General features: G+C 39.1%; 3 protein-coding genes and 2 non-coding genes across 5 annotated transcripts; 4 read left to right on the top strand and 1 right to left on the bottom strand.

The window, feature by feature from the left end:
* The first annotated feature begins 9339 nt into the window (after positions 1 to 9339).
* LOC141589097 (small nucleolar RNA R71) lies at positions 9340 to 9446 on the top strand. The gene has a single exon (XR_012520050.1). It is a non-coding gene; the product is annotated as a small nucleolar RNA R71 (small nucleolar RNA).
* A 12768-nt stretch (positions 9447 to 22214) lies between these two features.
* Positions 22215 to 23345, top strand: LOC141588396 (uncharacterized). The gene has a single exon (XM_074409840.1). The coding sequence runs from the start codon at positions 22215 to 22217 to the stop codon at positions 23343 to 23345; it is 1131 nt and encodes a 376-aa protein (XP_074265941.1).
* A 1170-nt stretch (positions 23346 to 24515) lies between these two features.
* Positions 24516 to 25097, top strand: LOC141588397 (uncharacterized). The gene has a single exon (XM_074409841.1). The coding sequence runs from the start codon at positions 24516 to 24518 to the stop codon at positions 25095 to 25097; it is 582 nt and encodes a 193-aa protein (XP_074265942.1).
* A 2691-nt stretch (positions 25098 to 27788) lies between these two features.
* Positions 27789 to 30910, top strand: LOC141588398 (uncharacterized). Its single transcript, XM_074409842.1, has 5 exons — positions 27789 to 28587; positions 28708 to 28981; positions 29682 to 29934; positions 30022 to 30165; positions 30242 to 30910. The coding sequence occupies exons 1-5, from the start codon at positions 27789 to 27791 to the stop codon at positions 30908 to 30910; spliced, it is 2139 nt and encodes a 712-aa protein (XP_074265943.1).
* Positions 30911 to 64122: 33212 nt separating this feature from the next.
* On the bottom strand, positions 64123 to 64229 carry LOC141589063 (small nucleolar RNA R71). The gene has a single exon (XR_012520017.1). It is a non-coding gene; the product is annotated as a small nucleolar RNA R71 (small nucleolar RNA).
* Between the last annotated feature and the right edge of the window lie 7860 nt (positions 64230 to 72089).

A 72089-nucleotide genomic window follows, 5' to 3' on the forward strand; every position in this document is an offset into this window, starting at 1 on the left:
TTTCTATTTTTGTGCCTTGATCAAGATATTCATCATTTTGAGAGAAGTGAGGGAGGGACTTATGATTTCTTTGAAGTGTAGTGCTTTACCTTAGTGTGGGGATAGCAATTTCCTAGGCTATTCATGCCTTTGTAGTGCCCTTACAATGAAGAACACGAGAATTGAAGAATGAAATTGACACAGGTTACGATGTACCCACGGATGGACCTGAATCCGTGTGGTCAAGGAGGAATCCGAGCGTCCAAACGGACAATCCGCTCGTCCTGAAGAATCCGAGCAGCCAATGTCACCAGACGCTCGTCTAGTAGAGCTGCAGAATACAAAAAAAGGGTCTGTAAGAGAATCCGAGCGTCTGAGCTGAGAATCCGCTCGTCTCATTCTGGACGGTCGTCCTTCACAAAAGACGCTCGTCTTTTTCAGTGGCGATGTTTGGGAATTTCTCTGTAAATGAATCCGAGCGTCCCTCCAGAAAGACGCTTGTCCCTAAACAAAGAACCCACTCGTCTCAGAAGCAGGACGCTCGTCCCGTGGCGTCTTTTCTTGGGTTAAGTATTGCAGAATCCGCCCGTCCCGATGACAAAGCCGCTCGCCCTCTGCTGCGTTTTCAGATATAACGGGTCTTTTTAACCCTTTTCCCTCATTCATTATCATTTCTTCTACATTCAAACACTACCCACTACTCAAAAACCCCAAAACCCCTTATCCTCTCCATCAACAAAACCAAATTCCCTCAACCATATTCAACAAAATCAAATCCAAACTTCCTCACAACAAAAATTAATCACTCCATTTACAACAACAAGTGATTCAAACACCAAAATCTTCAACCTTTGAGTCGATCTTTAGGATACAAAACAACATTCATGATCGAGTCCATTTCGTTTCACAAATTAAGCATATGTGGTCGTTGGTCAATGGTCGATACAAAACACAATTTATACTTCACAAACAACTCTACAATTAGTAAAGAGGCAAGTAAAGGTCGGATCCCAAGGGACGGGTATTGAAATGAGAATTCTATTGTAACTAGTAGTGTCTAAGGGGTGTCACAAATTGGGTTGATGTAGAAGGTTACTAAACTAAAATAGCAATGAAAATAAACTAGCAAGATGAATAAAATAAGGGGTGTAAACAATTGATTAAAAGCACTAGGGTGTCATGGGTTCATAGGGGATTCATGGGATATGATCATACAAACATGTTCTCAAATTATAAGCAAGCAATTATTGTTGTGATGGATTGAGTTGGGTTATATCTTACAATCCTAGGAAAGTTTGGGTCCCGGAGCCGAATCGATTAGATTGTACAACACCTACAAGTCGACTTAATCTTTCCTACTCAACACATGCATGGTCTAACAAGACTCGAGTTGGGTTATGTCTTACAAGTCAAGTTGAAAGGATAGAAGATGATAGTAAATGCAAGGATTCATAGGCTTAGCATTTCATCAAATATAACATGTGCATGTATTAAGATCAAAACAAGCAAGCAAATAAGATATGAAAGCATATTAATTTAAGCATGAATCATTCCCCATGTTGGTTTCCCCTAATCACCCATTAAACCCTAGCTAAGAGACTACTCACTCATTATCATATTGATCATGCTAGAAAGGTTGTCAATCATACTAACATAATGAAACATGATGAATAAATGAAAGTAATTAGCAATAATTAAAAAGGGATTAAGAGATTATACCTACTAATGATTCCAATAATAAAGCAAGAATAATAGAAGTACTTTGAATCCTAGATTGAGAGGTTGCCAATCTCCCAATAATAACCCAAATAATCTTCAATTACCCAAAATAAATTACGAACAAGAGAGAGATTAAAGAACTAAAACTTGGATTAAAACTTGATTAATACTTGATTACAATATTGAAGAGAGATTTGATTGATATTAACTACACTAATTATTGATAAGAAGAACATGCTCCTCTAATTAGACTAATGGGGTATTTATAGTGAAAATTAGGGAGGATGCATTAGGGTTAACTAAGGGCTAAACTAGTAATTACACTTTTTAAGTTGAGCAAGGAGACTCCGGTATTCTCCGAGAGAAGGGCTTCTCTTATCGTGGCTTGAAGAATGAAAACGTCTTTGTCTTGAAATCCGTGCGGATGGGAGTCGGGACGGCCGGATCTGGGCTGGAGAATCCGAGCGGATCCTTGGGCAAGACGCTCGGATTGGCGAGGGGGAATCCGAGCGGATTCCTTTGAGGGACGCTCGGATTGGGCTTGGGCGGACGGACGGATTGTGTACAATCCGTTCGGATTGTCTGGCAGCATCTTTTCTTCTTCTTTTATTTCCTTTTCTTCATGAATTCCTTGGGGATTTCCTTGGGGACTCAAGGATCCTTTTCTCAACAATGCTCTTCTACTATGCTATGTACAAAGGCCTTCTAGTCTTGTCTCTCCTTGATGCTTGGTCATTGAATATGATCAATTTAGCCTTGTTTTGCCATGAAAATGCAAGATTCTTACTCCTTTCCTACCAAGGGATCAAAATCTCAAAGAATATGCAAAACAAAGAACTCAAGATAAGAAATGACCCAAATAGGCACTAAAAAGCATGGAAACAATGGTAATTCGGGGGCTAAATATGCGCCAATAATGGTCACATCAAATATCCCCAAACCGAACCTTTGCTCGTCCCGAGTAAAGAGGTGACAAAGACTAGGACCAATACTAACCTAACCTAATAATAATAGCCGATATGAGACAATTAGCGGGTCTCACTCCGCCCCTTCAACTCACAACAAGACAACCATGAGGTAGGATGCCTTCTTGCAAGGCAAGGTGGGTCTTGCCAAAATGGCGACACATCCAAACATTAAGCACACAAAATCAAGTAATGGATGCATCTACAAAAGAATAGCCACTTTCCTCATCTAAGTGGCGGAAATTATCTACAAGGGAAGCAATTCAAGGGTACACAATCCTTCATAGATGCAATTTGTTCAAACTACTAAGCCTAGAAGGATACCAATAAATCACCTCCAAAATGTGTCAAGCTAGGGTACCTTTGTCCTCAATCGTTAAATGCTTTTGTCAAGAGTAGACTCCCTATGGTGTTAGAAACACTGGAGGATCGCGGAATTCCCCCTCTTGCCTAGACAAGAAGAAGGGTCGTCCCCTCTCTACCATGCACAAAAATGGATACTATGGATAAAGGGATCGATAGATATTTGAGTTTCACTTTGGGAGTTTGCTTTGTTTTTGTTTTCCCCCCAATTTCATTGGTATTTGACATTTGAGAACACTTTCTTTGCCATTTCTTTTGATTTTTGGCATTTCAATACTTGACAACTTTTTGAATTTCTTTTTTTTGAACATTTTCAAAGTCACCCCAATTAGTAACGAGGGTGCCTTGTATTTGAAGCTTTAGGAGTTTATTTTGCTCCTCTTTTCTTTTGATGCATTTTTGCAAACTTTCTTTCATTTTTCATTTCATTGAACTCAAATTGATTTCTTTTTGTGCCCATTCCCTTTGATGACAAAAATGTATGGTAGAACATGGATGAATGATAGAAGTATGCATGGTTTCAAGGGTCACCTTGGAATAAACGGTAGCCAAGGAGTTATCACACCACAAGGTACTCTTGACTAGGCCTTAAACCATGGGTCAAAGGATACTAGCATGACACATCCTAGGGTGTTTTACAAGTATTCTAACAAGCAAAGTCTTAAGAATAAAAAGCATCTACTAGGGCCTATATACACTTGTCAAGCTTCCCAAATAGACGGTTTCGCAAAATTTTTCTAACATGCAAACTACATGCCATGATGCAACTAACATATAAACATCCTAATGCAAATGATTCTACCAACTAATATGACATATAAACTAAATGCAATCCTAAGTTCACATTGTTTTTACCGCATCAATCAAAATAAAGCCACATAGTCATTAACATAAAGAGGAAAAAGGAGATTGGAAAGATCATACCATGCGGTCTTCAATATCCTCATGTCTCGGATGTGGCGTAGTCAATCAAAGTGAACAAGGATAAACAAACACAACATATACAAGACAATATATACAAAGGAAATGAACTTGTTTTTGGTTTTTCAATTTTTCAATTTTTATGGTTTTTGAATAAAAGTTAAGTGTTAGAATTCCCATCCCCACACTAATATGGGCATTGTCCTCAATGGCCAAAATGATGGAAATTATGCAAAAATGATGCATGATTTCTATACTAAATGCAATTCTACACTAAGCTATACTACATGATGCATGGTTTTTGTTATGACGGAGAGGATAATTTAGATTACCTCCCGTTGTGTATGCATTAACTTCCCCAAACCAAATAAGACACTATTGCTAATGTCAAAGCATGGGTATAGTTCATGCACACACTATGCTATGCATGAAACTAGATTGTCATTTTGGATTTTCAAAAAATGGGAACAAAAAAGAACACCTCAATGGAACCGAGGTGTGAGTCCTTTGATGTTGCTAGGACTAAACCAACGATGATCAAAATGAAATAAAATACAAAGAGATATACACAAACCATGGGAGTGTAGGAGTCTCCAAGGCTAGTCTTCCATCATGCTATTATCATCACCACTTCCCTCATGAGAAGCGGTCACATTGCCACTTTCCTTGGCACTTTCTTCATCACTTTCTCCATCATCTTGCTCATCATTATCTTCACCATCTCTTTCTTCATCTCCACTTGCTTCTTCCTCAATATTTTCATCAATTTCTTCACCATTTCCAACAACCTCATTGTCTTCCACCACGTCCCTTGATGCACCTTAAATAAGGCTTCTCTATCCGCCCAACTAGGCAAAGGATAAGATGGATCAAGGAGTCCTTGCCTAGCTAGATGTAGGAGGGGAGGATATTGAGCCAAATATGCATTCTTCCGATCTTCATAAGCTTGCTTGTGCATGGCTTGCATAAGAAGAGTGACATAGTCTTTTCCAATTTCAACTCCTTGCGGTTTGAACTCTTCATACACAAAGGGGTAAGGTGGTATAACAATGGAAGAGGAGGGAGTTTCATGATCACCCTTTTGTTGTTGAATGATGTACTCGGCTTCTTCGGATAGGGGAAGTAAATAGTTGGTCCGGTGGACACTAAGACGGCAAATCTTTGCGGGTAAAGTGAATGATCGAGCCTCACTAGTAAGCCACCCATACTTGGTATCAAGGGGATTGTGAGCAACCCACTTAAACTTGTTAATCAAGATGGACATATCAATAAGATGGCCACCATCCTTAGCCTTGTACTTGCTATCCTTATTGAAATTAGGATCAAAGTGCTTGGCTAGGACCGTGACAAGGCCGCCATTAACAATAACGGTTTGACCCTTCTTCCCACTATCTACATGGAGCCATCTATCAACCAATAGCCTCAAAGAGTTGTAAGGCTTGGTGTGAATTCTTCCAATATTCAAAGTTGATTCAAGGAGAATAAAATCGAGTCCCGTGAAATGATTGGTGTCTTTCCTAGCAATTATGGTATTTCCCACAACTTTGTGCCATATTCTTATGCCCGGATGATGGACCAAGAGAGCACGACAAGCATGCAAATCTTCAAATTTCTTCCCGGAGATTGCCTCCCAAAGAGGCTCGGGATCATACTTCCCATATTGCTTATAATATTTATGTTCATCGCTAAGACCCAAAATTTCACCCAATTCCGGAAAGGTAATGCGTCTACTAGTGTTAGCTAGACGAAACTCAATATTTTCCCTATTCTCAACTTTTGTCACTTTTAAAGAACTTAAGAATTCCAAGACAAGGGAGGGGTATGTTACTTCCTTCATTTCAAACAATTTCTTCAAACCCATGGCATTGAAAAAGACTCTTGTTTGTTCAAGAACACCCAACTTTTCTAAAGCATCTTGACATATGAATTTGGTGGATTGGATTTGTTTCATAGCAAACTTGACAAATGTATTTCTATGGGTATCGGAAATGAATGTTACCTCCGGAAAATGCAAGAGTTGATCGATTACCGGAGTAGAAGGTGATGCTTCCATAGGAATTTGTTGTTGTTGTTGCACTACCAAGTTTGGTGTTGATACCACCATTGCCAAAGCTTTCTTTGCTTGTAGAGCTTTTTGCCTTTGAGAGAGAGCCTTTGCTTTTGGTGCCTTTGTTGCCCTTGTTGCTCCCTTTGTTCTTGCCATTTGATGAACTAACCAAGTAAAGAGTCAAAAATCTTCAATTTGTAGAATGCCCAAATCGATTTGAAGGTGAAAGGCTTTGCCTTTATAAAAACAAAAATCGATTCAAAGGTTGAAGAATTTGTTCTTGGTTTTGATTGTTAATGAAGATGGAGTGATTGATTTGTTGTTTGAAAGATGGTTTGATTTGATTTTGGTGGGTTTTGTTGAGGGTTTTTGTTTTTGAGATGGAGAGGATGAGGGTTTTGATGTTATGGGTAGTGTTTATGAATGGATGAATGAATGAGTGAAGGTGGGGTGGGTATTTAAAGAACTCGACAATTTTAGGACGCAGGGACAATCCGTGCGGATTTGGGCGCAATCCGTGCGGATTTGGGCGCAATCCGTGCGGATTCTACAGCTTCAAAATTTTCAAAATCCCGCCTAGAGACGGGCGGATTCTGGGGAATCCGCTCGGATTCTTCTGAGATGAGACGGGCGGATTTCGTGCAAGACGGACGGATTCTTGTCCAGAGATTTTTCCTTGTTTTTCTTCAGCTGCGAGACGGGCGTCTTTTTCAAAAGACGGACGGATTCTGTGAGACGGGCGTCTTTCCAGAAATCCGCTCGGATTCTTTGACAGTCAAGAAAATTTGCAATTTCAGCACAGCCCAAGACGGGCGTCTTCTCAGCAGGACGCTCGGATTTGCTGCAGACGGGCGGATTCTCAGGAATCCGCTCGGATTGGTCCTTGTGTACACGGATTCAGTTCCATCCGTGCACCAACGCATTCCCTTATCATTCTTTCTTTCTTTCTTTCAAATCTTGTGTTCTTCATTGTGGGGGCACTACTAAGGCATGAATAGCCTAGGCAATTGCCATCCCCACACTAAGGTAAAGCACTACACATCAATTAAAATTATTAGTCCCTCCCTCACTTCTCTCTTACATGACAATTATTTTGATCAAAGTAAATAAAATCCAAAAATGACAAAAATGCAATACAAAAATTGAAATGTAAGTTAGGGAGTTAGAAATATTTACAAGTGGTGGTTTAGGGAGAACTCCACCAAACTCTCATTCTTGATGAGATGTCAAGGGGGCATGTTCAAGGTGTTGTTGATGTTGCTCAACACCTTGAAGAAGTAATCAAAAGCTTGTTCATTGTTATGGTAGAGGTCCTCAATAGACCGTGGCCCTTGTTGTTGATCATGATCGATGGCATGCCCAATGTAGGGATTAAAGATCCCTTCAAATTCGTCGTCCCAAAGACCACAAACTTCATTGAGTTGATCATTGAAAATCTCTTGCTTAGATGGAGACAACTCTCCCAATTTCTTCTCTTGGCCAATGAGGCCATCATCTTCTTCCTTGGTTGATTTTGATGAGCTTTGCAAGCTCTCCTTGTCACAATTCACTTGCTCTTTGAATGGAGCATCTTCAACTTTCTTCCTCCATTGGAGTTCCGATTTCTTCTTTTCATCTTTTCGGCTATAATGATCAATCATGAAACATGGCTCATGCAAACGAGGAGCTCTCATGGTTTTGTCAAGATTAAAAGTTATGCTTTCATCTCCCACTTCTAGAGTGAGCTCTCCATGTTTCACATCAATCACCGCACCCGCGGTGTGTAGGAAAGGTCTTCCTAAGATGATTGGAATGTTGGAATCTTCCTCCATATCAACAATGACAAAGTCCACCGGGATGAAAAACTTCCCAATTCGCACGGGGACATCTTCACATATCCCTAATGGTGTCTTCGTCGATCTATCGGCCATTTGAAGAGTGATATTGGTGCATTTAAGCTCTCCCATTCCCAACCTTTTACTTACCGAGTACGGCATGACACTCACACTAGCCCCTAGATCACATAAGGCTTTGTTGATCGTTGTGTCGCCAATGGTACATGGTATTGAGAAGCTTCCCGGATCCTTTAACTTTGGAGGTGAACTCCCTTGAAGTATTGCACTACTCACCTTAGTGAAGGCGATAGTCTCAAGTTTCCGGATCGACTTCTTCTTTGTGAGGATATCTTTCATGTACTTTGCATAGGCCGGAACGTGATTGATTAATTCCGTGAAAGGAATTGAGACTTCTAAGTTCTTCACAATTTCCATGAACTTCCCAAGTTGATCATCAAATTTAGGCTTGGCTTGACGACTTGGAAAAGGAAGTCTAATCACAATGGGCTCCTTCTCTTTGGCTTTATCTTCATTTTTCTTTGAACTTTCTTCCTTTGATGATCCCCCTTCTTTGGGACTTTGCACCACAACTTCATTCTCACTAACTCTCACAACTTCATCCTCAACTTGCTTCTTTGGTGCTTCATATCTTGTACCACTTCTCAAGTGAATGGCACTAACCGTTTCATGTCTAGGGGGATTACTTTGTGGTGGTAATTGCCCCTTTTGTCTTTGTGAGCTTGAAGATGCTAGTTGGGTCAATTGTGTTTCCAACATCTTGGTGTGAGCTAGAATGTTGTTGATGGTGGTGTATTTTGCTTGGCTATCTTTTTGCATTTGGGTGAAAAATTCTTGTTGATTCTTTTGCATTTGGAGGACCGCTTTTTGGACATCAAAACCTTGGTCATTTTGGTGATTGTATGGATTTTGATTTTGGTAACCTTGGTTTTGATTGTAAAAGGGTCTTTGATTTTGATTTCTCATGGGTGGTGGAGTGTATGTTGTTTGAGGGTTTTGAACATTTTGGCTTTTGTATGAGAGATTTGGATGGAACTTGGTGTTTTCATTGTAAAAGTTGGAATAAGGGGTACCACTTTTGTAAGCTTGGAAAGCAATAACTTGTTCGGTTGTTCCCCTACATTCACTTGAGTCATGACCCAAGGTTCCACAATTCTCACATATCCCGCTTGGGATTGATGAGGATGCCGTCATGGCATTGACATGATGCTTTGATGATTTTGAGTTTTCCTCAAGTCTAGCCATAGCTTGTTCAAACTTCAAGTTGATTGTGTCAATGTGAGCACTAAGTTGAGCACCCAATTGAGTAACGGTGTCCACTTTATACTTTCCTCCTCTAGTAGCCTTGCGAGGCCTACTATATTGTGAATTATGGACCGCCATTTCCTCAATCTTGTTCCATGTTTGATTGTCATCAACTTCGGTGAACATTCCATTTGATCCCATATTGAGAATATTCCTAGAATCTTCATATAAACCATTCCAAAATTGTTGCACTAAAAACCATTCGCTAAGTCCATGGTGAGGACATGAGCGACAAATACCTTTGAACCGCTCCCAAGCTTCATACAAAGATTCTTCATCCCTTTGCTTAAAACCCGTAATTTGAGCTCTTAGCATATTAGTCTTTTCCGGTGGGTAGAAATTTTTGTAGAAAGCTAGAGCTAGCTTCTTCCAAGAATCTATTCCAAGGGTGGCCTTATCAAGGCCCTTCAACCATTGCTTTGCGGTGCCGATTAACGAAAAAGGAAATAAGACCCATCTTATTTGGTCTTGAGTCACGCCCGTTTGAGAGATAGCTTCACAATAATCGCAAAAGGTTTCCATATGAGAATGAGGGTCCTCACTAGGCATTCCCCCGAATTGGCTCCTCTCAACTAGTTGAATGAAGGCGGACTTGGCAATAAAGTTTCCGGTAAGATGTTGTGGGGTAGGAGTACCATTTGGTAAATCCTCCTCGGTGGGTATAGAGTGTGACGAGAATTTAGGCATTGTAGGTGGATTTTGTGTGGTATTGTTTAATGGGTTCTCTTCTCCTTCTATTGCGAAAGGATTGACAAACTCACTAGTGGGTTGAACAACTTCACCAACACCTCCCAAATTCCTCCTGACAAGTCTCCTATTATTCGTCAAGGTTCTCTCGATTTCACGGTCAAAAGGTAACAAATCTCTTTGTAACCTTCTAGACATGCAAAATATCAAACAACTCGAAAACAATTAGAACAAACCTTGAGGAGTTTTACTTCCCCAAGGTGAAAAAGACACAACTAAAAACAATAAAATAAATCTTAAATCAATTAAACACCGTCCCCGGCAACGGCGCCATTTTTGATCGAGTCCATTTTGTTTCACAAATTAATCATATGTGGTCGTTGGTCAATGGTCGATACAAAACACAATTTATACTTCACAAACAACTCTACAATTAGTAAAGAGGCAAGTAAAGGTCGGATCCCAAGGGACGGGTATTGAAATGAGAATTCTATTGTAACTAGTAGTGTCTAAGGGGTGTCACAAATTGGGTTGATGTAGAAGGTTACTAAACTAAAATAGCAATGAAAATAAACTAGCAAGATGAATAAAATAAGGGGTGTAAACAATTGATTAAAAGCACTAGGGTGTCATGGGTTCATAGGGGATTCATGGGATATGATCATACAAACATGTTCTCAAATTATAAGCAAGCAATTATTGTTGTGATGGATTGAGTTGGGTTATATCTTACAATCCTAGGAAAGTTTGGGTCCCGGAGCCGAATCGATTAGATTGTACAACACCTACAAGTCGACTTAATCTTTCCTACTCAACACATGCATGGTCTAACAAGACTCGAGTTGGGTTATGTCTTACAAGTCAAGTTGAAAGGATAGAAGATGATAGTAAATGCAAGGATTCATAGGCTTAGCATTTCATCAAATATAACATGTGCATGTATTAAGATCAAAACAAGCAAGCAAATAAGATATGAAAGCATATTAATTTAAGCATGAATCATTCCCCATGTTGGTTTCCCTAATCACCCATTAAACCCTAGCTAAGAGACTACTCACTCATTATCATATTGATCATGCTAGAAAGGTTGTCAATCATACTAACATAATGAAACATGATGAATAAATGAAAGTAATTAGCAATAATTAAAAAGGGATTAAGAGATTATACCTACTAATGATTCCAATAATAAAGCAAGAATAATAGAAGTACTTTGAATCCTAGATTGAGAGGTTGTCAATCTCCCAATAATAACCCAAATAATCTTCAATTACCCAAAATAAAGTAAGAACAAGAGAGAGATTAAAGAACTAAAACTTGGATTAAAACTTGATTAATACTTGATTACAATATTGAAGAGAGATTTGATTGATATTAACTACACTAATTATTGATAAGAAGAACATGCTCCTCTAATTAGACTAATGGGGTATTTATAGTGAAAATTAGGGAGGATGCATTAGGGTTAACTAAGGGCTAAACTAGTAATTACACTTTTAAGTTGAGCAAGGAGACTCCGGTATTCTCCGAAAGAAGGGCTTCTCTTATCGTGGCTTGAAGAATGAAAACGTCTTTGTCTTGAAATCCGTGCGGATGGGAGTCGGGACGGCCGGATCTGGGCTGGAGAATCCGAGCGGATCCTTGGGCAAGACGCTCGGATTGGCGAGGGGGAATCCGAGCGGATTCCTTTGAGGGACGCTCGGATTGGGCTTGGGCGGACGGACGGATTGTGTACAATCCGTTCGGATTGTCTGGCAAAGATCTTTTCTTCTTCTTTTCTTTCCTTTTCTTCATGAATTCCTTGGGGATTTCCTTGGGGACTCAAGGATCCTTTTCTCAACAATGCTCTTCTACTATGCTATGTACAAAGGCCTTCTAGTCTTGTCTCTCCTTGATGCTTGGTCATTGAATATGATCAATTTAGCCTTGTTTTGCCATGAAAATGCAAGATTCTTACTCCTTTCCTACCAAGGGATCAAAATCTCAAAGAATATGCAAAACAAAGAACTCAAGATAAGAAATGACCCAAATAGGCACTAAAAAGCATGGAAACAATGGTAATTCGGGGGCTAAATATGCACCAATTATGGTCACATCAATTCATCCTAAATCGATTTGGGTATCACTAAAAATTGAAGATTTCAATACTTCATTGGTGTAACCAAGCAAAGGAGAATGGCAAGAACTAAAGGAGATAACAAGGCACCCCCAAAGAAGACACTTTCCAAAAGGCAACAAGCTCTTCAAGCAAAACAATTATCGAAGGCATTGGTAGTCCATGATGCAAGGTTGGAGGTTCAACAAGGTCCCCCTATAGAAGCTACAACATCAACAACTCCGGTAATTGAGTAATTATCCAATTATCCGGAGGTAACTTTCACTTCCGACTCTCATAGAGAGAAATTCATTCTCTTTGCTAAGAAAACCATCATGCCTACTAAGTTTATTTGTGAAGATGCATTGTCAAAATTGGGTGTTCTTGAACAAACCAAAACCTTCTTTGAGTCTATGGGATTGGGTAAATTGTTTACAATGAAGGAATTGACATACCCCTCCCTCATCTTGGAATTTTTAAGTTCCTTGAAAGTCACAAAGGTGGAGACTCGAACCAACATCGAGTTTCGTCTTGAAAATATTGATAGACGCATAACTTATGGCGAATTGGGTAAGATATTAGGCCTTAGTGATGACCCGAAATATATCAAGACTCCTATCAAGTATGACCCCGCTCCTCTTTGGATGGCAATTTCCGGGAAGAAATTCGTGCGTTTTCATGATTGTCGTGCTCTCTTAGTCCACCATCCGGGCATTAGAGTATGACATAAGGTCATTGGGAATACTTTGATAGCAAGAAATGGCACTAATCACCTTACCAAACTCGATTGTATTCTTCTTGAGTCGGCCTTGAACATAGGAAGGGAATTTACAAAGCCATATAATGCTCTAAGACTTTTGGTTGAACGATGGCTTAATGTCGATTGTGGCAAAGAAGGCACCGCTTTTATTGTAAATGGAGGACTAGTTACCCATTTGGCTAAGCATTTTAACAGGGATTTCAACAAAAACAACACCTATGCGTCGGTTAAAGGAGGCCATCTTGTTGATATGGACACCATGATTCACAAGTTCAAGTGGGTCAAGCACGACACTCTTGATGACAAATATGGGTGGTTAACCAATGAATCTAGATCTTTCACCTTGCCTTCCAAAATTTGCGGATTGAATGTTCACCGACCGAACTACCTTCTCCCACTCTCCGAAGAGACCGAGTATATCATTCAACAACAAAGAGGCGAAATTGCCGAGCCCTCCTCCTCCATTATCACCCCACCTTACCCATTTGAATACCAAGAGTTCAAACCCAAGGATGTCGAAGTGGGAAATAATTACTTGACACTACTCATGAGGGAAATGCACAAGCAAGCTTACAATGATAGAGTGGATGCTTACAAGGCCCAATACCCGCCCCTCCTACATCTAGCTAGGCAAGGACTTCTTGATCCGTCTTGTCCTTTGCCTAGTTGGGCAGATAAGGAAGTATTCTTTCTTAGCATTCCTAGTGGTAGTTGACCAGGTGGAGAGGACATGGTTGTTGAAGAGGGTGGTGCTCAAGAAGAAGAGGTTCAAGAAGAAGAAGCTCAAGAAGAGGAAGAGGAAAGTGAGGAAAAACAAGCAAGTGAAAGTGAGAGTGGACATGATTCCACATCTATGGAAGTTGATGATACCTCAAGAGAGGAGGATGATGATGATGGTGATACGATGGGTGAAGATTAGCAAACTTTGGAGGCTCCTACATTCTTACACCTCCATTATGGTTTGTCTACTTCCCTTGTTTTTATTTTATCTTGATCATTTATTTTATGGAGTCCTAGCAACATGGAGGACTAACACCTTGGCTTCATTAAGGTGTTCTTTATCTTTTTTCCCAGCTTGTAAAATCCAAAATGATAATTTATAGTTTCATGCATTGTATTCCATGTGCATGAACTACCCCGAATTTCTTGACATTAGAAATATGGCTATTTTGGTTTGGGGAAGTCCATGCATATGCATTGGGAGCTAAGTTAAATTATGCTCTCCACCATAACAAAAACACATGCATCATGTACTATAGCTTAGTATATTTTGCATTTAATTTAGAAATCATGCATATTCATTGCATAATTTCCTATCGTATTGGCCATTGAGGACAATGTCCATACTAGTGTGGGGATGGGAAATTATAACTTGACTTTTATTCAAAATCCAAAAAAATCAAAAATTTCGAAAAAATCCAAAAAAATTAAAAAATTGAAAAAATAAAAAAACATGTTCATTCCTTTTTAGTGTAGACTTGTATATATTGTGTTTGTTCATCCTTGTTCACATTGATCGACTACGCCACATCCGAGACATGAGGATATTGATGACCGCATGGTATGATCTTTCCAATCTCCTTTTTCCTCTTTATGTTAATGACTATGTGGCTTTATTTTGATTGATGCGGTATAAACAATGTGAATTTTGGATTGCATTTAGTTTATATGACATACTAGTTGGTAGAAGCATATGCATTAGGATGTATATATGTTAGTTGCACCATGGCATGTAGTTTGCATGTTAGAAGAATTTTGTGAAACCATCTACTTGGGAAGCTTGACAAGTGTATATAGACGTTAGTAGATGCCTTTTCTTCTTAAGACTTTGCTTGTTAGAATAGTTGTAAAACACCCTAGGATGTGTCATGCTAGTATCCTTTGACCCATGGTTAAGGCTTAGTCAAGAGTACCTTGTGGTGTGATAACTCCTTGGCTACCGTTTATTCCAAGGTGACCCATGAAACCATGCAACCATCATTCATCCATGTTCTACCATACATTTTGTCATCAAAGGGAATGGGCACAAAAATTGTTCAAAATTTGAGTTCAAGAAATGAAAAGAAAAGAAAAGTTTACAATTGCATCAAAATAAAAGAGGAGTAACAAAAATAGACTCCTATGCTTCAAATATAAGCACCCTCACTACATATGGTGTGACTTTGAAAATTTTCAAAAGAAAATGCAAAAAGTTGAAAATTATCAAGTATTGAAATGCCAAAAATCAAAAGAAATGGAAAAAAGAAAGTGTTCTCAAATGTTATATGCCACAAGAAATTGGAGGGAATAACAACAACAAAAGAAAACTCTTACATGAAACTCAAAATCTATCGATCCCTTTATCCATCATATCCACTTTTGTGCATGGTAGAGAGAGGACGACCCTTCTTCTTGTCTAGGCAAGAGGGGGAATTCCGCGATCCTCCAGTGTTTCTAACACCATAGGGAGTCTATTCTTGACAAAAGCATTTAACGATTGAGGACAAAGGTACCCTATCTTAACACAACTTAGAGGTGATTTATTGGTATCCTTCTAGGCTTAGTAATTTGAAGAAACCATATCTATGAAGAGTGATTTATTGCTTCCCCTTTAGATAATTTCCGCCATTTATATGAGGAAAGTGGCAATTCTTTTGTTGATGCATCCATTACTTGATTTTATGTGCTTTAATGCTTGGATGTGTCGCCATTTTGGCAAGACCCACCTTGCCTTGCAAGAAGGCATCGTACCTCATGGTTGTCTTGTTGTGAGTTGAAGGGGCGGAGTGAGACCCGCTAATTGTCTCATGTCGGCTATATTAGTAGGATAGTTTAAATAAGGGTCCTAGTTTTGTCACCTCTTTACTCGGAACGAGCAAAGGTTCGGTTTGGGGATATTTGATGTGATCAATATTTGAGCATATTTAGTCTCCGAATTAGCCTCGTTCCTATGCTTTTTAGTGCATATTTGGGTCATTTACTATCTTTTGTCCTTTTTTTGCATATTCTTTGAGGTTTTGTTTCCTTGGTAGGAGAGGAGTGCAAACCTTACATTTTCATGGCAAAATAGAGCTAAATTGAACGAATCTAATGACCAAGCATCAAAGAGAAGACAATACTAGAAGGCCTTTGTACATATTATAGTAGATGGGCAATGATGAAGAAATCCTTGCATCCCCGACAAGATCCCGGAGGATTTTTGGAAGAAGAAAGAAGAAAAGAAGAAAAAGGAAGGCTGGGACAAGATCCGGGCATCTTAACAGTCGGGACGCCCGTCCAAAACTGCAAGAATCCGACCGTCCAAGCTTGGAAGCCGCTCGTCTAGCCACCTGAGTATCCGCCCGTTCCGACCCTTGGACGCTCGGATTGTGTTACAGGACAACACGCCCTCTTCTTCCCTCCATTGACGCTGCGCATATTTTTGAAAGACTAGCAAAAAGGAGACCCGCATCTTTTCTTGAGTGGAGTGATTCCTTAAGGACTTAATCATCATTTAAGCCCTTAGTAACCCTAATTTGTGCACCTAATCCCCACTATAAATACCTCATTAGTCTAATTAGGTTATCATGTTCTTCTTATCAATCTTTAGTGTAGTTTATATAATTATAATCTTTCCTTAATCTTGTAATCAACTTCTAATTAAATATTAATACAAATCTCATTTCCTTAATTTCTCTTTTGTTCATCTTTTATTTTGGGTAATTGAAGATTATTTGGGTTTATTGGGAGATTGACAACCTTCTATCAATTATCAAGTACTTCTTTTATTATTTACATTATTATTTTGGAATCATCATTAGGTATAACTCTCTTAATCCCTTTTTAATTATTGTTAATCATCTTCATTTATTCATCATGTTTTGCTTTGTTAATATGATTGACAACCTTGTTAACATGTTAACATTGATAATGAGTGAGTAGTTTCCTTAACTAGGGTTAATGGGTAATTAGGGGAAACCAACATGGGGGATGATTCATGCTTAATTTAATATGTTTTCATAATTTATTTGCTTGCTTGTTGTGATCTCATCTTATGCACATGTTATGTTTGATTAAATGCGAGCCTATGAATTCTTGCATTTTTTACCCATCACTTACCTTTTCAATGAGACTTGTAAGACATAAACCAACTCGAGTTTCATTAGATCATGCATATAGTTGAGTAGGGAGGATTAAGTCGACTTGTAGGTGTTGTACAATCTAATCGATTCGGCTCCGGGACCCAAACTTTCCTAGGATTGTAAGATATAAACCAACTCGATCCTATCACAACAATAATTGCTTGCTTATAATTTGAGAATATGTTTGTATGATCAATTCCCATGAATCCCCTTTGACCCCATGACACCCTAGTGCTTTTAATCAATTGTTTACATCTCATTTTAGTCATCTTGCTTGCTTACTTTAATTGTTATTTAGTTTAGTGATCTTCTTATCTCAACCCAAATTGTGACACCCCTAGACACCGCTACTTGTAATCGAAAATCCTACATCAATACCCGTCCCTTGGGATCCGACCTTTACTTACCTCTTTACTAATTGTAGAGTTGTTTGTGAAGTTATAAATATTGTTTTGGTCTAGGTGCTCCTAACGACAAGTAACCGAAATCTAAGCTCAAAGCCGACCGACCAGTGAGCACATAGGTCCCCACGGAAACGGCCGCTACTCTAGCTCCATTGCCCATACGGAGATCCAAATCACCTTTTGCTAGTACTTGTACGTCCCTTAAACCCTGCATATGATTACAAAGGTGAGAGCCACATCCGGTATCAAGTACCCAAGTTGAAGTGCAAGCATAATTAACGTCTATCACTTAGAGAGGGGAAATCATACTAATAGACGTCACACGCCCTTCCTTGAGATCCTCCAAGTATTTGGGACAACTCCTCCTATAATACCCCTTCCCATTACAATGGAAACATTCAGCCTCGGAGAGTTTGACACCTTTTGCCTTGGGATTTCCATTTTTAACGGCCTTCTTCTTTCCCTTGTCATGTTTCTTTGACGATTTCTTGAATTGGGACTTTTCCTTCCCCTTTCCTTTCTTAACTCCAAGGGACATGTTCTTTAACTTCATGGTTAAAACATCCCCTTTGTCACTCCCACTAGCTTCCATATCCCTCTCCGCTTGGGTGAGGAGTGCATGAATTTCATGATAACTCTTATCCATGCCATTCATGTTGTAGTTCACCCTAAAGTGGGCAAACTTGGTGGGAAGTGAGTGGAGGATACGATCCACCACAAGAGTCTTAGGAATCTTACACCATAGACGCTCTAGGATGTCGACATATTCGACCATTTTGAGTACATGGGGACCAACCTTTTGGTCCCTCTCAAGCTTAGCTTCAAATAAGCGTGCCACCACATCGTATTGACGGACTTTAGGTGTTTGTGAAAACATAGTAATCATACAAGTGAATATCTCGTACGCATTTAAAGAAATGCATGATAGCTTGAGCTTTGAGGACATCGACCATATCAACACATTTTTGATATCATTCGGCATCCTCACATGGTCATCATAGGTGGTCTGCACCGCCGATGAAGCCCTTGGACCGGGGTCGATGGGATGAGCATCGGTCAAGTAAGTGAGCAAATTGTCGGACAACGCGGCACTTTTGATGTTGGATTCCCATTCAAGAAAGTTACTACCGTCATCTTTTAAGATGAATTTGTCCATTACGGACCTTAGCCATGAATCTTTGCCTAGTGATGTAGTCGATAGAGTTGAAGAAGTTGCCATTGCGAATTAAAATGCTACAACAAAAAGGAAAAATTAACATCCATTGTTTTAAAAATTACTTGTGAAAACATGTTTAACAAGTTTTAGCATTTATATAATGATCTCCCACTAAATTATATAAATGATTCCAAGACCCAAATATTAAACAAAAATGAGCATCGCTTGGACGAAACATCCCATAATTGTGTAAATTCGGTAAGTCTCGTTGACTAATTCTACCTCCAGAACTCTTGGTCGACAAATTTCCTTAAATCCATCTACTAGCCCCGGAAGACAAGACCGTCTTATATCCCGTTAAGTCCAACCAATTTTGGCGTGTGATAACCATTTATCACCCTACTTACCCAAGGTAAAAAGAGAACACCCCGCTTGGGCGAGCGTGGCTCTAATGAACAAGAGATTCATAGGTGTTACTAATTGGTAAGGCTAATCTCAATTTTAGTTATGTGAGAGATCTTGTCAATTTAGTCATAAATTCCCTATAAGTGAACTAAGTCAGTGAATGTAAATGACGTGAATTGACAACCGCAAAAATAAAATGCATGTGAATGACGATTTTGGCATGCGTGAAAATAAAAACACGCAAACAAGTAACGATATGAATAAATCCTAGTATGGCCACCTAGTTAATAAAAACTAGACTATTACATTTCGGAAACTAACTCCTTGGTCCCTTGCCTCTTCATTCCAAAAGTGGCTTCTCTTGTGGGATTTGGAACACCTTCCAAAAATAGACTCCGTCTCGATGTAATCCGTCTTTTGGAAACGCCGGTAAGAATAACTATTACAATTTAATTACATAGCTATTCCTATTATACATTAATTAATAAAATAAATAAAACTATTAATTAATTACAAACCGACGATACGAGATCGTATTTAATTACAAACAAAACGCTATTTCCATTCATTTCAGGTAATAACGATTAAAATAAACTAGGTCATACTAGGTACAACAAGATAAATAATTTAAATAAATGACAATCATTCATTCAACATAAATAAATATGCTTACAAATGCTGTAAAATGATGCCAGAATCGCCCTATCTATCAATCGTTGGTATCCATCTCGGTATTTGAGGATTTAATCGATTTTTAACTTGTAAAAATCAATAATAAACTCTTAAATCTCAATTAAGTCCAAACTCTTTTGGACCTCAAAATTAGTCCTCACTAATTTTATGATGAATAATTAGTTTGATTTGGTGATATTTTGCTAATTTAATCGGTAAAATCATAATTTTTAAGTAATAAATCCAAAATAATTGAAAAATTACCCAAAAAATTAAAACAACAATTTTGAGTATTCTTGAACACTCCCAAGAACACCAAAATGTCAGAAATATCGCCCCAAAAATCCGGATAAAATATATGAAGAAAAAGATCGATATTTATCGGTTTTTAACCACTAAAACCAATAAATATCAAAACAAGGTGAAATCACATTTTAAATTTCACTTTTAACTTTTAAATAATATTTTTAAATGTACATAAATTTATCATGAGGAGGAACAAACTTTAGAAAATTATGATTAATTTATTTCACTTTTATCGACTTTTATCTAATAAAATCAATAAACATGCAAAACTTCAAACCAATCTTCAAAATTTTTCATACAATCTGTAGAAAACATGCATGAAACACCATAAAAATTTCATGACCCGAATCATCTTTTATCTATTTTTAGTCAATTTTTAACTAAAATACGGCATTTTGACTCAATTTTCTACCAAAAATCATTAAAAATAGCAAAATAACTTCATAAATTACCAAAATTTACCACAAATCTTTTGAGATCAGTAGGTATGCATGTCACAAAAATTTCGTGCTTAAACCTCTTCTAACACAGTTTTTGAGTTTTTATAAATTATCTCATAATTTATTAATATGCTTAAAATCAACATGCAAATTACAAGCCTAAGCTCTGATACCACTTGAAATATCATAGATCCTAATTAGACTCTCTAATTAAAAACAAATTATCTCATAATATGTTCATTTAGTAATCTATGTAACATGCATGCAAATATAAAAGCATAAAATTAAAGATTAAGTAAAAATAATTTCCTTACATTGATATTTTTGGTAATATGGGCACAAACTAAATCACCTTTCTAGTTTGTTCTTAAGCTAAATGAAGATGGATGATTCTCCTAGAAAAACCTTCAACAAGAAAGTCTCTTTCAAATTGCACCCAAGAACTATACCCAAAAATTATCTTACAAGTATTAACTACATACTTGTAAAATTAACCCTTGGTAATATGTAAATAATACTAACAATCTTAGTAATTATTTTATTTTGTTTACTAACTAATCTTAGTAAAAGCTTTTATTATTTTAGAGAGAAGTACCAAATTTTGTTCACATGCAAAATGAAATAGCGAAGTGGTGTGCAAAAATGAACAACAATTTGGAGTATATAGGAGGGGAAAACCGGTGAAGTGAGGGAGTAGTGGAGTGTTGAAATTGTCTTATATTTTTCAATCTTACATCCACATGTAAAATATAATTATAAGATAACTTGTGCAAGTATCACAAGTAAAGTGAAATAATTGTGTTTATAATCATCCACTATACTCCATTTACACGGTCTAATGTCCTATTTACGGGTCCATTTGGTTCTTATATTTGTCGCACAAATACGTGTAAATTTTATTTAAACATCGTTTTATGTTTAAATGCTTCTCGACTAATTTCGTCCAAATCACTCCGTAAATATACGTGTACCGCTACACATATTATTTACGTACTAATATTAATCACATTAATCAATTAGTACAATTTTAGTGAATTAACAATTAATTAACTAAAAACCCGTCTCCAAAAACTTATTATTCAATTATCGCATAATTAAATAATAACTGTCGTGCCTCGAGTTCGCAACTCGAAATCTCTCTAAAAATAATTGACTAACCTTTTAGTCTATAAATCAAGGGACTAAATAAATTGTATCTCATACAATTAATTAGTTGTCAATTGGGGTTCGTTCCTTTAGGTGTGACCGAAAGGGGTCAGTTGATCACCGCCGTCTCACGACAATAACGTCAAACTCTAGTCAGCCAATCGTTATCGATTTACGTTGATCAACTGACGAGGATCAAATAATTAAATATCTGATGATATTTCTTTAATGAGATTTATTATGTAAACGCACTATTGTGGAGGACACTAACTCCAACAAACACCTGCTAAATAGATTTTGAGAAACACTAGACAGGAGGGTATTGTGGGGGTTAGGTTATCTGATAAATTCTCTAAACACACTTTTATAGATGTTCTGGTGGCAAATACTCCTATTGGGATAGTTGGTGAAAGTGGGAAGGATCCTCCTGAAAATCTTATCAATGCATAACATAGGTTTTTGGAATGTTAGGGGTCTAAATGACCTGAATAAACAGAAAGTGGTTAAATGGTTTATGCACAATCATGGGGTTGGTTTGTTTGGTCTTATTGAAACAAAGATCAAACCTAATAATCTTCTTAAAAAAAAATACCTCTCTTTGTGATGGTTGGAGTATTACCACTAACTGTAGCTGGCATAAGGGTAGTAGAATTTGGGTGTTATGGAAACTAAATATCTTTGATATGCAGTTTATTTCTTATAGAGCACAACACATTCATATGCATGTACACTCTAGGGTTGAAAATAAAAAGTTTTATCTTACAATGATTTATGCTTTCAATGAGTTGAATGATAGAATTGCCTTGTGGAATTTTCTGAAACAACAGTCTCAGACTTGTGTGTCACCTTGGTTATGGTTGGGAGACTTTAATGCTGTTTTATCTCCTATTTAGAGACTGGGTTGTAGCACTAATGAAGCAGAAATGGAGCATATTCAGGAATGTGTATCATTATGTGGAGGATATAAGTGTTACTGGTGCTCTATATACTTGGTCTAATAAGCAGGAACCAAATGCTAGAGTATATAGTAGGTTAGATAGAGCAATGGGCAATCAAGAATGGCTTGATGAATTTGGAGATTATATGGCTCATTTTCACCCTGAGGGTTTATTTGATCATTGTTCTTGCACTGTGGTGAATAGGAAAGCTGAGTTTGATGGAAGAAGAAGCTTTAAGTATTTTAACATGTGGAGTGTTGCTGGCTCCTTCAAGGCTCAGGTTGAAAGTATATGGAAGCAGAAGTATAAAGGCACTAAGATGTTTTCTATTGTGAATAAACTGAAAGCTTTAAAACCTGTCCTTAAGAAGCTGAATACAACTTGTTTCTCTGATATAGAGAACAACACTACCATTGCTAGTAAGGTGTTGGAGGAGATCCAAGAGAAATTAGTTCATAATCCTAGGGACATTGACTTGATTCAACAGGAGCTTGACTTGTCTGTTGAGTTAAAGGGACTCATAAGAGCTATGGATAGCTTTCTTACTCAGAAGGCCAAGTTACAGTGGTCACTGGAAGGGGATCTGAACACTTCCTATTTTCATCGTGCAATTAAGAACAGGATTATGTCGAATAAGGTTTTCCAGATTGAGGATAAGCAGGGGGTTCTGTGTACTGAGGGAACTACTATTCAGTCTGCTTTCTTAGACTATTATCAACATCTGTTAGGTACTCACACTCCCACTGATCCTGTGAATTTTGATGTGGTTAGAAGGGGTCCATGTTGTTCTGAGGATCATTGGTCTATTCTGGCAAAACCTATTACTAGTGCAGAGGTTAAAGCTTGTCTGTTCAGCATTCCAAGTTGCAAATCACCTAGTCCTGATGGCTATAATAGCCAATTTTATAAAGATTCTTGGGATGTAGTTGCGGAAGAGGTTTGTGCTGCTATTATTAATTTCTTTGATTCTGGGCAGTTGCTCACTCAGGTCAATGCAACTGTCATCACCCTGATTCCAAAAATTGATAGGCCAACTAATGTAGTGCATTACAGGCCAATCTCTTGCTGTATTGTACTTTATAAAGTTATTTCCAAACTTTTGTGAACTAGGTTGGCTTTGTTGTTGCCTGATATTATAAGCTAGAATCAAGGAACTTTTGTCAAAGGTAGGAGCATTCTAGAAAATATCCTAATTTGCCAAGATTTGGTTAGAATGTATAACAGAAGGGCAGCTTCTCCTCGTTGTATGTTCAAGCAAGATCTTCAGAAAGCCTATGACTCTATTGAATGGGGGTTTCTTGAACAGATGCTAGATGCTTTGAAGTTTCTTGAACGGTTTAGACATCTGATTATGTTGTGTGTTTCTACCCCCTCTTATACTTTGAACTTAAATGAGACTCACTTTGGATTTTTTGAAGGAAGGAGGGGTTTGAGACAAGGAGACCCTATCACTCCCCTTCTTTTTTGTATTTCCATGGAATATTTGTCCAGAGTGAAGAATTATGTTGTGGGGCTATGGCACTTTAGATTTCACCCTCTATGTAATTCCTTAAAGCTGACACATCTGCTTTTTGCTGATGATCTCCTCATGTTTTGTAAAGGAGATCATCAGTCTATTATGCTTATTTTGAGGGTACTGTTTACCTTTACTGCTTCCTCTGGGCTTAAGGTGAATGCAACAAAATCTGAAGTGGTGTTTAATGGTGTGACAGAGGTTCTGAGATAGGATATTACTTTTATCTCTGGTTTCCAGGAGGGTGTGCTACCCTTTATATATTTAGGAGTGCCAATTCAGGCTGGAAGATTAACTAGGCATGACTGTAATATCCTTGTGGAGAGAATTGTGGCTAAAATTAGGGGAATAGGAGCAAGGAAACTGAGTTATGATGGAAGGCTTATCTTAATTAATTTTGTGTTTAACACCTTACCCAATTATTGGTGCTCTATTTTCCTTTTGCCAAAATGTGTTATAAAAAGAATTGAAGCTCTCTGTCGTAATTTCTTGTGGAATGAGGATGCTGTGTAATAGAGGACCCCTCTGGTTGCCTGGGACAGTGTCTGCTACATCAAAAAGGAGGGTGGTTTGGGTATTAAGAATGTAGGGGTGTGGAATATTGCTACTGTTGGAAAGTTGGTGAACTGGATTTATACAAAAGCTGATCGTTTATGGGTGCTTTGGGTTGATCATATTTATATGAAGGGTGCTGATTGGTCTTCATACTCACCTCCACCAGACTTAAACTGAAACTGGAGGAATATATGTAAGGTTAAAGGTATGTTAGCTACTGGGTACCAGGGTAACGAATGGATCTCTGATGTCAGGGGTTACTCTATTCGGGCAGGTTATCAATGGCTAAAGGGATCACACCCCCCTGTGCCTTGGTACAAGGATGTATGGGATAGCTGGACAATTCCCAAGCATAGTGTAATTGGTTGGCTTATTAATAGGCAAGCCTTAAATACTAGGGATAAGTTGTTTCATCTTGGGATTAGTGGCAGCAATAGTTGTGTGATGTGTGACATAGAACCAGAAACTCTTGCTCATCTCTTCCCTGATTGTGCATATAGTAAACTGGTGATAAAGTTTCTTGAGCACTGGTTACAAATGAGGCTTCAAACGCCTCCTGGACATTGTCCTATTGTCAGGAGGAAAGTTTGCAGAGTGGTAAGACTTTCTTGTTGGTATGTCCTCTGGATGGAAAGGAATACCTGCAGGGTTGAAATGAAGATTAGAAGACCAGAGTTGCTTGCTTCAGAAATTCAGAAGATGGCTCAACTGCGAATTCAGCAGAAGTTCTCTTCACTTGTTCAGCAGTCTGGAGTTAATTGGGTGACTAGCCTAGGTATCAATGTATAAATGTAAGGATTTAGTCTCTTGTAATGACTATTAGTTGATGAAGTGTCTTCTTGTACTATCCTATTTGATTAATCAAAGCTTACATTTTACCAAAAAAAAAATAGTGTTCATGTAAATTAATGTTGTTTTGGTGGTCTATGATTAATGTCAACGTATTATCAAAGTAATGTCGTTTGTATCAATTAATCAATCTCAATCTACATCTAATCAAATACAACAATAAAGCAAAATACAATCATAAACTAAACAATCAAAACCGAATAGAATGCAAAAGAGGAAGGAGACTTACTGGAATTTGGTGGTTTGTTCGGTGTCACAGTCGGCAAGATCTTTGACGACGGTGATGGTGGGGGTGGTACTGACATTGGCGGTATGATGGTGCGGTGGTCCTCATCATCAACGGTGGTTAAACGAAATTGTTGATGTTTTTGTGGTTTGGATTTTGATTGAGAGAGGAGAGAGATAGAGAGAATAGAAGTAAGGGTATGAGTGTCTGTTTTTTAAACCGTCGACGATTCGTTATAAAACGTCAATGACAACCCGGTTTATTGTCCGTTTTCATTCAAATTTTATACCACAATTATTTTCTCCTTTCTAAATCAACCGAGGAAAAGTTTTAAACCCTCAATATTATCCTGAAATAATTAGTTACCACCATCTTCATCTTAACGATATTGTCTCCATTCTCTTTAGCTCAAGAAATAGGATTGATTTTATCATCTTCTTTTTCTTAAATTATCTCAAAATGGAAATGGGGCAATAAAAGTGAGATAGAGGAAAAAAATAAGATGTAATGAAAAAACCCGATTTTCACAGGAATATCCTTAAAAAAAACCGCGACTATGTTGATTAGTGCTAATTAAGTAACTAATTTATTAAATCAATAGTATGTGATCCCGATTTAAAGACTAAATAGTAGGCTCAATGAGATATTTGAAGTATGAGGTGGACTAGGCCAAAGAACAAGCGTAAGTTGTAGAAAAGAGAATGAGTACTTGAACGGAAGAAAGTGGTTGATCAACAGTTATTTAACGACCACTCACTAATAAATGCAATTAGAAATAATTAATTCAAGATGGAAAGACCTATATAACGAGGTACACGGCCCCGAAGAGAGATCAACACACACAACCAAAACAACTACAACAATTAGGCTTTGTTTTTTTTGGACTTAAAGTCACTTAATTTAAGTTCATTTCAGATCCTATAAGTTCAATTCAGTTAAAATCAGAGCCTATAAGTTCAGTTCAGATCCTATAAGTTTAGTTTCATTCAGATCCTATAAGTTCAGTTTATATCCTATAAGTTCAGTTCAGTTCAGATTTTATAAGTTCAGTTCAGTTCAGATCTTATAAGTTCAGGTCCTATAAATTCAGTTTAGAAAAGTTATATACAGAGTATTATTTTTTAAAAACCGACGCAAAAATATTTGATATTATTAATTATTCGATACTTATATTCATTATTATTTTTAAAATAAAATTTTCACTCTTCTCATTATTTTTTATCGTAATGTAACCATAGTAAAATGTATGCACAAACCAATGTATATTTGGCGGAAAAATATTATTATCTTACATTGTGTTTTAGAATATATTTTCTTACCAATGTTCTCTCTTGACTGCCCACTAATTTTTTCTTGTAAAAAAGTTTGTTTAATCTCAATAAATGTTTGCGTTTATTTTTATAATAATAATAAAAAAAAGTTGCGTTTTATAAAAAAAATAATAGTAAAAATAACAACAAAAACAATAAATAATACTAAAAACAACAACAACAACAACAACAACGACAACGACAACGACAACGACGACGACGACGACGACGACGACGACGACGCGGCGACGATGACGACGGCGGCGGCGGCGGCGGCGAAAGACGCGGCGAAGACGCAGCGATGATGATGATGATGATGATGATGATGATGATGATGATGATGATGATGATGATAATAATAATAATAATAATAATAATAATAATAATAATAATAGTAATAATAACAACAATAATAATAATAATAATAATAATGTTGTTGCCTTACTCAAGTGGATCCAGAAATTCTCGGTATCTCAGGATGCGGGGGCTCGGGTGGCCGCTTACATTTTTACTAGACTTAGCTTTGCTGTTGCTAAGGGTGTGGGAGCCCAGATTGTCTCTCGGCTCTCCACCAATTTCATGTAAACTTTTCTTTTTCTTTTAATGAAAGTTGTGCGCATCATTTTATTCAAAAATAATAATAATAATAATAATAATAATAATAATAATAATAATAATAGTAATAATAGTAATAGTAATAATAGTAATAGTAATAATAATAATAATAGTAATAATAATAATAATAGTAATAATAATAATAGTAATAATAATAATAATAATAATAATAATAATAATAATAATAATAATAATAATAATAATATGTTACAGTACATTAGGGAGTTGATCACGAGACAGTTCTGGTGGAGTTAGAGCCTAGTGGGTATTCACCCCCTCTCTCGCCCCAATGATCATTTCCTCCTGGAATGTGAGGGATATGAACGATCCTCTAAAACAGCAGGAGATTTAGGCTTCTTGTTAAAACGTAAAGTAGATTGTGGTGCCATCCTTGAAACTCATATCAAATCTAGGTATGCTCAGGCTATTCATCGAAAAAAGTTTTGGAAATTTTCTTTACTTAGCAATTATGGTTCTTATATGGGAGGGAGAATATGGATTATGTGGAATCCTGGTTCAGGTAACGTTCAACTTCTTGAGGAGGGTGCACAATATATGCATTGTCTTGTCACTCATCTTCTTGCTCATAAATGTATTTTGGTTTCGTTTGTTTATGCTCAAAATAGGGCTGTGGACAGGCTTGTTTTATGGGATAGATTACGATATTTTTCCATGGGGCACCAAATCCCTTGGGCATGCCTAGGTGATTTTAATGTGTCTTTGGTTGCGAAAGAGACTCTAGGTTGTATTCTCCATCAAAGGGAGATTATTGAGTTTAAGGATTGTTTGGCTGCTAGTAATCTGGCTGACCACCCCTATACTGGTGGTCTTTTTACATGGCATAACAAGCAAGGGGCCTCTCCTAAGTGGTCTAAGCTTGATAGGGCTTTGGTGAATGCTGCCTGGTACACTTATATTTCTATTTCTACTGTGGTTTTTCTTCCTGCTAGGGTCTCTGATCACTCCTCTATTCTTTTGAGTATCAACTCCACTTCAACTCATTATGTCAGGCCTTTTCGTTATCTTAATTGTTGGGCTCTCTCTCCTGATTTTCATGCCTGTGTCACTCAGGGTTGGCAGCTCCCCACACATGGACGGAAAATTTACTCTCTGTTATGTAAACATAGGAATTTGAAGAAGGGTCTTAAATCTCTTCACTGCCCTGAATTTTCAGGCCTATTACAACGTGTAGAGGAAGCTAAAAATAAACTTGTTGACTGCCAATTGCAGATGCAGGCTTCTCCTCTGAACACTCTTCTTCTTGCACAGGAGAAAAAGTGTCTTTTTGAATATCACAAATTAAAGCAAGCTGAGATGAGGGTCCTTTCTCAAAAAGCTAAGCTTTAACATTTGCAACTCAGTGACCTCAACACTAAATATTTATATGCTCATATTAAAGCTAGAACTATTGGGAACACTATTGGGGTTATTGAGGATGTGAATGGCACTCTCTGTCAAAGCCATGCTCAGGTTGCTCAGGCTTTCTTGGGGTATTATAGAGATATCTTGGGTACTTCTAAAGCTGTTACTCCTCTCCTTGCGGCCCTCTTTGCTCATAATACTCTTACATCTACTGAACATTTGGTTGCTCCTGTCACTCATCTTGAGATAGAAGCTGCTCTTTTTGCTATTCATAGGGATAAAAGTCCTGGTATTGATGGTTATTCCTATGGGTTCTTTAAGGATTCATAGGATATCATAGGTCATGAGTTCAGTGCTGCTGTAATGGAATTTTTTTGCTAAGGGATCTATGCCTTGTGCTGCAAACTATACAGTTATTGCTTTGATTCCTAAAGGGGACTCTCCTAAATCTGTCACTGAGTTCTGACAAATATCTTGTTGCGCGGTGTTATATAAAAATGTGAGTAAGATATAGGCTAACAGAATGAAACCTATGCTGGGAAATATATCGGTTTAGAACATGCTGCTTTCATGGAGAGGGGCGACTTGTTTGAAAATTCTATGCTCGCACATGAAATGGCCTTCAAGTATAACAGAAGCCTCATCTCACCTAGATGTATCTTGAAGAATGATATTAGGAAGGCCTTTCACTCAGTGAATTGGGTCTTCCTAGCAAATTGTTTGAGGTTATTTTGTTTTCCTCCTTTGTTTATTAAGTGGGTTTTGGCATGTATTACAACCTCTCATTTTTCTCTTAATATTAATGGCACAACTGAAGGGTTCTTTCCTGGTCGGAGGGGGTTTAAGACAGGGTGACCCCCTTTCTCTCTATTTGTTCACACTTTGTATGGAAGTTCTCTTTCGCCTGCTGAGACAGTGACCTAATGCTCCTGGCTTTTCTTATCATCCCAAATGTGTGAAGATTAATCTTACACATTTGATTTTTGCTGACAATCTCTTGGTCTTTACTAGAGGAGACCTGCCCTCTATCCAGGATATTAATGATTGTCTTTCCTGTTTTGCTGCTTATTCTGGATGGAAAGCAAACCCAATGAAAACTAGCTTGTATTTTAGGGGAGTTCCTGCTCATTTGAAGGCTCATATTCTATCTTCAAGCGGGTATGTGGAAGGGAATTTTCCTGTCAAGCATTTGGGTATCCGCTTATTTAGCTCTCGGCTTACTTACCCTATGTTCGCTTCTCTGCTGGACAAAATAAGGAGACTGGTGAGTCATTGGACTTCTAATCTTCTAAGCTATGCCGGTAGAATCCAACTTATAAATTCTGTCATTTTTTGTCTGAGAAATTTTTAGGGTTCTAGTGTACTTCTTCCTAAGGGTATTGCAAAGAAACTTAACAAATTGTGTAAGGACTTTCTTTGGGGCATTGAGCCTAGCCAGTGTAAACATGTTTTCAAGAGTTGGGATAGTTTTTGTCGCCCTCGTGAGGAAGGTCTGGTTGATATTAAGGAAGTTCTTAGGTGGAATAAGTCCCAAATGCTGTCTTGACTTAAGAAACTCATCACTCATTCAGAGACGAACTGGGTTCAGTGAGATGAGGCATATATTCTCAAGGGCACTGATCTTTGGGAATTTTAACTTACTACGTCCTACTCATGGTTCTGGAGTAGCATTACGAGACTTGTTGGTCCAAGACTTTGGAGGGGATCCAGAGCAAGCATGGGTATTATTATTCCAGGATGATTACAAGGCTCAATTTTATGAGATGATTCGTGCTAAGGGGGCACCATTTATTCAAAGTAAAACTTTTTGGGATTCTTTTTGCTATCCTAAGCATAAGGTGATTGGTCTTTTGACTGCTCAGAATAGGCTGCCCACTGTTGATGCTCTATGTAGTAGAGGTTTGGTCATAGTGAATAGGTGTGTTTTATGTGAATCTAGCCTTGAAACCCACTCACACCTCTTCTTTGAGTGTCCCTATTCTGCTGCAATTTGGCAAGCCATAGCTATGTGGCTCAAGGTTTCTCCTGCTCCTTGTCTTCCTCAGATTTTCCACTGGTTCAAGGTGTATAACCGTGGACAAGGGTTGATTAAGAAGCAGGGTAGATGTGCTTTGATGTGTGCTCTCTATCTCGTATGGCAAGAAAGGAACAAGCGCATCTTCAAAGGCATACAACCTACACCTGTCACTATTATTCGAAAGATCAAGGTTTTGGTCCTTCTTAGGTTATCTTCCCTTTAAAATGGTACTGTAACTCTTGGATTGGTTTTCCTTTTGGTTGTTTTGTTTATAAGGTGGTTATTCTGGCTCCCTTGTAGGTAATCTAGGATGTTGTACGAAAAAACTTTTTATCTTAATATATTGATCCTGCTTTCCTGCACAAAAAAAAATTAATAATAATAATATTTAAGTTAAATTAATTGAAGTTAATTTAAATTCGGATCCTATAAGTTCAGTTCAGATCCTATAGGATCAGTTCAGTTCAGATCCTATAAGTTCAGTTCAGATCCAATAAGTTCAGTCCAGTTCAGATCCTATAAGTTAAGTTCAGTTCAGATCCTATAAGTTCAGTTCAGTTAAATTCAGTTCAGATTCTATAAGTTCAGTTCAGATCAAATCCGTTTCAGTACAAAAGAACATGACCTTAGCGAGACTATGTGAGGAATGTTGATACCGTCGTTTCAGTACCAAAAATAAATACCTAAGCACTACTAACAGAAGTCAGCGGTAAGTAGGGTCGATCTCCACAGGGAGGCGGTCACTATCTACTTGTCAATTCGGTCTGTCTACGATCACAAAATGGGGGGGGTTTGAAATGTTTTGACTAAACTAATAAGATAAAGGCAAGAGAAAAGGGATAAGAGAAATTAACAGGAAAAAGAGGGAACTAGGATGTCGGGTCATCAATGAACGTCAATCAATCGCAGTTAAGGTCACAAATTGGTCAATGTGTCGATCTAAGGGGCAATGAATATCTCCTTCCGGTCTCAATTCGCCCTAAAGCACAAATAGCTTAGCTTCCGCACTCATTACGGTGCTCTAATGTTCGCTACGAGGCTCACCCTTTCCAACCTTCCGGTCCAGGTCAAGGTTTACTACGATAAAATGACTAATTGCGTCGACTCAATTAAACAGAAACAATTAATTGTAGCGATTAACAACATAGACATAGCCACAATAGACGATCTATAAACCTAATTAGTAATTAACATCTGTCCATTGACTACCCTAAATCCTAGCAGGATAATTAGCTAGACATAAATAAAGAAAGAACATGAACAAAGGAAAGAATAATAATAAGCATTAAATAAAGAGAGTAAAAGGGAAAGAGAAAGTTACAGAATATTGTCCGGAAAATAGAGAGGAAACAGTGTCTAACAGATAAAAGAAGAAAAAGTAATGTATTGTATGATAAGTGATCCTAAGTGACGTCTTCTCCTTTCCTATTTATAAGAAATAGGATTTTATTTGACCAAATAGCGAAATAAGACTAAAAAGCACGAGCCCAATAGCAAACCACTCGATCGAGTTATTTTAAACCACTCGATCGAGCAAAATGAAGCTCAAACCACTCGATCGAGTGAAATAAATACTCGATCGAGTAAACTTTAAAATGCAACCACTCGATCGAGTAGAAAAAGGAGTCGATCGAACACAATTGTACTCGATCGAGTATTTTCCAGCGCACAATTCCTACTTCGCGCACTGAACTTCAAACGGCTGCCATTTCTTCGTTACTTGGGAAAACAGGACGATTCCAGTGGCGTTGGAAAGCTAAGAGGACAATATCTCATCTGCAATTAGAATCACCTCAAAATCAGTTGTAGAACTTTATATATGGCTCTTCAAAGTAGGCACTAGTAATTTGAAGTTCTTCCTTTGCTCGCCTAGCTATCTTACTTCTTTGCGCATCTCAAAATAGTAGTTTGCTAGCTCCGACTCAACTCATCTCCTAAATGCATGCATAGAGACATGTTTTAGGCTTGATTATGCTTCTTTCCGGTTCATACCTGCAAATAATACAAGAGAAACCAAAGTAAACAATTCGGGGCATTTCGTAGCATAAAACTACGATAATAGCATAGAAATACGTGCATAAAAAGACCTAAAAAGACTATATAAAATGCACGTATCAAATCTCCCCAAACCAAACCTTTACTCGTCCGCGAGTAAACTAAATGCAAACTAATGGAACGGAAAAGATAACTCAGACCTAGCTACTAATGCCCACTTAAACCAATTTAATGGAAGCAAACTAACACTTATAGCAAAGCAGTCAAATGCAAACGAGTTATAGGATGTTTATAAAATAGATGAATTGTCGACCTTGCAAGACCTTTAATAATGGACTCTCACGGGTCACTCTTCTCTCATGAAGCAAAGGGTGAACATATATATGTAAGGGAGAAAGAAATATAGTCGCTCACCTAGACTACGACCCACATAAACATGCATGCAACTGATATGATAGACAATTCTAATCACCATACATACATTCCAACCAACAAGGTAATGTCACAGCCGAGGGCTTACAAAAATATGGCAAAATGAAGCAATGGGTAAGAAAAGGCAAAACATGTTATGAGAATGTGGAGGTATAGGCGGCCAAGCTAGTACCTAAACAAAACCATATGACAACATCCATTTCCAACTCAATTATAGAATTAAGCACATGCGCCCTTCATTTGGCACAAAACTCACCTAACCGAACTAAAAATACTCCTCAATAAATGTAAATAAAGCTTAGGAGTGAAACCGTCTCATCAAACAACATCTTTTTCTTTCTTTTTTTTTTCTTTCTATTTTTTTCGGTTTCTACCTTTCATCATTTTTCGTCTTTTTTTATTCAATTCTTTTCTTTTTCTTTTTCACGTTTTTTTATTCTTTTTTTTCCTCATAAATTACCAACTCCAAATCAGTGGATACAAGCCAAACTCGGCACAATAAAATATATACCGCAAAAACATACACTAAACTAGCTTGACAAGGCAGGCTAAATTTGGAATGTAGCTAAGGGTCAACTGGCAAATTTGGCTAATGTGGAGTTAAATGGGTAAAAATGAAAGAAAGGGAAATAAGGAGACTGGTGAGTCATTGGGCTTCTAATCTTCTAAGCTATGCCGCTAGAATCCAACTTATAAATTCTGTCATTTTTTGTCTGGGAAATTTTTAGGGTTCTAGTCTACTTCATCCTAAGGGTATTGCAAAGAAACTTAACAAATTGTGTAAGGACTTTCTTTGGGGCATTGAGCCTAGCCAGTGTAAACATGTTTTCAAGAGTTGGGATAGTTTTTGTCTCCCTCGTGAGGAAGGTCTGGTTGATATTAAGGAAGTTCTTAGGTGGAATAAGTCCCAAATGCTGTCTTGACTTAAGAAACTCATCACTCATTCAGAGACGAACTGGGTTTAGTGAGATGAGGCATATATTCTCAAGGGCACTGATCTTTGGGAATTTTAACTTACTACGTCCTACTCATGGTTCTGGAGTAGCATTACGAAACTTGTTGGTCCAAGACTTTGGAGGGGATCCAGAGCAAGCATGGGTATTTTTATTCCAGGATGATTACAAGGCTCAATTTTATGAGATGATTCGTGCTAAGGGGGCACCATTTATTCAAAGTAAAACTTTTTGGGATTCTTTTTGCTATCCTAAGCATAAGGTGATTGGTCTTTTGGCTGCTCAGAATAGGCTGCCCACTGTTGATGCTCTATGTAGTAGAGGTTTGGTCATAGTGAATAGGTGTGTTTTATGTGAATCTAGCCTTGAAACCCACTCACACCACTTCTTTGAGTGTCCCTATTCTGCTGCAATTTGGCAAGCCATAGCTATGTGGCTCAAGGTTTCTCCTGCTCCTTATCTTCCTCAAATTTTCCACTGGTTCAAGGTGTATAACCGTGGACAAGGGTTGATTTAGAAGCAGGGTAGATGTGCTTTGATGTGTGCTCTCTATCTCGTATGGCAAGAAAGGAACAAGCGCATCTTCAAAGGCATACAACCTACACCTGTCACTATTATTCGAAAGATCAAGGTTTTGGTCCTTCTTAGGTTATCTTCCCTTTAAAATGGTACTGTAACTCTTGGATTGGTTTTCCTTTTGGTTGTTTTGTTTATAAGGTGGTTATTCTGGCTCCCTTGTAGGTAATCTAGGATGTTGTACGAAAAAACTTTTTATCTTAATATATTGATCCTGCTTTCCTGCACAAAAAAAAATTAATAATAATAATATTTATTAATTTAAATTCGGATCCTATAAGTTCAGTTCGGATCCTATAGGATCAGTTCAATTCAGATCCTATAAGTTCAGTTCAGATCCAATAAGTTCAGTCCAGTTTAGATCCTATAAGTTAAGTTCAGTTCAGATCCTATAAGTTCAGTTCAGTTCAATTCAGTTCAGATTCTATAAGTTCAGTTCAGATCAAATCCGTTTCAGTACAAAAGAACATAACCTTAGCGAGACTATGTGAGGAATGTTGATACCGTCGTTTCAGTACCAAAAATAAATACCTAAGTACTACTAACAGAAGTCAGCGGTAAGTAGGGTCGATCTCCACAGGGAGGCGGTCACTATCTACTTGTTAATTCGGTCTGTCTACGGTCACAAGATGGGGGGTTTGAAATGTTTTTACTAAACTAATAAGATAAAGGCGAGAGAAAAGGGATAAGAGAAATTAACAGGAAAAAGAAGGAACTAGGATGTCGGGTCATCAATGAACGTCAATCAATCGCAGTTAAGGTCACAAATTGGTCAATGTGTCGATCTAAGGGGCAATGAATATCTCCTTCCGGTCTCAATTCGCCCTATAGCATAAATAGCTTAGCTTCCGCACTCATTACGGTGCTCTAATGTTCGCTACGAGGCTCACCCTTTCCAATCTTCCGGTCCAGGTCAAGGTTTACTACGATAAAATGACTAATTGCGTCGACTCAATTAGACAGAACAATTAATTGTAGCGATTAACAACATAGACATAGCCAAAATAGACGATCTATAAACCTAATTAGCAATTAACATCTGTAAATTGACTACCCTAAATCCTAGCAGGATAATTAGCTAGACATAAATAAAGAAAGAACAAGAACAAAGGAAAGAATAATAATAAGCATTAAATAAAGAGAGTAAAAGGGAAAGAGAATGTTACAGAATATTGTCCGGAAAATAAAGAGGAAACACTGTCTAACAGATAAAAGAAGAAAAAGTAATGTATTGTATGATAAGTGATCCTAAGTGACGTCTTCTCCTTTCCTATTTATAAGAAATAGGATTTTATTTGACCTAATAGCGAAATAAGACTAAAAAGCCCGAGCCCAATAGCAAACCACTCGATCGAGTGATTTTAAACCACTCGATCGAGCAAAATGAAGCTCAAACCACTCGATCGAGTGAAATAAATACTCGATCGAGTAAACCCTAAAATGCAACCACTCGATCGAGTAGAAAAAGGAGTCGATCGAACACAATTGTGCTCGATCGAGTATTTTTCAGCGCACAATTCCTACTTCGCGCACTGAACTTCAAACAGCTGCCATTTCTTCGTTACTTGGGAAAACAGGACGATTCCAGTGGCGTTGGAAAGCTAAGAGGACAATATCTCATCTGCAATTAGAATCACCTCAAAATCTGTTGTACAACTTTAGATATGGCTCTTCAAATTAGGCACTAGTAATTTGAAGTTCTTCTTTTGCTCGCCTAGCTATCTTACTTCTTTGCGCATCTCAAAATAGTAATTTGCATGCTCCGACTCAACTCATCTCCTAAATGCATGCATAGAGACATGTTTTAGGCTTGATTATGCTTCTTTCCGGTTCATACCTGCAAATAATACAAGAGAAACCAAAGTAGACAATTCGGGGCATTTCGTAGCATAAAACTACGATAATAGCATAGAAATACGTGCATAAAAAAACCTAAAAAGACTATATAAAATGCACGTATCAAATCTCCCCAAACCAAACCTTTATTCGTCCTCGAGTAAACTAAATGCAAACTAATGGAACGGAAAAGATAACTCAGAGCTAGCTACTAATGCCCACTTAAACCAATTTAATGCAAGCAAACTAACACTTATAGCAAAGCAGTCAAATGCAAACGAGTTATAGGATGTTTATAAAATAGATGAATTGTCGACCTTGCAAGACCTTTAATAATGGACTCTCACGGGTCACTCTTCTCTCATGAAGCAAAGGGTGAACATATATATGTAAGAGAGAAAGAAATATAGTCGCTCACCTAGACTACGACCCACATAAACATGCATGCAACTGATATGATAAACAATTCTAATCACCATACATACATTCCAACCAACAAGGTCATGTCACAGCCGAGGGCTTACAAAAATATGGCAAAATGAGGCAATGGGTAAGAAAAGGCAAAACATGTTATGGGAATGTGGAGGTATAGGCGGCCAAGCTAGTACCTAAACAAAACCATATGACAACATCCATTTCCAACTCAATTATAGAATTAAGCACATGCGCCCTTCATTTGGCACAAAACTCACCAAACCGAACTAAAAATACTCCTCAATAAATGTAAATAAAGCTTAGGAGCGAAACCGTCTCATCAAACAACATTTTTTTCTTTCTTTTTTTCTTTCTATTTTTTTCGGTTTCTACCTTTCATCATTTTTCGTCTTTTTTTTTTCAATTCTTTTCTTTTTCTTCTTTTTTTTTCACGTTTTTTTATTCTTTTTTTTCCTCATAAATTACCAACTCCAAATCAGTGGATACAAGCCAAACTCGACACAATAAAATATATACCGCAAAAACATACACTAAACTAGCTTGACAAGGCAGGCTAAATTTGGAATGTAGCTAAGGGTCAACTGGCAAATTTGGCTAATGTGGAGTTAAATGGGTAAAAATGAAAGAAAGGGAAATTGTAAGCACCTCCCTGCATGTGACACCAACCACTAACCCGAATGTGTGCAGGCAAAAAGCAATTAAATTTCATATACGTGCAAATTGATGAACATGCTATGCAAGGAGTAACTACTCACAATCCTACATGAAACTGGTCACAAATGACACCCGTTTATATGGCTCTAATCCTTAGAAATTATAAGTAGCCTGCCAAAATTTTCAGGTCAAGTCTATTCGTTCAGCTAAATTTTAACATTAACTGTAACACCCCCATACTCCGAGTGCCTTACCAGGACCACTCAGGTATGAAGACATCACCATCTCGGTTGCCCGAGGCATGATAATCAAATAGACAAAACAGAAACAACATTTATTATAAGTAGTTTAATGAATAAGTACAATCCTCGAAACCAAACCGAAAGTACAATACATTATTCCAAACTAACTGTTCTCAATCAAATATAAATAAAACTAAACTACAGCGGAAGACTCTATCGTCATGTCGTGGCCATCCCGGCTATCCCAAGATATCATCTCTATACCGCTCAATATCTCGCTCACCATCCCCGAATGGATCACCGCAGGTTTACAAAACAACACCGGGGTCAGTACTAATCACACAATCAATATAGATAACAACAACAAGACAAACAGACAGCTGAACTGTCACACACACACACACACACACACACACACACACACACCAACCAACCGTCTCAATCACTGACTGTCCACTGGACCAGCCCTGCCAGTGGGGGATGATGCGGTCGTTTCTACACCAAAAATAAAATACCTAGATTACTGCTAACAGAAGTAGCGGCAAGTAGGGTCGATCTCCACAGGGAGGCTAAGTTGCTATCTATCCGTCTAATTCGGTCTGTCGGGGTGTCACGGTGTGGGGGTTTGAATTGATATAACTAACTAGAGACTAAAGCGAGGGAATTGAAAAAGAGAAATTAACAAAGAAGAGAAAAGGGAGTATGCTAGGAGTCGGTCCACCGTGGCAGCTATCAGATCTTATACTATCGGGAATATTAAGGCGAATAGACTATTGATAAGAAGAGCTATGGTCGTCACCTTTCGGTCCTTAAACCGCCCTAGAGCGTAAAACAGACTTAACTTTCGCCCTCTCACAATACCCTATTGTAATTAGGCAAGCCTTCCCTTCCAATCTTTCGATCTAGGTCGGGGTTAACTAAAATTATTGGTCTCCTGTATGTCACTCATTCGACACGATAACAATTAAATTGCCTAATACAATTCTATCGCAAGACTAATCTGTTTAATACAATTAAAGCATTGCTACCACGGCTTCCCTAATCCTAACATACTAAGGGATTTAGCTACGCATAATTAAATAGAGAACAAGAAATAAAGAAATAACAATAAACATAAACAATAATTAAAGAAGAAAAGAAAGGAAAGAATTAATACTTGAATTATTGATCCTAAATTAAGAACAAAGTAGCGATTAATAAGAAACCGAGTAAGGGAAGAAGAGAAGAGAGGAAGAGCTCCCCCATTATGTCGACCTAACTCCTATTTATAACAAATTAGGAGTATAATTAAACCTAATGACGGAATATAAAGCTTAAAAGCCCACCCGTAGCAAAAGTCCACTCGATCGAGTAACTAAATCACTCGATCGAGCAAAGGCATAAAAGGAACTGGTCGATCGAAAGGAAATATAGTTGATCGAGTACTTATTCATCCTAAACCACTCGATCGAGTAGAAGTGGCTCTCGATCGAGCAAATGGGCTCTCGATCGAGCAGAAATGGTACTCGATCGAGCACTTCTCGGCAACAGTTTCCTGCTTTGCGCACTAAACTTCAAATGGCTGCCATTCCTTCGTTACTTGGGCAAATAGGGCGTGGTTGGTGGCGTTGGAAAGCTAAGAGGATAAGCTTTCACCTCCAACTGGAATCACCTTAATAGCTGTTGTAGAACTCGAGATATGGCTCTTACAAGCAGGAACTAGCAAATTGAAGCACTCTCTTGGCTCGCCTAACTTCCTTACTCCAATGCGCATCTCAAAATAGCTTCATTCCCGCTCCAAATTCACTCTTCCTCCAAATGCATGCTAAAAGGATGGTAAAAGGCTTGATTTCACTACTTTTGGGTTCATTCCTGCAAATAGGACAAAACAAACCAAAGTAGCATATTCGGGGCATTTCGTAGCATAAAACCACGATAAAAGCATAAAGATACGCGCATAAATTAGGCTAAAAAGACTATATAAAATGCACGTATCAAATCTCCCCAAACCAAACCTTTACTCGTCCTCGAGTAAACTAAAATGCAACTAAAGGAACAGAAGAAGATAACTCAGAGCTAGCTACAAATGCCCGCTTAAGCCAATTTAATGCAAGCAAACCAACACTTATAGCAAAACAAATAAAATGCAAACGAGTTATAAGATGTTTATAATAAAGCTGAACCGTCGACCTTGCAAGACCTTTAATAGTGGACTCTCACGGGTCACTCTTCTCTCATGAAGCAAAGGGTAAGTATATGAATGTAAGAGAGAAGAAGAAAAATAGTCGCTCACCTAGACTACGACCCACATAGACATGCATGCAACTAATATGATAGACAATTCTAGCTACCGTACATACATTCCAACCAAACAAGGTCCCGTCACACAGTGAGGGCTTACAAAAATATGGTAAAGTGAGGCAATGGGTAAGAAAAGGCAAAACATTTATGGGAATGTGGAGGTATAGGTGATCAAGCTAGTACCTAAACAAACCATATGACAACATCCAATTCTCAACTCAATTATGGAATAAGCACATGCCCTTCACTTGGCATAAAACTCACCAAACCGAACCAAACATACTCCTCATATGAAATAAGATAGAACATAGGAGTAGAAACCGTCAACCAAACAACATCTTTTTTTTTCTTTTCTTTTCTTTCTATTTCTTTCGGTTTCTTCTTTTTCATTCCCTTTTTTTTTCATTTTTCTTTTTCTTTCTATCGATTCTTTTTTTTCAACTTCTTTTTCACGTTTTTTTTTTCAACTCCTTTTCTTCATAAATACCAACTCCAAAACAATAGATACAAGCCAAACTTGATACAATGAAATATGTACCGCAAAACAACAATCTAGACTAGCTTGACAAGGCAGGCTAAATTTGGATGTAGCTAAAGGGTCAACTGGCAAATTTGGCTAATGTGGAGTTAAATGGGTAAAAATGAAAGAAAGGGAATGTAAGCACCTCCCGCATGTGACACCAACCACTAACCCGAATGTATGACAAAGAAAAAAGCAATTGAATTTCATATATGTGCAAATTGATGAACATGTTATGCAAGGAGTAACTACTCACAATCCTACATGAACCGGTCGTAAATGACACCAGTTTATAAGGCTCTAATCCTTAGAAATTATAAGTAGGTTGCCAAAATTTCATGTCAAGTCTATTCGTTCAGCTAAATTAAACATTAACTCGTAGATATGCAATAAGACAGAGCTAAAAGATAACAGTTCAATGCAAGGCTTAAGCAAAAAGACAAATGCAGTGCAATATCATCATTGAAATCTACCGTTCCGACTCAACCTATATGCGAAAATAAACATGAATTTTTTTGAATTTTTAACAATTTTTTTGAATTTTTTATGGAATTTTAAAATTTTATGAAATAAATAACAATGCAAAAGAAAAATTAAACGTGATAACAAAATGCAAATAAAAACAATATGCGAGACACTGAGATATGGATGCATAACCTCCCCAAACCAAACCGTACAATGCCCCCATTGTACCCAAACATGGAAAGGAAATGCAAACTAAAGGAAGAAAAGAGTAAGAGCGGAAAACTCACAAGATAGCGCGAATAAGGGGACCTCCCCAAACCGACCATGAAATGGGAGGTTGCTAAGGCCCGGAAAACCGTCTCAGGAAGCTAATCCAAGTCAATAACACTCGATATCCGTCCAACAGTGGTCGATCGAGTGAATGGGCGCTCAAAAACTGCTCGATCGAGTGGTGATGTGGTCGATCGAGTGGTAATGTTTCTGCAGGTGGTCGATCGAATGATTAATCACTCGATCGAGTGAATCCCTTAGCTACAGTGCTCGATCGAGTAGGCAAAACCACTCGATCGAGTGATGCTCGATGAATTCCTGCAAAATGCAATTAAAACAGCCCGCAACTAACCAAAACAAGCATACTGAGAAAGTTTTATGGTATAAGAACCATTTATTACAACTGAAAATGAAATAAAAACAAAATAAAATCTCCGGGTTGCCTCCCGGTAGCGCTAGCTTCAGATGCAGTCCTAGCTCGACCTTCTTTTTCTTCGAGCCTCTCTAATTAATCACCATCAAAACACTCAAAGCACGCAAACATTAAATCATAAGCTGCGCATGTGCTACACAACAAAGATAAGTAGCACCAAAGTGGATTACAGAAATAGGAAATAAAAATATGTAAACATTTAAGTCTAACAAATTTCCTATGGGCGCTCCTAAATTTGTCCACAAAATATAGGAGCGCGGGAGCAGTCGCCAATGAAATAGGGTATCGTCTCAGATTAATGAACTTGAAATGATAAGGACGGTGAAAAATCTTTAAATTAATCGACCACATGAGAGGAGGTATAACCTTAAAAGAAATAGCGCGAGTCAATCGAGGCAATATACTATTAAAGCGAACAATAATAAAGTTATCGTTTACTACCTCAGGTTGGTTGCTCTCAACAACGGAATCACTGACAAAGGAATGGATTACCTCATCCGTGCTAGGAACAATTACCGTCTCAGCTGCTTCATCATCAACCTCCTCAGTGGAATCCATCCCGTAAATCGCAGCTTCAAGTGTATCCGACTACCGTGAATAAGGGAGGTTCATCGTAATCTTCATCATCGTCAAACCCGTCATCCAATATGAACCCAAGTGACGAATAAAAGCTCCCATCAATGGCCAATTCAGTCAATCGAGCAAATTGCTCACTCGATCGACCAAGTTCCTTCCGCACCTCACTCGATCGAGTAACAAAATCACTCGATCGAGTACTATCCTCCTGTCTCACTCGATCGAAAGCGGAATGTTCACTCGATCGAGCACTTTCTCCTGGAAAATCACTCGATCGACCAATAATAGTCACTCGATCGAGTGATTCCTCCCGACACAGCCGGTATCCCCGCATGCATTCGGAAATACGATAGAAAGTCGTCATCCGAAATATAGAAATCATTTTCAAGATTGGGCAACGCGGTTCTTCATGGGAAAAACCGCTCTTGGTCAAGCACACCTCTTTTGATTTCCGTTCATCCAACCCGGTGTTAACCGAGCAATTTCGGATCAGTAACTCGGCAATTTCGGTGACTTGAGCACCCACATGTCTACCAAATTCCAGAATTAAGGATTTCACTCCGCGGTTTCTTTTTCTCCATATCACGAGGATCTTCTTGCGGTGGCCATTGATGGGGTGGATGTGGCGGCACAACTACAGCTGCATTGTGCTCGGCAAGAAGACCACATCCCCAAGATTTCTTCCTTTCCCCTCTAGCGGGTTTCTCGGCTTGGGCTTCAAACCGAGCAATTAGTCGGGAAACGATGTCATCTTGGCAAGAGGGATCGAAGGTACTCAAGCCTTCCTTCGATAATCTCCCTCGTGCTTTGTCTAATAAACCCGTGAGCCTATCAAAACAAAGACTAAAGAGAAAGATAAGAACAGCCTCAAGGTACTTAGTCTTCCCTTGAAGCGAAAGGACAAACAAAATAAAACAGATAAAAAGCGTCGCCTCCCCGGCAACGGCGCCAAAATTTGATGCGGTCGTTTCTACACCAAAAATAAAATACCTAGATTACTGCTAACAGAAGTAGCGGCAAGTAGGGTCGATCTCCACAGGAGGCTAAGTTGCTATCTATCTGTCTAATTCGGTCATCGGGGTGTCACGGTGTGGGGTTTGAATTGATATAACTAACTAGAGACTAAAGCGAGGAATTGAAAAGAGAAATTAACAAAGAAGAGAAAAGGGAGTATGCTAGGAGTCGGTCCACCGTGGCAGCTATCAGATCTTATACTATCGGGAATATTAAGGCGAATAGACTATTGATAAGAAGAGCTATGGTCGTCACCTTTCGGTCCTTAAACCGCCCTAGAGCGTAAACAGCTTAACTTTCGCCCTCACTGCAATACCCTATTGTAATTAGGCAAGCCTTCCCTTCCAATCTTTCGATCTAGGTCGGGTTAACTAAAATTATTGGTCTCCTGTATGTCACTCATTCGACCTGATAACAATTAAATTGCCTAATACAATTCTATCGCAAGACTAATCTGTTTAATACAATTAAAGCATTGCTACCACGGCTTCCCTAATCCTAACATACTAAGGGATTTAGCTACGCATAATTAAATAGAGAACAAGAAATAAAGAAATAACAATAAACATAAACAATAATTAAAGAAGAAAAGAAAGGAAAGAATTAATACGAATTATTGATCCCAGGAAATTAAGAACAAAGTAGCGATTAATACGATAGAATCTCGAGTAAGGGAAGAAGAGAAGAGAGGAAGAGCTCCCCCATTATGTCGACCTAACTCCTATTTATAACAAATTAGGAGTATAATTAAACCTAATGACGGAATATAAAGCTTAAAAGCCCACCAGTAGCAAAGTCCACTCGATCGAGTAACTAAATCACTCGATCGAGCAAAGGCATAAAAGGAACTGGTCGATCGAAAGGAAATATAGTTGATCGAGTACTTATTCGTCCTAAACCACTCGATCGAGTAGAAGTGGCTCTCGATCGAGCAAATGGGCTCTCGATCGAGCAGAAATGGTACTCGATCGAGCACTTCTCAGCGACAGTTTCCTGCTTTGCGCACTAAACTTCAAATGGCTGCCATTCCTTCGTTACTTGGGCAAATAGGGCGTGGTTGGTGGCGTTGGAAAGCTAAGAGGATAAGCTTTCACCTCCAACTGGAATCACCTTAATAGCTGTTGTAGAACTCGAGATATGGCTCTTAAAAGCAGGAACTAGCAAATTGAAGCACTCTCTTGGCTCGCCTAACTTCCTTACTCCAATGCGCATCTCAAAATAGCTTCATTCCCGCTCCAAATTCACTCTTCCTCCAAATGCATGCTAAAAGGATGGTAAAAGGCTTGATTTCACTACTTTTGGGTTCATTCCTGCAAATAGGACAAAACAAACCAAAGTAGCATATTCGGGGCATTTCGTAGCATAAAACCACGATAAAAGCATAAAGATACGCGCATAAATTAGGCTAAAAAGACTATATAAAATGCACGTATCAGGGGACCGCAGCCGTTCCCACCTAAGCCCCGCTCATCGTACGAGCGATAACCCTGCTCATTAATGTGCACATCCCTTCTGTGGCGGGTTCCACAGAAGGCGAAACTAGGGCGTGAGATCACTCCCGCAAGTGACCCCACTCAGCCGAGAACGCATCTCGAGAACCATCAACAAACACAACCGCAATCACAATCACAATTACAATCATCATATCAATCAACTAATTACAGCACATCACCAATATCCCATTATGGGACTAATACTGAGTAGGAAATCCTACCTGGAAAGCACAACACGCAGACGGTATCTACAGCTGTCTCAAAACGCCTCTTCTATGAACTCTCCTCCTACCATACAACACATAGATACTACTATTCAATTACTATTCATAAAAACCCCCAATTCCTAAATTAGGGTTTCACTAATCTTAACAAAACATTATATAAATTACATTAAAAGCTTACCCTCGACGCAAGGAATCCAACGACACGAACTACGATGCAAACCGACCGTCGAACTCCGGAATTGTCAAGAACGCGATTAGGAAGAAGACAAGTTGCTTTCTCTCTTAAACAGGTTTTAGGTTTTGTAAAAAGTGTTTTAAAACAATGCCGAATATGTTTATATACCTTAATCGCGTAATTAACAAAACCCGCGAAAAACTCCCCGTAAACCGGACACTCGATCGAGTACCCAGGTACTCGATCGAGTACCTTTCTACTCGATCGAGTGCCCCACTACTCGATCGAGTGCCCAACAGTCGAAACTATTTATCTTTGCAACTTGCCCTTACTCGACAGAGTAAGGGCTACTCGATAGAGTACCCCCAAGACTATAAATACGGAGTATTACAGTCTTCCCTCCTTAAAAAGAACTTCGTCCCCGAAGTTCAAACCACTACAAAAACAAAGGTACTCCCTCAACCTTCCCGACTCAAAAGCCAAACAAAACATGATACAAACCCAAGACAAACATCCTGACACAACATACAAAAGGTGTATAAAACTCTTAAAAACTCTCGCGATCATCTCCTACCCCCCTAAAAGAAACAAGGTTACGTCCCCGTAACCATACATACCTGATCAAAAAGGAAAGGGTAACGCTCTTTCATGATGTCCTCGGCCTCCCATGTAGCTTCCTCGGTCTCGTGGTTAGACCACAGGATCTTAAGCAAAACCGTCTCACCACTCCTAGTCTTTCTAACTTTTCGGTCTAGGATCTGCTTAGGTACCTCAAGATATGATAAAGACTCATCTAGCTCCAAGCTCTCTGCCTCTAACACATGTGACGGGTCACTCACATACTTCCGCAGCTGCGATACATGAAACACATTATGCACTCTCTCCAAAGCAGCCGGTAAAGCCAAACGATAAGCAACCTCTCCAACTCGCTCTTAGATCTCATACGGCCCTATAAACTTCTGACTTAGCTTGCCTTTCTTCCCAAATCTCATAACTCCGCGCATTGGAGACACTTTCAGAAGAACCTTGTCCCCAACCTGAAACTCTATATCCCGGCGATGTAGATCTGCATAACTCTTTTGTCGATCCTGAGCTGCTCTCATCCTTTCCCTGATCATCTTAATCTGTTCAACCATCTCATGCACCATCTCTTGTCCTAAAACCACTGCCTCAGCACTATCGTCCCAACAGATTGGACTCCTACATCTCCTCCCATACAAAGCCTCAAACGGTGCCATACCAATACTAGTGTGATAGCTGTTATTGTAAGAAAATTCTATCAAGTCCAACCTCTGCTCCCAGCTACCACCAAAATCCATCACACAAGCTCGCAACATATCCTCAAGAGTCTTGATTGTTCTCTCAGTCTGCCCATCTGTCGCAGGATGAAATGTTTGTACTCATCTTCAAAGCCGTTCCCAATGATTCCCGCAACTCCTTCCAAAACCTCGATATAAACCTCGCATCTCTCGTCGGGACACTATGTCCTTAGGGACTCCATGCAACTTAAGCACGTTCTTTCGATAGGCCATAGCCAATTGTGCCTTAGTCCATGTATCTTTCATTGGAACAAAGTGAGCTGACTTGGTCAAGCGATCCACTATCACCCAAATCATGTTGTTACCTTGCTGACTCTTTGGCAAACCCACAATAAAATCCATGGAAATGGATTCCCACTTCCACTCAGGCACCTCTAAAGACTGAATCTTACCTTGTGGTCTTCTCTGTTCCCCTTTAACTCTCTGGCATGTCAAACAACGGGACACAAACTCAGCTGTCTCTTTCTTCATCCCAGGCCACCAAAACGTTTTCTTCAAATCTTTGTATAACTTGTCTCCACCCGGATGAACCGAATATGGTGTGCAATGCGCCTCTGTCATGATTGTCTTTTTCAATTCCTCATCATTAGGAACACACCACCTACCATCAAACCTCAAGCTACCATCTGTATGAATAGAAAACCGGGACACTGTCCCTTTCTCTACTCCCGCTCTCCACTCAACTATCTTAGGATCCAAAGTCTGTTTACCTCGAATGTCATCATAAAACTCCATATGTACTGTCATATCACCCATGGCATCTCCTTTCTGCATCATATGAATCCCAAAGCTCGCTACCTCATCCCTCAATCTCATCAAAGATAGAGCTGTACACAAGGAATGTACACTCTTCCTACTCAAAGCATCAGCAACAACATTGGCCTTCCCTTCATGGTAGATGATTTCCATGTCATAATCGCCAATCAACTCCATCCACCTCCTCTGTCTCATGTTCAACTCCTTTTGAGTGAAGATGTACTTGAGACTCTTGTGATCAGAAAATACCTTAAAGATTGCTCCATAAAGGTAATGTCTCCAAATCTTGAGAGCAAACACCACCGCACCCAACTCCAGATCATGAGTAGGGTAATTCTCCTCATAGGGCTTCAACTGCCTAGAAGCATAGGCAATCACTTTACCATTCTGCATCAACACACAACCTAGCCCATTCTTCGAAGCATCGGTATAAACCTCAAAATTCTCGCTCCCTTCAGGCAATGCTAAGACAGGAGCTGGGTCGACGCTCCTTTAATGTTTGGAATGCCGTCTCACAACTCTCATCCCAACGAAACCTGTTCTCTTTCCTCATCGGCGCTTTGTCATCGGTCTAGCTATCTTGGAGAAATCTTTCACGAACCGTCTGTAGTATCCAGGCTAAACCCAAGAAACTCCTAACCTCGGAACATTCTTCGGTGCTTCCCACTTTGTCACCTCAATCTTCGCCGGATCTCTGCTACCCTATCTTTAGATATCACATGCCCCAAAAAAGCCACTTTCTCTAACCAGAACTCACACTTGGACAGCTTAGCATACAACTCATGCTCCCTCAATGTCTGCAACACGATCCTCAAATGCTCCTCATGCTCCTCCTTAGTCTTAGAATAGACTAAGATATCATCAATAAACACCACTACAAACTGGTCCAAGAACTGTCTAAAGATCCTATTCATCAAATCCATAAACACTGCCGGCGCATTAGACAACCCAAATGGCATCACCACATACTCATAATGGCCATACCTCGACGTGAAAGCTGTCTTCGGTATGTCCACATCTCTAATCTTCACCTGATGGTACCCCGACCTCAAATCGATCTTAGAAAAGACCGTTGCACCACTCAACTGATCAAACAGGTCATCTATCCTTGGCAAAGGATACTTATTCTTTATCGTCACTCGGTTCAACTCTCTGTAATCTATGCATAACCTCAAAGTTCCATCTTTCTTCTTCACAAATAGAACTGGTGCTCCCCACGGCGATACACTTGGTCTAATGTATCCCTTCTCTATCAGATCATCCAACTGCTTCCTAAGCTCCTCCATCTCCTTAGGACCCATACGATACGGTGCCTTAGAGATTGGCCTCGTCCCTGGCTTCAATTCAACGGTGAAATCTATCTCCCTCTTCGGTGGCAACCCCGGAATCTCCTCTGGAAAGACATCTGCAAACTCTCCCACCACTGGTATCTCATCAACTGTCGGACTCTCTATCCGGTCATCTCTCACATGGCATAAGATCAAAGGGCACCCCTTCCTCAGATAAGACTTCAAGGTGACAGAATCAACTTAACCTTGGGTCGACTAGAAACCCCGGTAAGACACACTAACACCCTTAGGACCTCTCAAGGACACTTTCTTTTGATGACAGTCTATCTTAGCTTTATACTTTCCTAACCAATCCATCCCAACTATCATCTCAAAGCCGTTAAAAGGAAACTCTAGCAAGTCTACAGGGAAATCAACTTGCCCAACTATCAAGGATACATCTCTAAACAACCTCCCACATGGTACAGACTCACCCGACGGTATGAAAACTTGCTCATTAACAGACTCATATACTCTCAAACCCAACTGTTTTACATGACTCGAAGACACAAACGACTGAGAAGCCCCCGAATCAAACAAAACAAACGTAGGAATACCATTAACAAGGAATGTACCGGTGATAACGTGCGCATCTTCCTCACCGCCTTCTTGTCCATCATGAATAACTTGCCACATTGGTCTTCGCCCACCTCCCCGGACAAGATTACTAGGCGATGCGGTCGGCTTAGCACCCGACCCTTGATTGTTGTTGTTGTTCATCGGTGTCTTCTGATATGAGTTACCGCCGTTGCGGTTGCCTCCACTCTGGTAGCTCTGACCTCCCCGGTTTGGCCATGATCCAGCTGGTCTGTTGCTCGCGAAGCTCTGTGCAGGTCTCTGAAAGATCCGGTGCACTCGTGCACTCATGTCTCTTGTGGCCTACGCCACCACATCCAAAGCGAGTCACTCCCAGGTGTTACTCACACTCCCTCGGCCTCGCCCAAAGGAAGCCCCAAAGACTAAATCCGATCCGAAGAAAAAACCCTTAGGCGATTGTGGTTGCCTTTCTTGTAATTAGATTGGCCACCACCCTCGCTCTCCGATTTCCTCTTCTCACCACCCGACCTCTCCTGCGCCATCTCCACTAGTCTCTCGGCTCTCCCAGCCCTCTCATACGCTTCCTTTACATCAGTAAGGACTCCCACGGGTAACTTATCCATAATTTTCGTGGTTAGCCCGCTCTCAAACCTCAAAGCCGATTCTCATCACTCAAACCCATGTCCTCGGATATCTAGATTTCTCATTGAACTGCTGTAGTACTCGACCACGGACATCTCGGCGGTCATCTTAAACTTATCAAACTCCTCCCTCAACTTACTCCTCACATGTTCCTAAGACAAACTCCTTCCTCACAGCCCTACGAAACTCCTCCCAAGGTATAGCAGGTAACCCTTGGTTGGTATACAACTCCTTAGCACTCACCTTCACCGAATCCCACCACTTGCCAGCTGCCTCCCTCAGATAAAATGCAGCCTGATCCACTCTCATCTCATCAGGACAGCGAACTAAATCTAGTATATTCTCCATCTCCCTCAGCCAACTATCAAGATGGTTAGGCTCCTCAACTCCCTTGTACTCCTTCGGGTTAAACCTCGCAATATAGAGGCTGACTTTAGCATGATCAACCTCCTTCTCCTTACTCTTATCCTTGTCCTCATTCACTCTCTTCGGGTCTCTGTAAGAGCGTCACGGTGTTCCAACATCTTAACGATGTCATCCGTAGTCATAACCTCAGCTCTCGCGTACAAAGCATTTCTCTTGGGCGGCATCTTGAAGCTATAGAAGAAAGGGATAAACATAAACACGCGTACTAAACCTCAAAACACGATAACGCGCTGCATAGGACCTACTTGATCGAGTATCCAAACCCACTCGATCGAGTAACGGCCTACTCGATCGAGTGCCCCCATGTACTCGATCGAGTACCCAAACTCCGAACCAAACGGACCTTCGATCTCTAACCCACTCGATCGAGTGTCTAGGCTACTCGATCGAGTGACCCCCTACTCGATCGAGTACCCCTAGCTACTCGATCGAGTGCCCTAACAACGCGATTCGGACTCAAAATCGCCAGAAACCCACCCGATCGAGTTAGTCTCACTCGATCAAGTATCACTAATACGTAAAGGCTACCCGCATGTTACGTCATATACTAACATGTTAAACTTTATAGAACCGCATGATATCATAAATTATATGCTACGCATCTATTCTACTTATCAACAAAAATTAATTCATCATGCTATGAAAGCCACATTGTAAACACTCAACATGTTATTCCAACCATACATTACTTTTCTTTCACATGCTCAACCTCCTACTTCAACACCAAACAACCAACACATTTCATCACTTTGTTGCACAAGTTAAACAAGCACACATACATTCGACAAACACTTTCCCCCGTGACCGGTTCAAAGTTGTAGGGCGACCCCTTGCGACTTTAGGACGTCTCCCAAGCCTTTGCACTAGCTCCTACAATTTTTACCCCGGGTTCTTTTTAATTGACTCTCTCTATGTTCATTAAGTTCATTGGTTACGGGTTTCAGGATCGTCTCTCTGATACCATTTGTAACACCCCCATACTCCGAGTGCCTTACCAGGACCACTCAGGTATGAAGACATCACCATCTCGGTTGCCCGAGGCATGATAATCAAATAGACAAAACAGAAACAACATTTATTATAAGTAGTTTAATGAATAAGTACAATCCTCGAAACCAAACTGAAAGTACAATACATTATTCCAAACTAATCGTTCTCAATCAAATATAAATAAAACTAAACTACAGCGGAAGACTCTATCGTCATGTCGTGGCCATCCCGGCTATCCCGCAAGATCATCTCTATACCTGCTCAATATCCGCTCACCATCCCGAATGGATCACCGCAGTTTACAAAACAACACCGGGTCGATACTAATCACACAATCAATATAGATAACAACAACAAGACAAACAGACAACCGAATCACACACACACACACACACACACACCAACCAACCGTCTCAATCACCGATCCCCCACCGACCAGCCCCGCTGGGGGACCGCAGCCATTCCCACCTAAGCCCCGCTCATCGTACGAGCGATAACCCCGCTCATTAATGTGCACATCCCTTCGTGGCGGGTTCCACGAAGGCGAAACTAGGGCGTGAGATCACTCCCGCAAGTGACCCCACTCAGCCGAGAACGCATCTCGAGAACCATCAACAAACACAACCGCAATCACAATCACAATTACAATCATCATATCAATCAACTAATTACAAAGACATCACCAATATCCCATTATGGGACTAATACGAGTAGGAAATCCTACCGAAAGCACAACACGCAGACGGTATCTACAAAATGTCTCAAAACGCCTCTTCTATGAACTCTCCTCCTACCATACAACACATAGATACTACTATTCAATTACTATTCATAAAAACCCCCAATTCCTAAATTAGGGTTTCACTAATCTTAACAAAACATTATATAAATTACATTAAAAGCTTACCCTCGACGCAAGGAATCCAACGACACGAACTACGATGCAAACCGACCGTCTGAACTCCGGGAATTGTCAAGAACGCGATTAGGAAGAAGACAAGTTGCTTTCTCTCTTAAACAGGTTTTAGGTTTTGTAAAAAGTGTTTTAAAACAATGCCGAATATGTTTATATACCTTAATCGCGTAATTAACAAAACCCGCGAAAAACTCCCCGTAAACCGGACACTCGATCGAGTACCCAAGGTACTCGATCGAGTACCCCCCTACTCGATCGAGTGCCCCAGCTACTCGATCGAGTGCCCAACAGGTCAGAAACTATTTATCTGCGCAACTTGCCCTTACTCGACAGAGTAAGGGCTACTCGATAGAGTACCCCCAAGACTATAAATACGGAGTATTACATTAACTCTTAGATATGCAATAAGGCGAGGCTAAATATATTAAGTTTTATGTAAGCCTTAAGTAAAAAGGACAATTGCAGTGCAATTTCATCATCGAAATCGACCGTTCCGACTCAACCTATATGCAAAAGTAGACGTGAAATTTTTTGAATTTTTTCTAATTTTTCAATTTTTATGAGATTTTTGGATTTTTATAGATTTAAGCAACAATGCATACAGAAATTAAACGTGATAACAGAAATGCAATAAAAACATAAATGCAGACATAGATATGGGTGCATAACTCCCCAAACCAAACCGTACAATGCCCTCATTGTACTAAAAATAAGGAAAGGAAATGCAAACTAAAAAGGAGAGAGTGGAGATGCGGATAGCTTACAAGATTACAAGATTACGCAAATAAGGGACCTCCCCAAACCAGCCAGCAACATGGGAGGTCGCAAACAGACCAGAGCATCGTCACAGGAAGCAATCAAGTAAAAAACACTCGATCGAGAGAGAATAATGGTCGATCGAGTGAACTGGGCATCCTAAACAGCTCGATCGAGGAAATGGGCACTCGATCGAGTGGTCATCTTTTAGCAGGTACTCGATCGAGTAGCATAAATGCTCGATCAAGTAGATTCCGCAGAAAAAGGGTTCGATCGAGTACAAAAAGTACTCGATCGAGCCATCCTTAATAAATTCCTGCAAAGACGCAATAAAAACAGCCCGCAAAACTAACAGAACAAGCTTAGCCGAATAGTCTATGGTATGAAAACCAATTATTACACACAACTGAAAAGAAATGAAATATTCGAAAAACAATTAAAAATAAAATCTCCGGGTTGCCTCCTGAGTAGCGCTAGTTTAAGTCAGGTCCCAGCTCGACCTTCTTTTCTTCAACAGCTGCTCCAGTCAGTTAGAATCAAAGCAACTCAAAGCTCTTAACCGCAGATCATATAACTGCGCATGTTCTACACAAGAGCATAAGTAGCACCAAAATAAAGAAGGAGCATATAAAAACAATCTAAAGTACCCCCTCAGTCTGACAAACTTTCGATGACAAATACGGTGAAACATTATTAGCTTATCTGACCAACTAGGGGGGGGGGGGGGGTAGAGCATTGAAACATAAAGCATCAGTCAAATGAGGTAGTCTACTGTTTATACAAATAATAATATAAGTATTGCTAATTACCTCAGGTTCGTCGCTCCTAACGTTGGAATCATTGATAAGAGAATACATTACCTCGTCCGTGCTAGGAACGTTTACTGACACAGCTGCCTTCTCGCAACCTCCCTATGTGGGTTCTGTCGCATAAATCGCAGCCTCCAAGGCATCCAGCTCGGCTTTGAAAGGGGAGATTCACCATATCCATTGTCTTCGTTAAAATTGTCATCCAAAACGAACCAAGATGACATTTCATTGCTCTCCATGGCCAAGATCAAAGGTACTCAAGCCTTCCCTTTGGCGATCTTTTACCTAGAATTGTCTAGGTAGGACCTGTAGGACCTATAAAAACCACACTAGAGAAAAAAGATGAGAATTGCCTCAAGGAATTAATCCCTTGAGGCTAAAGACAGACAAAAATAAACAAGAAAATAAAATAGTTGCCTCTCCGGCAATGGCGCCAAAATTTGATACCGTCGTTTTAGTACAAAAAATAAATACCTAAGTACTACTAACAGAAGTCAGCGGTAAGTAGGGTCGATCTCCACAGGGAGGCGGTCACTATCTACTTCTCAATTCGATCTGTCTACGGTCACAAGATGGGGGAGGGGGGGGGGGGGTTTAAAATGTTTTAACTAAATTAATAAGATAAAGGCAAGAGAAAAGGGATAAGAGAAATTAACAAAAAAAAGAGGGAAGTAGGATGTCGGGTCATCAATGAACGTCAATCAATCGCAGTTAAGGTCATAGATTGGTCAATGTGTCGGTCTAAGGGGCAATGAATATCTCCTTCCGGTCTCAATTCGCCCTAAAGCACAAATAGCTTAGCTTCCGCCCTCACTACGGTGCTCTAATGTTCGCTACGAGTCTCACCCTTTTCAACCTTGCGGTCCAGGTCAAGGTTTACTACGATAAAATGACTAATTGCGTCGACTCAATTAGACAGAAACAATTAATTGTAGCGATTAACAACATAGATATAGCCACACTAGACGATTTGTAAACCTAATTAGCAATTAACATCTGTCCATTGACTACCCTAAATCCTAGCAAGGTAATTAGCTAGACATAAATAAATAAAGAACAAGAACAAAGGAAATAATAATAATAATAATAATAATAATAATAATAATAATAATAATAATAATAATAATAAGCATTAAATAAAGAGAGTAAAAGGGAAAGAGAAAGTTACAAAATATTGTCCGGAAAATAGAGAGAAAACAGTGTCTAACAGAGAAAAGAAGAAAAGGTAATGTATTGTATGATAAGAGATCCTAAGTGACGTCTGCTCCTTTCCTATTTATAAGAAATAGGATTTTATTTGACCTAATAGCGAAATAAGACTAAAAAGCCCGAGCCCAATAGCAAACCACTCGATCGAGCAAAAAGAAGCTCAAACCACTCGATCAAGTGAAATAAATACTTGATCGAGTAAACCCTAAAATACAACTACTCGATCGAGTAGAAAAAGGAGTCGATCGAACACAATTGTACTCGATCGAGTACTTTCCAGCGCACAATTTCTGCTTCGCTCACTGAACTTCAAACGGCTGCCATTTCTTCGTTACTTGGGCAAATAGGACGATTCCGGTGGCGTTGGAAAGCTAAGAGGACAATATTTTATCTCCAATTGAAATCATCTGAAAATCAGTTGTATAACTCGAGATATGGCTCTTCAAAGTAGGAACTAGTAATTTGAAGTTCTTTCATTGCTCGCCTAGCTATTTTACTTCTTTGCACATCTCAAAATAGTAGTTTGCAAGCTCCGACTCAACTGATCTCATAAATGCATGCATAGGGACATGTTTTAGGCTTGATTATGCTCCTTTCCGGTTCATACCTGCAAATAATACAAGAGAAACCAAAGTGGACAATTCGGGGCGTTTCGTAGCATAAAACTACGATAATAGCATAGAAATACGTGCATAAAAAGGCCTTAAAAGACTATATAAAATGCACGTATCAAATGTGACAAACGAGATAAATAAAGTAAAGAACTTTATTTACGAAACTATATAAGAAATATGTAAGGTCGTCTCTAAATAATGTATTGGTTGAAGTTAGAAAAGCTCTAAAATATGATTTTTATTAGCATTATAAAATTCTAACCTACGAAATGCTATTGTTTTCACTATTAAATTGAGATATTCTAATAACCATTGTATATAATTGTGGACATGGCCCACCTACGTATGCCCAGCCGATCTGTGGACAATGGCAGCGGTCTTTTGAAAGCCACGCTCGGCGGCATAAAAATGCTTTCAACCGGATCGTTTTAGATCGGTCGGTTTCATCTCGGTAAGGGTCTCGAAACGATTAGAGATGTTCGGAGTCGCCACCAAGCATTTGTGGGATGCTTGGAACTCGTTCGAAATCCACTTTATACCTCGGTACAAATGAAGCACAAAGCAGCGTTTGACATTGGTACTAAAGATAAGGAAATCGTCCCTCTTTAGCATCCTATCTCTAGAATGACTCTTGTACGCCCTGGATAAGTTCGTCCACTATCCAAAGTATCTGAGTAAGAGGTGAAGGTACGTATTGGGAAGCCCTTTAATCAGACACCCAATCCCGCCCGCGGTAGCAGCCTCTACTGATCGATCTTGGTTGGTTGAATGCAAAAGTTCATAAAATCGTTTAAATGCATGAATGCGCATCCAATAATTTAAACTTAACATGTGAGAGCTTTCTAAGTCGGTTGATTTAATCCAAGTATCAAGTATAAGATGTCGAGTTGGGTTTATGGTTGATTTACATGCAAGACGGGAATTAAACATCCATTTACCAAATTAGATTTATGGTGCATAACATGATCCATTTGTCTTAGTAAGGCGTTTTGCAAATGTGATTTTGAATAAGCAAATAGTCATCTGATCCGTCCTATATCCGGGATAACCGGAGTCGGGATCGTCCTAGACTAATGCTGGAAAAAGGGACAGGCCCTGTACCAGACGGCTACATGAGGCGCGAGCCAGCCGGCGGTACATCATCTGAAACACAAAAACATTGTTTCATCATCTGAAAAACACAAAAACATCTCTACAAAACATCTTCTTCTTCTTCCACAAAATATTTCATGGATGCTTTTGAGAATGCATTGCGACAATGGTGCCGGGATTTGTCGCCTCCCGAAAAGTATCAACTCGTTTGCATGGGAGTTGGTCAATTGTTGATGCTCCATCAAGTCAAGGTGCAATCCTCATTTCTCGAAACAAGCTCTCAGTTTTGGGATTCGAAACACCATGTTTTCGTTTTCCCAAAAGGTGAAATTTGTCCACTTGCCGAAGAAGTGGTAGCCATTGGTGGGTGGCCGGGTTGTTTTCCGGTGCTTCCTCCGACTCGGTTGCGCTACAAGGAGAAATTCCGTTCCATGTTGAGTTTGTCGACAAGTCAAGTCAAATTTCTTCTTGCTCCTCATAGTGTGGATATGTTGGCTCTTATCAACATCTTTTCAAACCGATTAGATGTCAATGTCTCGGAGTTGGCTAGGAAGATGGCTCTTGCCTTTTGCCTTATCCATATCTAATCTTTTCAAACCGATTAGATGACCCTTTTTCATGTGGTTGAGAAAATGGAGCATGGTAGAGATCCATCATGGTTGGTGCTTGGAGAGATCATCCAAGCTTTGGACAAGGAAGGCTCTTGTGGAGAAGCTCCCTCATTTGGGTCTCCAAGGATCTTTCAAGTGTGGCTATTAGAGAGGTTAAGGTATGTAGAGCCTCCGGTTAATCCTTCTTCTTATTCCTTCCATCACCTTACCATGAGGAAGAAGTTGTACCCGGATAGTTTTGCTTCTACCGAGGCTTACTTGGCCGCGATATTGGCGGAGGAGGGTGGTCCTCACATCCGTTGGGTGGTGTCGTGGTGGCACTTGAGGTCTTTCACGGGATTGCCCGCTTCGGGTGCTAGTCCTCGTTCTTTGATGGTGGTGGGTTTGAAGTTTGCTTCCTTCATTTATCCCGAAAGGCTTATGAGGCAAATGAGGCGTCAACAAAAGGTGCCTGCTCAAGATACTCTTGTCCAAGAGAATGTTTTCCGGAACTCCGAGCTTGTGGAGTTCTTCGAAAGATGGTGAGCCACTCGGCCTGTAACACCCACGAATTTTCTGTGTTGGCATTTATAATTTAATTAGCCATTTTATTATTTTATTTATATTTTAAATCCATTTTTATAAAAATGCGGCTTTACATGTATAATAATGTTAATATTAATAAAAATATCCGTCTTAAGTTTGTAGTAGGTTTAAAACGTATTTTATGGGAAAATCGACTCAATTTAAGGTTTTGGGCTTAGGATGACCATTGGGCCTTTCTTTTATTTCTTCCCCTCCACCAATCCCACACTCAAAACCCTATCTTCTTCCTTCTACTCTAAAATTTCAGCAACTTTCTTCAACAAACAAACATAAAACACCATTGTTACACAACTTCCACCTCCTTCACTAAAATGGCCATAAAACCTTCGTTTCTTATCGGTTTTCAACGATTTTCGCGCCTATCTCTTCCTCTCCTCGCCCTCCATCTTCCTAGGTAAGAAAGATCTTGACTTTACCTCACCCTTGCTGCTGGCCGTGACTTTTATGGCACAATTTTCAAGGTCTTACTTGGGAACTCGGTTCTTGAGCTTCCTTTTGGGCAACCGGCATGGTTTTGAGTCGAAATCTTGCATTTTGAAGAAATAATGAGGTAACGGTGATGGGTTACTCGGTATTATGTCGATTGTATGTTTATATGTTATGTTTTGTTGTTATAAGCTAGTAATTGTGATTCTTATGAGATTATATGTGTAGTTGCTTAAGATGGATTTATACAAGGTTTTACTTGCTTAAATTGAGTAAAGATGATATCTTTGGCCTTCTTATGAGACAGGTAATTAGATGTGGTTGTTGTCATATGTCACTAGTATCATTACTTGCTTAAAGTTTCAGTTTTGAGACGGTTCCATTTAGCTTACTAAAGTTGCATTTTTGAGACTATATTGGGTGACCCGTGTTGGCCTGGAACCCGTCGTATCTGACTGGTGCGACTTCCAATGGTACTTAAAATATGACAGATGGATCGGCGTCGAAAAATTAGGTGGTTTAGCCACTTGAATCACTCGATTCGGAGTCCGTATGAGTAAATGGTGCCCGTTTTAACGTTTCAAGTTCTATAAATATATATATATCCTTTGTGTATGATGGTTGTTTATGCTTTTTATTCGTATCATGACCAAGATTTTCCCTTGTTGACTCGTATATGCTTATAGGAAGTTCGGATTTTGGTTTGTTTACGTTTTGTCTCGTGTTCCGTATTAGTTAATTCATTTGTAATCGGTTATTTATACTTCGTTCAAGTAACATGTGAATGAGAAATAAAATGTTTATTCACCTACCGCTCATTATATTTTATAAATTGGGTTCACTATAATTTATATGGAGAATTTACATACTTCCTTCTTTTGGGCTTGTTATGTTTTAAATGTTGGACTTCACATGATTACATCGTTGGACTTTTCATGATTAACTTGATGGATTTCCTATGACTTCAAGTATTGGGTTTTTATGACTCGTTTAATTGGGCTTGTCTTATTTATTTAATTGGGTTTGTTTTGTTTGTTGGGCTCATGAATGAGTCATGTGGGCTTGGTCACAATTTATTCCGTTAATTTCATAGCAAATCATTCATTATCGCTTGCTATATTTTCCCGGCATGTTAATTCATATAGTGAAATATATTTATTAATATAAGCATGAATTATTTATTATTAAAGAGTTATTTGTGAAGGGTCATATTCTTAATAATCCCGTCCCTGAGCCTTGGTCCTATCGGACACTAGGGGTGAGCCATAGGCCCTCTAGTTGCGATATGATCTTCGGGACTGATTTTCCCATCCGTACTTATGGTGAGATGCAAGCCATAATTATGAGTGTGACATTAATAATCCCGTCCCATGTACTTGTTTGTTGTACTTGTTTATTCTATTTAACGGGCATGTATAATTATGAAATGAAATGTTTATTTATATGTTACAAGCATGAAAAGGTTATTATAAATAATTACTTGTAAGAGTCGTATTCTTGTAGAAATGCCATATTACCATCGTATATGCTTGACATACATTTATGCCCTGCTTGTGCTGTTCTGACAAGCACGGGTTCGACCTACTTGTGCTGTTCTGGCAAGTACGGTTTGACCTACTTGTGCTGTTCTGGCAAGTGAGTCTTATCTTAGTTTTTCTGCCACTTTCGTGCTGTTCTGGCGTTTGGGGTTCTCGGTCTCCTTAGTAGTCAAGTCTTGGGTGCGTGCTGTGCTGGCGGACGTCGAATCCGGATGTACACCCGAGAATTTGCAGATTTAGACTAGGAACGTATTATTATCGTAGTCCTACCCTGGGAAATTATAGTCTAAGAGTTATAAATGTTTTGCATTAGTTGGATGGTTGCTTTGGTCATATCTCCTTGAAATACGTGCTCGTGGCTAAGTGGTCGTGTCTGTTTCCTTGTCTTTCTTCTCCATTTATTTTATTGTTGCATATGCCTTACTTACTTGTTTATTCCATCATTTCTTTTATCCTTGTTGGTTTAAACACGTATGATCCCATGTTTAGTTATAAGTCAATTCACTCATAACTTATCTAATATGATTATTTGTTCATGTTCTTTGTTATGTTCGTTTTGACATAATGTGGCTGGGAGAACCTTGAGTTACTCCCCACTGACTATGCCTTTCATGTTTACATGAATGACAGGTTTGTGAAGATGCATTTGTGGGGTTTAGACGTGTGAGCTAGCGAGCACCTTGGACTAGTAGTCGGTTTACTAGAATTGCTTAGACTCACCTTCTATCATTTGTCATTCGAGGGATATATTTTCCCTCACCTTGACTACCATGTTTGTATAATTTAAATATTTATTTCCACATTCTCTAGTTATGTTTTAGGTTTTAATGAACCCGCGTTTTAAACTTTAAAAGTTTCAAAAAAATTCCTAATTTCCTCTTGAATTTATTAGTTATATTTTCCGCATTATAGCGAGGTGTCACAGTTGGTATTAGAGCCTATGTTGCTCCCGACGCACACACGTGTACCCCAAATTTAAATGTGAACTTGACCTTGAATAATTAATGAGAGATGTGTAAACTTAAGGACCAAAAGTGGTAATCTGTAGTGTGTTTTCTCTTTGTTAGGTTCTAACATGTTTGTTCATTGTCATTTAATAATTGTTGTGCCCTTTGATCAATGACCGTGAACTTACCTATGTGGAGATCAAGACTTGGTGCCTAGTGCCGGAAACTGAAGGTTTGTTCGACCTTTGAAGAATGCTTCTTCTTCCTCGAAGATATCCCTCCTTCTTTGTGTTCCTTGCCTTATTCTTTACCTCTTGGTGCCTTTCTTTCTTCTAAACTCTCTTTTTTTTTCCTTGGAAGCTACTCTTGTACCCTCGTAACTTGTTCTTTGTTCCTTCCTTGTCCTCCTCGACGCCTTTTAGATAGTTCTCTTTATTTTGTGGGATGTTAATCTTGGTTGGATACTTTAGCTTTGTGGAGTTTGTTTGTATTTGATCCATAACCTTGGTTTAGTGGTTGTGATGTTAGAGAGACTTAGGTAGTGTGGTGAGACATACTTGGTAATTCTTATACCTAGTTTCTTGACATAAAGTGAGTGTAATTGATTAGTGGAATTCTGTGTGTAGGTGTGAATTGCCTATGTTACTAAGGTTATAGAACTTGACTTTGTTATTTATGTTTGGGATTGGAAAGGCTTGGGAAGTGTAGTGAGACGTGTCTTGGGATGCTAGTGCCTAGTACTTGACTTAAAATGGATGAGATTGAATGGTGGATTTGAGGATGTAGGATTGACTAAGTAAATCGAGTTTGTGATTGGCTTTCGTAGTTGCTTTGGATATGAGGGTTTAATGTGTATGTTACCATATGACAAATGCTAATTGTGGGATTATTAGTGATGTGACCATAATTAGCGCATATTTAGCCCCCGAATTAGCCTTGTTCCCATGCTTTTTCGTGCATATTTGGGTCATTTATTATCTTTAGTTCTTTGTTTTGCATATTCTTTGAGATTTTGATCCCTTGGTAGGAAAGGAGTAAGAATCTTGCATTTTCATGGCAAAACGAGACTAAATTGATCGAATCCAATGACCAAGCATCAAGGAGAGACAAGATTAGAAGGCCTTTGTACATATTATAGTAGATAAGCAATGTTGAGAAAGGATCCTAGAGTCCCCAAGGAAATCCCCAAGGAATTTATGAAGAAAAGGGAAGAAACGAAGAAGAAATCTTGCTGAGGCACAATCCGTGCGGATTGTCTACAATCCGGCCGTCCTCACCATGCACAATCTGTGCGGTTTTACCCCAAGACGCTCGGGTTTAGCCACCACAATCCGCCCAGATTCACCTGAATCCGCTCGTGTTCCACCGCCAGAATCCGCCCGTCCCGACTCTAATCCGCTCGGATTCCAAAGACAAGTAACATTTCGTCTTCTCCAAGCTACAAAGAAAGAAGCCCTTCCTTCGAAAAATACCGGCTCCTCCCTGCTCAATCTAAAAAGTGTAATTACTAGTTTAGCCCTTAGTTAACCCTAATGCATCCCTCTAATTTCCAATATAAATACCCCATTAGTCTAATTAGAAGAGCATGTTCTTCTTATCAATAATTAGAGTAGTTAATATCAATCAAATCTCTCTTTAGTTTTGTAATCACCAATTAATCAAGTTTTAATACAAGTTTTATTTCCTTAATCTCTCTTTTGTTCATCCTTTATTTTGGGTAATTGAAGATTATTTGGGTTATTATTGGGAGATTGACAACCTCTCAATCAAGCATCAAGTACTTCTTTTATCTTTGCTTTATTATTGGAATCATTAGTAGGTATAATTCTCTTAATCCCTTTTTAATTATTGTTAATTACTTTCATTTATTCATCATGTCTCATTTTGTTGGTATGATTGACAACCTTGCTAGCATGATCAACATGATAATGAGTGAGTAGTCTCTTAGCTAGGGTTACTGGGTGATTAGGGGAAACCAACATAGGGAATGATTCATGCTTAAATTAATATGCTTTCATGTTTTATTTGCTTGCTTGTTTTGATCTCAACTCATGCACATGTTATGTTTGATGAAATGTGAGCCTATGAATCCTTGCATTTTTTACCCATCACCTATATTTTCAATGAGACTTGTAAGACATAAACCAACTCGAGTCTCATTAGACCATGCATGTTGTTGAGTAGGGAAGATTAAGTCGACTTGTAGGTGTTGTACAATCTAATCGATTCGGCTCCGGGACCCAAACTTTCCTAGGATTGTAAGATATAACCCAACTCAATCCATCACAACAATAATTGCTTGCTTATTATTTGAGAACATGTTTGTATGATCAATTCCCATGATTCCCTTATGATCCCATGACACCCTAGTGCTTTTTATCAATTGTTTACAACCCTTTTAATTCATCTTGCTTGTTTATTTTCATTGCTATTTTTAGTTAGTGATCTTCTACATCAACCCAAATTGTGACACCCCTAAGACACCACTAGTTTCAATAGAAATCTCATCTCAATACCCGTCCCTTGGGATCCGACATTTACTTGCCTCTTTACTAATTGTAGAGTTGTTCGTGAAGCTATAAATTGTGTTTTGATTCGGACGTGACCCAACGACCACATCTTTAATTGTGAACACGAAACGGACCGATCAAAAATGGCGCCATTGCCGGGGACGGTGTTTGCTCTATTTAGATTTCTTACATTGTTATTAGTTGTGTCTTTCTTTGCCTTGGGGAAGTAAAACTCCTCAAGGTTTGTTCTAATTGTTTTCAAGTTGTTTGATATTTTGCATGTCTAGAAGATCACAAGGTGACTTGTTACCTTTTGATCGTGAAATTGAAAGAACTTTAACAAACAATAGGAGACTTGCTAGGAGGAATTTGAGAGGTATTAGTCAGGTTATTCAACCAACTATTGAGTTCATCAACCGTTTTGCAAGAGAAGGTGAGGAGAACCCATTACACAATATCACCCAAAATCAACCTACAATGCCTAAGTTTTCGTCACATTCCGTACCCACCGAGGAGAACCTACCCAATGGTACTCCCACACCACAACATCTATCCGGAAATTTTATTGCCAAATCCGCCTTTATCCAATTAGTCGAAAGGAGCCAATTTTGGGGGATGCCTAGTGAAGACCTCATTCTCATATGGAAACCTTTTGTGACTATTGTGATGCGATCTCTCAAACCGGTGTAACTCAAGACCAAATTCGATGGGTCTTATTTCCTTTTTCTCTAATTGGCACCGCGAAACAATGGTTGAAGGGCCTTGATAAGGCCACTCTCGGAATTTATTCTTGGAAGAAGTTGGCTCTAGCTTTATACAAAAAATTCTACCCACCGGAAAAGACTAACATGCTAAGAGCTCAAATTACGGGTTTTAAGCAAAGGGATGAAGAATCTTTGTATGAAGCTTGGGAGCGGTTCAAGGGAATTTGTCGCTCATGTCCTCACCATGGACTTAGCGAATGGTTCTTGGTAAAACAATTTTGGAATGGTTTATATGAAGATTCAAGGAACATTCTCAACATGGGATCAAATGGAATGTTCACCGAAGTTGATGACAATCAAACATGGTACAGGAAATGGAGGTCCATAACTCACAATATAATAGACCTCGCAAGGCTACTAGAGGAGGAAAGCATGAAGTGGACTCCGTTACTCAATTGGGTGCTCAACTTAGTGCTCACATTGACACAATCAATTTGAAGTTTGAAAAAGCTATGGCTAGACTTGAAGAAGTCTCAAAATCACCAAAGCATCATGTTAATGCCATGACGGCATCTTCATCAATCCCAAGTGGGATATGTGAGAATTGTGGAACTTTGGGACATGACCAAAGTGAATGTAGGGGAACAATTGAACAAGTGAATGCTTTCCAAGCATACAAGAGTGGTACCCCTTATTCTAACTATTACAATGAGAACACCAAATTCCATCCAAATCTCTCATACAAAAGCCAAAATGTTCAAAACCCTCAAACAACATACACCCCACCTCCCATGAGAAACCAAAATCAAAGACCCTTTTACAATCAAAACCAAGGTTACCAAAATCAAAATCCATACAATCACCAAAATGACCAAGGTTTTGATGTCCAAAAAGCGGTCCTCCAAATGCAAAAGAATCAACAAGAATTTTTCACTCAAATGCAAAAAGATAGCCAAGCAAAGGAAACCACCATCAACAACATCCTAGCTCACACCAAGATGTTAGAAACCCAATTGACTCAACTAGCATCTTCAAGCTCACAAAGACAAAAGGGGCAATTACCACCTCAAAGTAATCCCCCAAGACATGAAATGGTTAGTGCCATTCACTTGAGAAGTGGTACAAGGTATGAAGCACCGAAGAAGCAAGTTGAGGATGAAGTTGTGAAAGCTAGTGATAAAGAAGAAGTTGTGCAAAACTCCAAAGATGGAGAATCATCAAAAGAAGAAAGTTCAAAGAAAAATGAAGACAAGGTCAAGGAGAAGGTGCCCATTGTGATTAGACTTCCTTTTCCAAGTCGTCAAGCCAAGCCCAAATTTGATGATCAACTTGGAAAGTTTATGGAAATTGTGAAGAATTTGGAAGTCTCGATTCCTTTCACGGAATTAATCAATCACGTGCCGGCCTATGCGAAATACATGAAAGATATCCTCACAAAGAAGAAGTCGATCCGGAAACTTGAGACTATCGCCTTCACTAAGGTGAGTAGTGCAATACTTCAAGGGAGTTCAACTCCAAAACTAAAGGATCCGGGAAGCTTCTCAATACCGTGTACCATTGGCGACAGAACGATCAACAAAGCCTTGTGTGATCTAGGGGCTAGTGTGAGTGTCATGCCGTACTCGGTGAGTAAAAGGTTGGGGATGGGAGAGCTTAAATGCACCAATATCATACTCCAAATGGCCGATAGATCGACGAAGACACCATTAGGGATATGGGAAGATGCCCCCGTGCGAATTGGGAAGTTTTTCATCCCGGTGGACTTTGTCATTGTTGAGATGGAGGAAGATTCCAACATTCCAATCATTCTAGGAAGACCTTTCCTACACACCGCGGGTGCGGTGATTGATGTGAAACATGGTGAGCTCACTCTAGAAGTGGGAGATGAAAGCATAACCTTTAATCTTGACAAGACTATGAGAGCTCCTCGTTTGCATGAACCATGTTTCATGATTGATCATTATAGCCGGAAGGATGAAAGGAAGAAGTTGGAACTCCAATGGAAGAAGAAAATTGAAGATGCTCCATTCAAAGAGCAAGTGAATTGTGACAAGGAGAGCTCGCAAAGCTCATCAAAATCAATCAAAGAAGAAGAGGATGGCCTCATTGGCCAAGAGAAGAAATTGGGAGAGTTGTCTCCATCAATCATGAGATTTTCAAGGATCAACTTAATGAAGTTTTTGGTCTTTGGGACGACGAATTTGAAGGGATTTTTAATCCCTACATTGGTAATGCCATCGATCAAGATCGACAACAAGGGCCAAGGTCTATTGAAGAACTTTATAACGATAATGAACAAGCTTTTGACTATTTCTTCAAGGTGTTGAGGAACATCAACAACACCTTGAACATGCCCCCTTGACATCTCATCAAGAATGAGAGTTTGGTGGCGTCCTCCCTAAACCACCATTTGTAAATATTTCTAACTCCCTAACTCGCATTTCAATTCTTGTATTGCAATTTTTGTCATCTTTGGATTTTTATTTACTTTGATCAAGATAATTGTTATGTTTGAGAGAAGTGAGGGAGGGACTAATAATTTCAATTGATGTGTAGTGCTTTAGCTTAGTGTGGGGATGGTAATTGCCTAGGCTATTCATGCCTTAGTAATGCCCCCACAATGAAGAACACGAGATATGAAGAAGAATGGAAGAATGATAAGGGATATGCATTGTACACGGATGGAACTGAATCCGGGTACAAAGGGGTCAAATCCGAGCGGATTCAGGAGAATCCGCCCGTCTTCAGACAATCCGAGCGTACTGGGTAGAAGACGCACGTCCCTCTGAGCTGCACTTTTGAAATATTTTTGACTGTCAAAGAATCCGGGCGTCCTACAGCAGAATCCGCCCGTCTCTGAAAATCCGTCCGTCTTGGAAAGAAGACGCCCGTCTTCTAAGCTGAGGAAAACAAGAAAAATTCCTGGACTGAAATCCGTCCGTTTTCTAAAGAATCCGCCCATCCCGTATCAGCAAATCCGAGCGTCTTCTCTTAAAGACGCCCGTCTTTACGCGAGTTTTTCCCAACCCAAAAAGTGCAGAATCCGCCCGTCTTGAGCAAAAACCGCACGGATTGCCCCTGCAGTTCGAATTTTTCGGTCTTTATAAAACCCCTCCCACCTTCCTTCATTCATTCATTCATTCATAACACTACTCAAAAACATCAAAGCCCTCATCCTCTCCATCACAAAAACAAAATCCCTCAACTACATTCACCAAAATCAAATCAAATCATCCTTTTAACAACAAATCCATCACTCCTTTTTCAATAAAAATCAAAACCAAGCACAAATCTTCAACCTTTGAGTCGATTTTTGAATTCATAAAGGCAAAGCCTTTCACCATTAAATCGATTTGGGTACACTACAAATTGAAGATTTTTCACTCTTTTCTTGGTGAATTTATCAAATGGTAAGGACTAAGGGAGCAACAAAGGCAACAAAGGCACCAAAGACACTTTCACAAAGGCAAAAGGCTCTTCAAGCAAAGAAAGCATTGGCTATGGTGGTAGAAAAAACCCAAACTTGGAAGTGCAACAACAACAACAACCTTCTATGGGAGCAACAACATCTACTACTCCGGAAATTGATCAACTTTTGCATTATCCGGAGGTAACTTTTATTTCCAAAACCCATATAGATACTTTTGCCAAGTTTGCTAGGAAATCATTTCAATCCACCAAATTTATTTTTGAAGACACCTTAGATAATTTGGGTGTCCTTGAGCAAACTAGAGCCTTTTTCAAAGCAATGGGGTTGAAGAAATTGTTTGAATCAAAAGAATTGGCATACCCCTCCCTTAACTTGGAGTTTTTGAGTTCTTTGAAAGTCACCAAATTTGAGACTAGGGAGAATCTCGAGTTTCGTCTAGCTAATGTTAGTAGATGCATTTCCTTTAGGGAATTGGGTGAAATTTTGGGTCTTAGTGATGAACCAAGTTATTTTAAGAATTATTGAAAGTATGACCCCGACCCTCTTTGGGAGGCAATTTCCGGAAGGAAATTTGAGGACTTTCATGTGAGTCGTGCTCTTTTAGTCCATCGTCCGGGCATAAGAGTATGGCACAAGGTAATAGGAAACACCATTATTGCAAGGAAAGATACCAACCATTTCACCAAACTTGATTTCATTCTTCTTGAATCGGCTTTGAACATTGGAAGAGTACACACCAAGCCTTTCAACTCTTTAAGGCTTTTGGTAGATAGATGGCTCAACATTGATTGTGGGAAGAAAGGCACTACCGTTATTGTCAATGGCGGCCTAGTCACTATCCTAGCCAAATACTTTGATCCTAACTTCAACAAGGATAAACAAGTATGAAGCAAAGGAGGGTGGTCATCTTGTTGATATGCATACTATGATACACAAGTACAAGTGAAAACCCTCTTGACACCAAGTATGGATGGCTCACTAGTGAAGCTAGATCGTTTACTTTGCCTTCAACGATTTGTCGTCTAAGTGTCCACCGGACCAATTATCTACTTCCCCTTTCTAAAGAGGCCGAGTATATTATCCGACAACAAAAGGGTGAACTTGAAATGCCCTCCTCTTCCATTGTCACACCACCTTACCCTTTTGAGTACCAAGAGTTCAAGCCCGATGGGGTTGAAGCAAGAAATGATTATTTGACTCTTCTCATGCAAGCAATGCACAAGCAAGCCTTTCAGGATCGGAAGAATGCTTACTTGGCTCAATATCCACCCCTCCTACACTTAGCTAGGCAAGGACTACTTGATCCATCATGTCCTTTGCCTAGTTGGGCGGATAGAGAAGTCCTATTTCCGGGTGCATCTACGGTCGTTTCGGGTGACAATGAGGTTGTTGGTAATGAAGAAGTTGATGATAACATTGATGAGGAAGCAAGTGAAGAAGGAGAAAAGGATGGTGAGCAAGATTATGAGCAAGGTGAAGAAGAAAGTGAAGAAGCAAATGAAGAGGGAAGTGGCAATAAGACCACTTCTAATGAGGAGAGTGATGATGATGATGATATGATGGAAGATTAGCAAGCCTTAGAGGCTCCTACCCTCTCATAGTTTGTCTATTTCTCTCTTTGTTTTAATTATTAATCTTGATCATTGTTGGAGTAGTCCTAGCACCATAGAGGACTCACACCTCGGTACCATTTAGGTGTTCTCATTTTATTGTTCCCATTTTCAAAATCCAAAATGACAAATTAGTTTCATGCATTGCATAGTGTGTGCATGAACTATACCCATACTTAGACATTAGCAATAGTGTCTCACTCGGTTTGGGGAAGTTAATGCATACACAACGGGAGGTAATCTAAATTATCCTCTCCGTCATAACAAAAACCATGCATCATGTAGTGTAGCTTAGTATAGATTGCATTTAGTATAGAAATCATGCATCATCTTTGCATAATTTCCATCATTTTGGCCATTGAGGGCAATGCCCATACTAGTGTGGGGATGGGAATTCTAACATTTAACTCTTATTCAAAAAAATCCAAAAAAATTGAAAAAATTTCGAAAATCATAAAAATTTGAAAATTAAAAAACCAAAAACATGTTTATTTCCTTTTGTAGTGTAGTCTTGTATATATTGTTTTGTATATATTCTGTTTGTTTTATACTTATTCACATTGATCGACTACGCCACATCCGAGACATGAGGATATTGAAGACCGCATGGTATGATCTTTCCAATCTCCTTTCTCCTCTTTATGTTAATGACTATGTGGCTTTATTTTGTTTGATGCGGTATAACAATGTGAACTTAGGACTTGCATTTAGTTTATATGTCATATTAGTTGATAGAATCACTTGCATTAGGATGTTTATATTAGTTGCATCATAGCATGTAGTTGCATTTAGATAAAAGTTTTGATAAATGCCTAATTAGGAACTTTGACAAGAGCAACTAAGCCATTACAAATACTTTTTCAACTTAAGACTTTACCTACTAGAATGGTTGTAAAACACCCTAGATAGTGTCATACTAGTGTCTTTTGACCCATGACCCAAAGCCTAGTCAAGGGTTTGCATATGAGTCACCTATCCAACCCCGTGATGCGATGTGGACTTGGTTAACTTGTCTAGGTGACCTTGTCTAGGTGACCTTGTGGTAAGGCAACCCAAAAATATTTTCTATCAATAAGTTTGAAGTGCTCATTTCTAAAGTTTTGTCATGTGGAAGTAATTTAATGCCAAGGAAACCTCAAATGTTATGAATAGTTGAATGTTGAGAAATTTAAATTGTTTTGATGGAGGCGTACCACTTCGATGTGCTTTGGAGCGGGATCCATTGAATTGGGCCCCCACACGGTTGTGAATTCGGCCGCCCATAGACAGAGTGACTATCACCCCGAAAAGCTATTGTCTAGAGGTTAACCGGTTGCCTAATAAGCGATTGGCGAAAGCAAAGGACACTAGCCCGGAAGGGACAAACCCCATCTTAAATTTTTGAAATGTGAAAGTTGAAATGAGGTCAATTTTTGAATACTAGTCATATCCACCCGTTGTGTATAAAGATTTGAGCATTTCATTCCCAAAAAGCCTTTTTGTCAAGCCACTTTGTCGAGCTTGGGACGATCCATGACCTTTACTTTTGTAGATAATTCGAGACTTGTCATGTCATATGCTACTAGCATCATAGGGATCATCATTCCACCACCATCCGATCGCTCTTGACGAAAGCATTTGGAAATTGAGGACGAAAGTAGTCTAGTTTAACACCATTTGGAGGTGATTTAGTGTCATCCTCTTAGCCTTAGTAATTTGTTGAACTAGTATTTGTGAAGGATTACATGCTCTTAAATTTGTTCCTCTTTAGTGCCTCCGCCACTTGATGAGGAAGTGGCTATTCCTTTTGTAGATGCATCCATTATGTGATTTTGTGTGCTTAATGTTTGGATGTGTCGCCATTTTGGCAAGACCCACGTTGCCTTGCAAGAAGGCATCCTACCTCATGGTTGTCTTGTTGTGAGTTGAAGGGGCGGAGTGAGACCCGCTAATTGTCTCATATCGGCTATGTTATTAGGTTAGTTTAAATAATGGTCCTAGTCTTTGTCACCTCTTTACTCGGGACGAGCAAAGGTTCGGTTTGGGGATATTTGATGTGACCATAATTAGCGCATATTTAGCCCCCGAATTAGCCTTGTTCCCATGCTTTTTAGGGCATATTTGGGTCATTTATTATCTTTAGTTCTTTGTTTTGCATATTCTTTGAGATTTTGATCCCTTGGTAGGAAAGGAGTAAGAATCTTGCATTTTCATGGCAAAACGAGACTAAATTGATCGAATCCAATGACCAAGCATCAAGGAGAGACAAGATTAGAAGGCCTTTGTACATATTAAGTAGATGAGCAATGTTGAGAAAGGATCCTTGAGTCCCCAAGGAAATCCCCAAGGAATTTATGAAGAAAAGGGAAGAAACGAAGAAGAAATCTTGCTGAGGCACAATCCGTGCGGATTGTCTACAATCCGGCCGTCCTCACCATGCACAATCCGTGCGGTTTCATCCCAAGACGCTCGGGTTTAGCCACCACAATCCGCCCGGATTCACCTGAATCCGCTCGTGTTCCACCGCCAGAATCCGCCCGTCCCGACTCTAATCCGCTCGGATTCCAGCACAGCGCAATTTCGTCTTCTCCAAGCTGCAAAGAAAGAAGCCCTTCTTTCGAAAAATACCGGCTCCTCCCTGCTCAATCTAAAAAGTGTAATTACTAGTTTAGCCCTTAGTTAACCCTAATGCTTCCCCCTAATTTCCACTATAAATACCCCATTAGTCTAATTAGAAGAGCATGTTCTTCTTATCAATAATTAGAGTAGTTAATATCAATCAAATCTCTCTTTAGTTTTGTAATCAACAATTAATCAAGTTTTAATACAAGTTTTATTTCCTTAATCTCTCTTTTGTTCATCCTTTATTTTGGGTAATTGAAGATTATTTGCGTTATTATTGGGAGATTGACAACTTCTCAATCAAGCATCAAGTACTTCTTTTATCTTTGCTTTATTATTGGAATCATTAGTAGGTATAATTCTCTTAATCCCTTTTAAATTATTGTTAATTACTTTCATTTATTCATCATGTCTCATTTTGTTGGTATGATTGACAACCTTGCTAGCATGATCAACATGATAATGAGTGA

This window comes from Silene latifolia, chromosome 6 (genome assembly GCF_048544455.1).
Source record: "Silene latifolia isolate original U9 population chromosome 6, ASM4854445v1, whole genome shotgun sequence".
NCBI classification, from domain to species: domain Eukaryota; kingdom Viridiplantae; phylum Streptophyta; class Magnoliopsida; order Caryophyllales; family Caryophyllaceae; genus Silene; species Silene latifolia.

Bases quoted from the DNA above. Each gene is read 5' to 3' on its own strand.
- LOC141588398 (XM_074409842.1), top strand. From the start codon at position 27,789: ATGGGAGGGAGAATATGGATTATGTGGAATCCTGGTTCAGGTAACGTT. The intron at 28,982-29,681 runs GTTCTTTAAGGA...GGTCTTTACTAG, and splicing joins ATTGATGGTTATTCCTATGG to AGGAGACCTGCCCTCTATCC. The intron at 29,935-30,021 runs GTGAGTCATTGG...AGAAATTTTTAG, and splicing joins TGGACAAAATAAGGAGACTG to GGTTCTAGTGTACTTCTTCC.
- LOC141588396 (XM_074409840.1), top strand. From the start codon at position 22,215: ATGAAGCAGAAATGGAGCATATTCAGGAATGTGTATCATTATGTGGAG.
- LOC141588397 (XM_074409841.1), top strand. From the start codon at position 24,516: ATGTTAGCTACTGGGTACCAGGGTAACGAATGGATCTCTGATGTCAGG.